Source organism: Pleurodeles waltl, chromosome 1_1 (genome assembly GCF_031143425.1).
Source record: "Pleurodeles waltl isolate 20211129_DDA chromosome 1_1, aPleWal1.hap1.20221129, whole genome shotgun sequence".
Lineage (NCBI taxonomy): Eukaryota > Metazoa > Chordata > Amphibia > Caudata > Salamandridae > Pleurodeles > Pleurodeles waltl.
This window is the reverse complement of record NC_090436.1, coordinates 519,886,613-519,958,701: the sequence shown is the minus strand read 5'-3', so window position 1 is coordinate 519,958,701 and position 72,089 is coordinate 519,886,613.

Below are 72,089 nucleotides of genomic sequence, written 5' to 3'. Positions count from 1 at the left end.
AAGTCCTTTAGGGCAAATCTGCTTCTTGACCATCTGAAGAAGTCCTTTAAGGGGATTCACAATCTCATGCAGAATCACCCCGTGTCACAGTTGGCTGCTTTTTGAAAAATTAACTCTTTCTTTGGACAGGATTTTGTCAAGGGCTGGTCCTCTAGGTTACACTGAAGAGAACGTCTTGGGGGGTGAGGATGAGGCCATTTATCACCAGAGGCAGGGGTGGATGCCAGAATGACAACCAGGAGTCCGAAACTGCTCCAGGAAAAAGCTCAGCAAGAAAGCAAATAACTGAAGTCCAGAAAAAATCATCAAGGTGGTCCAGGCTTGAATCAGGATTCAGAAAAAGCCAGCAGGCTGATAGGTGAGCAGAACTGGAGACTGGGGCAACTCACAGGGCGCAGGAGCGAGCAACGAAAAAACAACTGTGATGCAACTGGCCTCAGGCCAGTGCCTGCTTTTATAGTAGTCAAGCTGGAAGTGACATAGGCAAAAAAAAGGTGACCCACCTAAGATTGGTATAATGTAATAAAGCAATAATGAGCATAATGGCTGTTTATTTTGAGGACCAAAAGTGAAGTATATGTAACATGCCCCAAAATAAATAAATGTGCCTGTAGAACCAGCATGCTGAGTATATCAGGAGCTCACATGCAGCAATATGCCTACAGTGCCTGTATGGCACCCAATCAAAGTTGGCAGAGGTGAAGGACACCCTTGAGTCACCATTGCCTTTGACAACAACCCTCCATGAGAATGACGTGGGCTGCCTGGCAGGGGAGCCTTGAGACGCTCAGGGCCATGCAGCACAGAACCCAAGAGACATTGCTAGCCATGTGGCAAAAGAATATGGAGCTGTTGCAGTCGTGACTGCAATGGTAAGGAGATAATCCTTACAGATATGGCTGTTTGTTATTGGTGGTTTTATAGCACGCTAATCACCCATGAGGGTAGCCAGGCAATCTATCAAGGGCAGCATGTTATTTATGACAGATAGGTATATCATCTGGGAAATTGGGGATGGGAGGCTTGATAAAGTGAGGATACATCTTCCTCACAATGATGTCCTTTTCTGCAGATGATTGAGAGAAGGCTGGAGATGCACTTGCATTGGAAAAGGGTGTACGGGAGTCATCTGAGGTACTTGCATGTTAAGGCCTGTTGAGGTGTGTCCTGTGTAGCTTGGTCAAACATCTATGGCTGCTTAGCTAGGTGGCTGGAGACTAGCAATCCTGAGTAGAGACCTTGGAGGAAGACTGCTGATCGGCTTTGAGGTGGTCTTCACTGAGTGGTCCCAAATATTTCTTCCTCAACCACCACCTGGTGCTCCTTTTCCTCGTTTTCTGTATTATCAGTCATTGAGGTAGCTGCTTGGAGGAAAACTGGATATCACCTTGCATTGCCTGCCATCCAACACTACATTACTGTCAGTCTCAGTATTCTGAGTACTTGCAAGAGGAAGATATTAAAAATGAAAATACATTACATAAGTTTGTGTCCAATACTTGTTTTACAACAAGATTTTGCAAAGAAGTCACACTTCAAGTTAGTGACTCAGGAGCGTGCCTAAACATTTGGGGGTAAGGGTTGATCCATGTAGAGAATAACTATGTATATGCATTGACAACACAACTTACCTACTCCTACCACAGAAGCCTGCTTTGTTGAAGGACACCTTGACACCAGCTGCTGAATCTGTGGCCTTGAAGACGGTGGCGGTAGAGTATCCCCTGATCCAGCATTTGGAGAGAAGATTAATGTGAAATGTGAGATAAACCATTATGAATCAAGGATCACAGTGACATTTAATACTAATGAAGCAAATGCACAGAAATAGACATTAAAGAAGAACACTAATCCATTATAAATAAATAAGACATGCAGAAATGCAAAGAGTACAAATGATGAGCTATAGTAGTAGATGTCATATGTTCAATTAGTTACCTGATCGACTGATTGTAGAGGCCTTTTTCGCTGCTGCCAGGATGTGCCTTGATGTCATTGATGATGTTGGTCACGATGTTGACAGCAAGGGCTGTTGTCTCACTGTAGCTGACAAGCGAGGTATATACAGAGTAATAAGACATGCATTATGATGATATGATGACATGCTGGATGCACAATAAAAGAAACAAACAGGGTCCTTCCCTAGATGTTATCAACTTGGCCAAATTAAAGATTCATGTACTGCCATTACAATCACTTTTCTCAGCATTAAGACAAGTGACAGGCAATAATTGAATGAATGTGATTATGGGTGGATGTGTCAGTGTAGACATACATCTATCGTGTCATTTAAGAAGAGAGAGAAATGTTTGACTCAAACCTAAAACATAAGACAGTATACTTAACAGCCTTTACCATCTGTCTCCTGAGTGTGAGGGCAGTCCTGATTTTAGCACATCGTTGGGCGCAGAAGTAGAGGTGGTGGCGTGGTGGGGAGGGGAATGTGATGACAACACAAGCCCTGAAATATGGATTAAAGCAAGAAGTGGGTGAGCATATTTGCTTTATAAAAATGAAAATATAAGGTATAGTTGTGTGCATTCATTTTTCAAAATAAAGCACCAATAAAAACCTGTTCTGGTCTAACAAAAACCTTTTTTTGTTAATGACATGTAGAGCATAATGACATACCTGTGTGTGTTGTAGGAATGTGTTTGTAGACAGGTACTGTATCTTGCCCTCCTGCCTTTAGAAGTACTCCAGCTGTCACAACCAAATTACGTGTATTGGTGACTGTATGAAAGGAAGGAAGAGTAAACGTTAATTAATATAAATAGTATTGTATTTGAAGGGCATGTTTGTTATAGACTTTGGGGGTCATTCCGACCGTGGCGGTCGGCGGTGAAGCTGCGGGAAGACCGCCAACAGGCTGGTGGTCTTTTTTCTTGAATTCTGACCATGGCTGTTACCGCCATGGCCAGCCGCTGCTTCACCGTTCCGACCGCCACAACGGTAACGACCGCCGGGCTGGAGACCTGGGTCTCCAGCCCGGCGGTCGTCACATACCGCCGGCGGTATTCCAACCCACCTGACCCCAGCCTACCGCCATGGATTTCATGCGGTTTGGGACCGCCATGAAATCCATGGCGGTAGGCACTATCAGTGCCAGGGAATCCCTTCCCTGGCACTGATAGGGGTCTCCCCCACCCCCAACCCCCACCCCGACTCCCTCCCCTACCCCCCCACCACCCCTGCCACCCCCAAAAGGGTGCAGGACCCCCGTTCCCCACCCCGATCCCCAACATATACACACACATACATGCACGCATTCATGCACATACACACACCCCCCGCATTCATGCACACATTTATGCACATACACCCCCCCCCATTCATGCACGCATTCATTCACATACACACACCCCCCGCATTCATGCACGCATTCACACGCCCCCTCAACATACACACACGCACACCCCCATGCACGCACACAACACACAACACCCCCCACCCCCCTTCCCTAACGGACGATCACCTTACCTGTTCCTGGTGATCCTCCGGGAGGGAACGGGACCCATGGGGGCAGCTCCGCCAACGCCGCCACGCCAACAGAACACCACCACAGCGAATCACAGATCGTGATTCGCTGGGCGGTGTTCTGTTGGCGTGGCGGTGGAGGTGGAGTTACCTCCACTTCCCCGCCTGCCGCCAGAATGGCTGTTGGCGGCGCTTCGTCTGGAAACGGGCGGAGCGCTGCCAAAAGTCAGAATGGCCCGTGCGGAAGACCGCCAGCACTGGCGGTCTTCCGTACGGCGGTCCCTCGGCGGTCTTGAGAAAAGACCGCCGAGGTCGGAATGACCACCTTTGTAATATTTGTGTGACATCTGTGTGACATGGCAGGAGAAGAACAGAGTTGCATGAGTGATTGTAGGATAACTTGTAGGGATAGAGAGGGAGTTTAATTCTTAACTGGCCTCATGTCATAGTTGTCTGCCACAGGCAGGACATATAAGAGGCCAGGGCGATTAATGAAGAGGACAACTTCTCAAGGGGTGCGTGATGGGGACAGGATCCAGAAATAGCCTTTGCCACCTGACTCTTAAGGAGTGTTTCCTTCACCTGCATTCCCTCACAATGCTATTTCTTTTTAATGTCTCTGAAAGTGCATGCCTCCTCTCCCAATATACTTACAGGGTCTGTGGCCTCCTGTCACAATGCTGCCTTCTCTGTTTTGCTGATCTGGTCTGCATCTTGGAGGCTTATTGTAGGCCCCCTAGACTGCAGGCTCACATAGTTCAAAGGGAAGAGGGAGGAGCATAGGGTGTGGATTTTATTTATGTTTTTTAATTGAATAGGTGTCAGAGGTGTAAAGTGCAAAGGAGTTTCATTGCAATGACACTTTCCTGCACAAAAACAGTTCTTAAAGGTATTTCTCTTTTTCTATGTGTGATGCACACTGCATCACACATAGAAAACGAAAGTAATGAGGAGAAATAAAGATATTTCTCCTCGCTATGGCTGGGTCTGAAAGGTTTACCATTCTGACACATTTCCAGATTTACAACTCTTTGTAAATTTGGTAATGCGTCAAAATCCATGGGTTGGTAGTTGGAAATGCCCATACTCCACACATGAATTGCCTCCCTGCCACAAGGTAATGCAAGGCAGTGTTATGCACTGCCTTACATTACTTTGGATCTACTAAACCACTCAGAGCCATGCAAAGTGGCTTTGCGTGGCTTAGTAAATCCCACTTAGGGACTTGTGTTGCCCTGTGATGACTTGTGTCATGCAAGGGCAATGCAAGCTATTAGTACATTTGCCCTTTAGATTCATCCTCACTCATCTAATGTCACAGCCCATTATTCCTCACTTTCAATCATAGCATTTTGGTCTTGGTGCCGATTTTGGAAAGGTCCCAACATCATACAGTCAGCACCAATGTTTTGCAAAGGTAGTCACAACCTTGTAGTCAGTGAAATACGTTCTCCCAGTCTCCACCTAGAGCTTAGCTGGGTATTGCATATCACATCTGATAATATTGAATTGCATTAATTGTGTAGTGTCCATACACTTCCTTCTGGTCTTCTTAACTGCAACAGTGAAGTCACAATTAATAGCAATGTCTGCACCTTAATAGCATAGAAGACGGTGTAGACCTCCATGCTAAGGTGCGATGGCCACGTTAAACCAAAAACATGGATGTAAAGCTGTCACAACCGAACAAGTTGAATAGAACTTTTCTGCAAACTGTACAGGCTTAACCATGTGCATGGATTCTGCCTGACCAGGCACTTCCATGGCGCTTCCAGGCCCTCATTCTTTGCTGTCACTGCTGTCAGCATTCTCACCATCACCAGTAGTTTCTTTGATTGTGCAGCGGCGTTGTTCTCCAGATCCGCTCCACTCCATCTAAGCACACTATGGGGGTCATTCTGACCCCGGCGGTCTCAGACCGCCGGGGCCAGGGTCGGCGGGAGCACCGCCGACAGACCGGCGGTGCCCCGCAGGGCATTCTGACCGCGGCGGTTCGGCCACGGTCAGACTAGGAAAACTGGCGGTCTCCTGCCGGTTTTCCGCTGCCCTACAGAATCCTCCATGGCGGCGGAGCGCGATTCTGACACCCCCTACCGCCATCTGAGACCCGCCAGGAACAGGATGGCGGTAGGGGGTGCTGCGGGGCCCCTGGGGGCCCCTGCAGTGCCCATGCCAATGGCATGGGCACTGCAGGGGCCCCCGTAAGAGGGCCCCACTTTGTATTTCAGTGTCTGCTTTGCAGACACTGAAATACGCGACGGGTGCCACTGCACCCGTCGCACCTTCCCACTACGCCGGCTCAATTCTGAGCCGGCGTCCTCGTGGGAAGGTTGATTTGCCCTGGGCTGGCGGGCGGCCTTTTGGCGGTCGCCCGCCAGCCCAGGGCAAATCCCAAAATACCCTCAGCGGTCTTACGACCGCGGAGCGGTATTTCGGTGGGGGAAGTCTGGCGGGCGGCCTCCGCCGCCCGCCGGACTTAGAATGACCCCCTTTGTGTCTATCTAGGCATTCTGTTAGAGTATCCAAATGGTCATCACTGTATCCTGCTTCCAGTCTGCCATTGTCAAGCAAGCCTTTAAATAGGATAGTAGTTGCTTGGTTACACCAACCGCCCCATGGGTTGCCGCTTACTCAAGGTCCGCCTCATACCTTGAATCTCTGGTACTCTTACTGTCATCAAACAATGATTTGCTTTATTTATGATTTGTTTTTCCCATGATAAATTGATAGACATGGAGCCTTTGTGTACAAATAATGAAAGTCAAGGCGATGACCATGAGCTGCTCGAATCCAATGGTTTCCCCCATATTGCGATGCAATCAGATATATGCTGATTTATCACAGCACAAATTGACAGTTTCCAGCAACAATCATGATCGGGTTGTCAGCGCATCAAAAAAAAAAAAAAAAAAACAAGCAAAACACAAGGCCTACCAGATAGCGTGTCTGACTGTCAACAGCAGGCTTGTATACCTTCAAGCATAGGCCTGCATTCTCCAGTCTGTCTTAGCAGTGTGTAGCATCGGAGGGAGCAGAGGTAAGCCAGTGCACACATCATCAGGTTGCCCTTAACCCCAGGCTCCGGTGCTCTGTGGCACCATCACTAGCAGTTAGGAGAAGACAGCCATCCACCAGGCGGCATGCCTGCTGGGGGTCCCCACAAAGCCAGTACGAGTGAAGGGCCCAGGTGCACCCCCATCTCTAATACACAATATTGGGGGGCGGGGAAGCAGAGAAGCCAGTAGCAGCCTTTCTCATAATCTTCATTGCTACATCCCCACCAGGGTGAGCCTCTCATGCTGAGCATCTCGATGGGCTATGTCAGTCGGACAGAAGGACAATGAATTCTGCTGAGACTGCAGGCAGTGCCCGACCACACCTTCCACCACATGTCAGGACAGGGAGATCGCTCCTGCAGGTGGTGCATCACTTTCCAGGCATGAAGAAGCAATCACACATGACCCAGTTGAGTGGGACAAGGAGAAATACAGCAGGTTTCACTTTCCTGCTGCCAAAGGATGCATTTGAGTAGCCATCTTGTTGCACGGCAAACTAAGCTCTCTACTGCGACACCTTAACAGAGAGCTTATAGTGATAATTGGGTATGGTGCTTCACAAACTGCTACCATTCTAAGAATGGTATTCTCTTTTAACACATGACTAGTTGTAATGCTATCGGGAAAGTAAGAGCTATCAGGCATGTTACTTAGTACCTCAAGAAATAGATATTGAATTCAAAAGCAATCCGATAACCCTGACCTTCAGTAGTGAGTACAGCAGATCTATGGCCTGAAGCATATTGCTTCCAGTAGTGACTTGCTCTAATAACTCTGTGAGAAAAGCTTCCTTCAGAGAATCAAAGGCATTCTTTGAATCTAGGAAGAACAACACTGCTCACATTTCCATCTCTATCGGTTGCAGCATCTTAAATAAGGTATACAGATTCTGTAAAGATTCCCTATTGGTTATGCACCCTCCCTTGAAGGACCACCCCGTCATAAGTGATTTGATCTAGTTACTATTGTTTTATGTTAATTCTGTGTAGCAATTTGTTATTGATTTTAAAGATTTATTGTGACATTTTAAAATATTGTTCTACATTTTTGTTCTGGGATTTATTGGGGTATTAGATGAGTATTAGATGAGTAGTGTTTTATTAACAATATTTTTTATTATTTGTTTTTTAATTGATTAATTATGTAAAATAATAATGTTTATTACATTTAATTTCTGTGTACATATGTTAAAATTTGAAAGTAATTTTTTTCTGGCTTGTATGTTTTATTGAAGTTTTGGGTGAATAGTAATTTTAAAACAAATAATTAAGTAATTAATAAGTAAACTGGTTAAATTTAATTAGTATGTTATTATCTTTATGTTTTTAATTACATGGTTAAATATTTAATCTTTAGTAATTACATATTTTGTATGTGTAGTTATAGTTTGTTTTGTTTTTTAATGTAATACAGTTTAAAATTATGTTTTACATTGTTTATATGAAATTGGTTGAGCCATTCATTACTAAAAGCAATACTAAGTTGGCAAAAGTATTCGGGGATCAAAGTGATTAATAAAATAAATAAAAATTGAACACAATATTTATTTTTAAAATGTTTCATATATTTATAAAATAAAATAATAAAGGGATCAACAATTTATTTAATTTAATTTTAGTGTGAACGCTAATATAAATTTGACATTTCATGTAGGTTTGGATTCAGAATAGTGAATCACTTTCCAAAATTATAGACTTTTCCCCGTGTTTGTTGGAATTGAGTTTGAATAGAAAATCCAACTCAGCCCTCCCCTCACAGAAATATATGCACTTTACTCAGTGTTTATAGGACTGAAGTAAATCTTCCACCACTGATCCCCCAAATGTATGAACTTTGTCTAATATTTGACAGAGTAGATTTGGAATAGTAAATTAGACACCCTCAAATGTATGCCCGTTCCTTAATGTTTGCTAAATTGGAGTAATAATAGTACATCTGACACTCCCAAATACATGCACTTTCCACAATATATACAGAAATGTAGTTTGGAGGGCTATACTCCATTCTGCCACTTGCAGCAGAGGCATGTACTCTGTTGCCATGGCAGTCTACAGCCTGCTATATTTTCTTTGCATGCATAGCACTCACCTGCCTTGCGTGCCCCAGTTCATTGCAGGGATCTCCCTCTAGATTTAGGTATCTTAATCTTCACCCCTTGACTAGAGTGGAGTGTTCTATGACATAGTTTATGACTATAAAATAATTATAAAACACTTTGGGTCTGATTATGAGTTTGGTGACCGCTGACCACGTCAACCAAGTGCTTCCCGCCAGCGGCGCTGCGGGCTGCAATGTTGACAGTGCATACTCCGTTGCTGTCATGGCCACGCCTAGCCGGCAAACTGATTATGAAAACTAAGTTGTACTGGTGGTCCCCTTGCAGTGGTTACCTGATGGCGGTAGGCCGTTGCGGTACACTCTCTGCAAAGCAACAGAACAGTGCCTAGTGGATGGATTAAAAAACAACACAGCTGACATATTTTCCCCAAGTGGATACACCTGCAAATCGCATTATGAAACACACCCCATCCCAGACCATGGTCTTTTGCCTCTCCACTGCAGCACAGTAAGACAGAGGCCACATTTCATTGCTTTATTTTTTGTGAGATAAGGCAGCCCTTTTTTCCCATCCCATTTGACACTTTCCACACGCTTCTTCTATTGTTTCCTCAATATCACTTGTCTTGTTTTTAAGTTCTTGTCACCCACTTTAATTTACAATCATGTCACATTTTAAAACTCAACATTTTTCTGAGGCTGAGCTGACAGTCATAGGAGTAGGGCCACGATTGTTTGGAGCCCAAGTCCAATATACTCCTGTCAGTAGGAAAATGGAAATGTGGCAAAGGATAGTTGACACAGTGAATGCTGTAGGCACCACCTTATTAGGAAGGGGTGGATCGACCTGAGGAGGAAGGTGCATTCCCTGGCCACCAAGCAACATATGGAGGCCCAGAAGACTGGTAGTGGTCCTCCTAGCACCCCAGTACAACTCTTTACCTGGGAGAAGAAGGTCTTGGCCACCCTGCATCCTGAGGGCTTGACAGGAATTGCTGGGGAAGCGGAGTCTAGTACGTTATACGACAATAACTGTCACAAAATTTCAAAGTCCTGTATGCTCTCATCTCATCTTTTGTCATTGTGTTGTCCATCTACTTTCCTAACATGCAATGGCAAAAGTATCAGAAACGTTAGATTGTCAATGTGTATTGTTGTATATGACATCACATGTATCAAGCTCCATTACACGCCATGTGTTGAAATAGGGTCTGTAAGAATGTTAATACTAAAATATCATCCCAGGACCCATGGTATGTGTCAATATGTAAATGTATGGTTCAACCTAACTGAAGTTTGGCAACAGGTATGTAAGACTAACCAGTTTTCAATTGTAGGGAAGCAGACAGAGAAACATGACTACAACTACACTGGGGCACTGCTCCTATAACTCAAAACAAGAGGTCATTGTACTCTTGCCCATTTTCACTTGTTTTGCATGTCACAACTGATGTTTACTTCGCATGGACTGAACATATCATGCTCTACTCAGAGATGTGTCTGCCTACCTAGCTTGATGTTGTCCTTGTCTCCACAAAATGAAACTATTGACGGCATGAATGACACCTTACCAAGTGTGTACATCAATTATTTTTTAAGAATTAAGCTGCTTCAGCCGATTGGAAGTGGCAGGTAACCCATTGACTCTGCACTGTACACATGATGACTAATGCTACATGTACAACCAAGTAGTGTGCTTGCCTGTTTCATACACAATTAGGCCTTGGATTGGGCAAATACATGTTACTTCCCCACTGCGTTGGCTGAACTGTTTATTAGATGTCATGTTCATTCCTTCATCTAAAATGCACCTTATCAGCATATCTAATGAGCTGATCAATTCTAATACATTTTGGCAACCTCTACAAGTATAGTGTCAACACGTTCAATATCACTGACTTATATTACAATAGGAAACCCTACCTCTTAAGATTTTCCTTTGTCTCTACTTATTGTGACACAAAACATTTGGATGTAGATTCCACCCTTCCACCAATAACAAGGTTCTCTATTTCACAACAGGTCATTCTGGAACAGCACATGGGCAGAGATTGTCCACCGAACAGACTCCCAACCCACCCCCAGATGAAGCCCTCAGTAATGAAAACACTCCTGGATATGTGGAGGTGGATGTCGGACCAGACACATCTGGTCAGCCTGGGCAGGCGCAACTGTGAGTCTCAGTGTACCTTCCCCCCCAGTGGCAACAATATCTCAGCCAACAACATTCTCTCTACCTGTGCACCTACCACAGTTAGTCAAATCTTGTGCCCCCTAGTCCTGGATCCTGAAGTGCAAATCACCAGCCCTGACACAGATGAATGAGGAACCATTTGGAGAGGGAACCCTGGACAAGAGGCACAGGCTTGTGGTGGTAAGGTCTGTGGGAGGGATGCTGTGGGCCAGCAGAGTGAGGTCACTGGGGTCACTCACGACCAGAACACTATAAGCCAAGTCTTGGGTGTTAATCAGGAATCGTAAAGCATGATGGGCCAGGTACTTACTGAACTCCAGGAAATTAAGGAGCTGCAGAGGGACATGTACCAACAGATGAAGGCCTGTAACTTCAACATGGGCTCCCTAACAGGGGTGCTGATGGACATCCATGCTTCCTTGAGGAGGGCTTTTCCACCTCCAGCTACCTCTTCCTGTAATGCAATTACATGAAGCCATCTACATCTGTGGAAATCACAGGAAGGGAGGCCCTGCCAGAGGAAGAAACACCTTCAGACACCGCTGCCTCGGCAGTAGCCGACCCCTTCGAAAGAGGGGACATCCATGAAAATATCCAGGAGGTGCAGATGGCAAGACACCCACCACTGCCAGCAAGAAACCTCAATCTTAATTTCCTCAATTGTGAGTCACACATTCTGTCTGTGGACTAATTCTAGACACTTTTCCATTTCTGATGGGAGGAGTAATCTGGACTTTGGATTTCAGATAATTTGGCATCAATATCTGTGGTTCTATTCACTATGACTGACTACTTCACTTTTCTTTTATGTTTGTTCTTGAACTAAGGATGTATTCACCTTCACCATTTCAATAAATTTACAAGTCACAAACTCATTGCCTTTTGTAGTAAATTTCACATTTAGCATGTAGATATGTAATACCATGTGAACTATACAATGACAAAACAAGCTACACGTCTAAGCGTGGATATTTTGCATGTACACAATGTTTAACTCAGGATCACAACCATGTCACACCAACACATACATACAAGTGTCTTCTCTTATAACAATTTTATTACATTGCTCCAATCATAGGCTGGCAAGATGTCAGAAGCATAGCAAATCATACATGACTGAATTATACTGTGTAAGTGGTCACATTTACAGGTACAGACCTCTAGAACATGGAAAGTGGGGCTATATTAGACATTGTCCTGTAGAATAGGCAAACATGAAATTGGTTGATGTCATCAGCTGGAGCCATTTTGCCTACCTCACAAGAGGAATCCTAGATCATGTAAAGCAAGACTCAGACAGATGGCTTTAGAACAGTTTCTGATCACAGGGTCGTTACAATCCAGTGCTTCTGCTTCTGGTGTAATGTCACAAACACATGTCAGTGATGTGCCACAAGCACTTTGGCCTACAATGATGAAACACATCAATAGCTACGTACAGTTCAAACAAAAGGATTTTTTAGCCAATGTGAAGGGAAACTAACATGAATTGAGCCTACAATTACACACTGTCTGAGCACATGATGACACACATAATGCATTATGCCCACCACATGACAATGGTTGGATACTCCTTAACTTCCATCCTATCATTGTGCAACCTGTCTTGGCATGGGTTTTGTATACCCAAAGTCTGTGACATACATTCCCAGGAACAATCCATACCCACTACATATGTCCCAACAGCTTCATATACCTCCTAATGTCACAACTCTGAAAGGTCAAAATGAAGATGCCATGGCGAAGGTACCTAAAAAACACCCAAACAAAGAGATTAGCTATAAAACCATACATAAAGCTATGAAACCATACATACGACACAATTCAAATAGTAAACTGATGGAGAACACAGTCCATGGTGAAAATCAGACCTAAACAAAGCAACGCTGACAAAATGAGAATGTTTCAAAACCTTCCTCACCAAACACCCTTTACCAGATTTTGCTAGAGCTTCAGCTTTCTAACGTTTTCAACAATATACTCCTCACATCATCACAACAAGAGTTGATTGAATAGGCAAAGTCATGCCATCTTATTACATGTGTTCATGAGAAGAAGCTGTCGATGAGATCTTGTTGCAAGTGAGCTCCTTCCTCTTCACCATTATCATCATCGTTTGGCATTTCTGGATCCTTACTATCTGGCTCTTCAGGCTCTCCCTCTTCTGCGATGTAAGGGATATCCATAGCAGGGTGATGTTATGGAGCATGCAACAGGCCATGGTGCTTTGACACACCTTCCCGGGTGAGTAGAGGAGGACTCTCCAGTCTTGTCCAGACAGCAAAATCTAGCCTTCAGGCCACTATGTTCCTCCATGGGCCTCACTGAAGCAGACTTCCCCTGGCGTAGTTAGATTCCTCAGGGGTGTTAACAACAGGGGCAGTTGGAATATGCTGAGTCTCCTGTTTTGTAATAAGACATAAGTGCTACACTGAGTCACACAATTTCTGATTGCATCATCTGACATTGCACACACAATATTAGGACAGATCTTACTTACCAACAAGCCAGGCCCTCTCTGGTTGTGATTGTGACATCAGCTGGGGTATAGTGTTCTTCTGCATTATAAAGGAATCATGGGAGGAACCTGGGAACTGGGCTCAAACACTTGAAATATGCAAATCTGGCAAGCATACAACTTGCACGTTGATAGAATTGAAGTGCTTCCTGTTTCGATATACTTGTTCACTAGCTTGCGGTGGTACTAATACAATATTGGTGCCCTCAATGGCTCCAACCATATGTGTGAGGTGACCAGATCCTCAGAAGTTAACCTTCTCGTTGGCTAAATCCTCACGTAAGGGGAACCTGAAATAGCTGTCAATATGTTTTATTGTTGCTGATAACATGTCTTTTAGTACACCACTGAACATAGGTTGTGACATACTGCCAGGTGTAGCTACTGTATATTGAAGGGATCCTGTAGCCAGAAAGTGTAATACTGCCATGAGTCTCACAATAGGTGGAATGCATGTTGGATTCATGTTTTAAGGCATGAAATCAGGCTCAAACTGATGACACAAATATGGTATTGTTTGTCTATTCAGATGAAACTTCTTTATAAAATCCTTTTCTTCCATTGTCTAAAGGTCTGGAAATGGGTGGTATACTGGAGGTTGTCGTCTCCTCCCTCACCCAGGGTACCTATGTGTGGAATCAAATAAATTGGAGCATTGGTCACAGTGTCCAGAATAACATATATGATGAGTAAGCCAAAAGTCATGTGACAAAACATAACTGACTGAAAACTCATTACACATATTTCACATTACAATTGTCTACTACCCAAAATCCAGCTATAATCCCTATTTTGGCCTACATGTGTCTACAACATGTATGTGCACGTTATACACCTAAATGTTTCTCAGGAGCAGCTTGATATTGTAAAGTTTGATTTGTTACCCCAAAATACCGTCACCGGTGATGTACAGTGCTCCGCGGTTATATGGCTTTTATGCCCAGTAACACACTACACAGATAACTGTGTAAAGAAATTACAGATCAGTGGAGTAATACATATGTAAACATGTTACAGCACATTTGTAGTGGTGGTGACACTTTTACCAGTCACCAATACTGTAGTTTCAAGTGCTAAAATGGAGGATGCCTGACCTCGTATATTAGACTTTTTGAAGCTATCGCCACCAGCAGAAGTAGATCGTGTGGTGGTCAGTTTCATCCACAGCAGACACAACCATAAGGTCTCACTGTTGGCCTATGACTGTGCCTGTCTACACTGATGACCATGTACGTGGCGTACATGTATGCTGTGGTTTGGAAAAATAACTCACTTGCCTCCTGACACTGCTGCCATCAATACCGCCTCAGCTTTAACTGCTGTCTGCCACCTCTGGGAGCAGTCATGCAAGGCCAAGCAGGTGAGAAGGTCTTTGTCATCTTTCCTAAGGAGCTGGAGAAACTTGTTAAAGGGGTCCTTCCCCGGTATGGTCAGCTCCATGGCTCTCTAGAGGAACAGGAAACTATCTTGTATAGATATTTGAATCTATAAATACCATCCTTTCCTTTTTCAAAGGCTTCAATGTGACTCTGACTTTCAGGGAGATTTTTAGATTACTGTAGTTACACTTTTGTGATCCATACATAGGATGAAAATGTAATGGATTGTGGAGCCCTGTACTTTGTGTATTTCAAATCATCATTGTGTTGTGTGATGTGTGATAAGCCCTATATCCTCCTTGCATTGTATTCACATATCTATGCAAGTATACTTTTCAGGGTACTGTAGTAGATCCTATTTAGGTTTAATGGGAATCAGGAGTTTAGCTTAGCCTTCTGGCTTGCATGCCTGTGTACCTGTCATCTAGTGACTTTTAGCCTACTTAGCCTGCTCTGTTTTAGCACAGTTATTTATTCATTTCTTCCAAGATGGCTGCTATGTTTACAGTTAGGAAGATGTTTTGATTTCACACTATTCAGTGCCACTGTGTGAAGGTGTCACTATCAGCGTCAAAGACAAGTGAAATACATAGGTATTTATGTGTGCCAGGAACATAATGTATATTTGGAGGGAATTGTTTATGTAATTGTCAGGGGTCCTACAAGATCATTATAAATACATCTCACGCAAACAAGGTTATCAGAGGGATCCATACCAGATGCCATCAATGCTATCTATGCTACACGTTGCCTTGATGCAGACCCAGCCTTCGTGTCCTCACGGAGTCTGATCTAGAGACCTTATTCCATGGTAACAAGGGTTGGGGGTGTCTTCCCATGGACATGGTACTGGTAGATTAGGTTTGACACAACTAGCTCTCTTTAGGTTCATCATTCTAGGGTATTAGGGCCTATTTTACATCCCATGTTGTTGAAATATGGTGGGGGTCTTTATATTCAAAACTCTTGTTTTTACAATTTTGCTTCTTGCATTGTTCATTATCCTAATCAGTGTAGCTCATGCATTTTACCGTAGATTACAGTCCTGTTAATAAATCCTATTGAAAACTTTACTGCATCTCCTTCATTGCCTGCGTGTGAATGAGACGTGTTGCTCATGTGAGAAAAGGGTAATCTCCATCTAACCACAACCCCCCATAGATGTTGCACCCTTGAGTCCATGAGTAAAGGCTGCTACAAATCACAATTTTTTACTATTTGGGTTTTTGGTGAGGTACTGCTTGTGAGCCGGGAGGGTTGGCCTGACAGTTGCGACTTGTTGTAGGGTTGGTCTAGTCACCTACAAACAAAAGTGGTGTCATCCCTTAACCAGCAGTCTTGCCTAGAGGAAGAGTCGAACTACGACAGTACCTATGATATATTTGAAGACCAGATGATGGTAAATGAGAACATAAATGCATTTGTAATACAGCATGATCTGTGTATGTATACTGCTGGAAGCTGTTGAGGAGGATGTTAGCTATGTGTACAGTCCCACATATCAGTCAGCCCAGATCAGGCCTTGGCAAACTATTGTCTGAGAGCTAGCTAAACCCTTTCAGAGTGCCACACATACAGGATGGACACAAGTTGCACTGTTCTGTTTTGAAGTGATGGAAAAGTGATGTTCATGTGGGTTGCATATTATGGGCTGTGGCCCAGGCTATACACTGTGGCTATACAACTGATGCACAGGGTAATCTTCGGGTAGACCCGCAGATCCTTGGATGTTCCCATAGTGAGTATTCCTGAATGCTTGTACATGAACTCAATTCAGAATGGTCACTGAGGTAACTCCCTGGCCTGGTGCATCTTTCAATTGACTCACATTGTTAATGTGTGATATTTAATAATATAACAGGCCCCTTACTCCACAGGTCTGTTGTCACATTTCCATAAGTCATATTTGCACTGTACTGGCCTCTTGCACAAGTAACACACGTACAGTGCAGATAGTTGGTAAATCCTGAAGAGATCATTACATGTGAATCACTAGCTTTGTTACATTCAACCAATCAAACAAAACCTACCATGGTATGCTGAATGTCATCGCTGTAACAGTACCGTAACAGTACCACATATGGTAAAAGGTGTGTCTTTTGTTACCAGTCCATACCACACAAACTCAATCAGATGTAGTATAATATTATAATAAGTTGTCCACATGTCCACTCATCCCCAGATAGGAAGCTTTCAGTGACACACATGCCAGCCTTTTCATTGTGACCTACATCTTAGGATGTAGTCTATACTATGGTAGTAGCCTGTATGGACTGTATGCAACAAGTCAATGGGCCTGGCTGTAAAGGTGTTTGTAAAGTCATGCAGAAGTAGTTTTATCCTTCAGAAGGCCACAATGTTGTGTTGTGTTTCTTGGTAGCGAACGTCACAGTACATGTCGGTTGGCCCTGGGCTACATGATGTTAGTGGTCTGGCTTAGTTAGCGTAGGTCATGACCAGAGTTGAGAATAGTCAGCAGATGACTGCAAAAGTGTGTATTTATGTCCCTGTACTTTTCAGCATGTGAAATTTCTACATTTAGGGGGTCATTCTGACCCCGGCGGTCAAGGACCGCCGGGGCCGGGGTCGGCGGTAGCACCGGCAACAGGCTGGCGGTGCTCCGCCGGGCATTCTGACCGCTGCGGTACAGCCGAGGCCAGAAGCGGAAAGTCGGCGGTGTACTGCCGACTTTCCGCTGCCCATGGGAATCCGCCATGGCGTCGCAGCTTGCTGCGCCGCCATGGGGATTCCGACCCCCTCACCGCCATCCTGTTCCTGGCGGTTCCACCCGCCAGGAACAGGATGGCGGTGAGGGGTGTCGTGGGGCCCCTGGGGGCCCCTGCAGTGCCCATGCCAACGGCATGGGCACTGCAGGGGCCCCCGTAAGAGGGCCCCACTTTGAATTTCAGTGTCTGCTCAGCAGACACTGAAATTCGCGACGGGTGCTACTGCACCTGTCGCACATCCTCCACTCCGCCGGCTCCATTCAGAGCCGGCATCCTCATGGAGGGGTGTTTCCCACTGGGCTGGCGGGCGGCCTTTTGGCGGTCGCCCGCCAGCCCAGTGGGAAACCCAGAATACCCGCGGCGGTCTTTTGACCGCGCAGCGGTATTCTGGCGGTTCCCTCCAGGCGGGCGGCTCCCGCCGCCCGCCGGGGTCAGAATGACCCCCTTAGTGTGTTAACAATTTAAAAATGCTTGTTCTAGTTGTACACAAAATGTGTGTTAAGCAAACAGAAATCCTAAAATATGCAATTATGATCTGTTTATTCATCTATTGCATCCATACAGGTCAATGCTCATCAGAAACAAGCCATTTGGAGAGCAACCACCCAGAAATGACGTTGACTGCGTCCATTGCCGGAAAAAGTGGGAGGACCTGAGATGTTGGGTGCAGACCCTCCCAACGGGGTGTGCCGGACCCTGACTCCCCAATGTCCTACATACTGCTGGTGGCCTACCTGGAGCCTGATGGGTGACTGAGGAACTCACAGCAGCTACAGGGGGGCAAGTCCTGGCCAGAATTATATATGTTACACCAGCAAATATGTGGGTTACATGTAGGCATCTCCCCATCAGTATTGTTGGTAGCCCATGCGTGACGCACAAGAAGAGTAATTGTTTGTGTAGGTCTGGTAGTAGGTGCATGCTGATGTGCTTTGCCTATTGTCCTTATGACCAGGAACACAGCGGAGTCCAGTCCACTACCAAATTACTGTCTTGAGCAGACATGACTGAGTACAGTGATTATTCTGCTGAGGTTGTTTGATGTTGTGCGTGGCATTTGTGCCCAACAGGCCACTTGTCTTCAGTGTGTTAAAAGTGATGCTACCTCACTACTGTGTCACATGTGATGGTCACCCTCTCACATGTGACATAGCATATAGTGCTCTTTGGGCGCAGTCACTGAGCAATACTTCCTCTTGGTAAGTGGGGAATATACAGTTACATGAGTTAGCAAACATCACTAGTGCAATCAGTATTTGTACCTACATGTTGCCATGTGTACTGTACTTTTCACTTTTGTAGTATCATTCACACTGCTGTTTCACACTTGATCAACATGTCTTCATAGAATGATGTCTGATTCCATCACATATGTGTGTAGGGCAAACTGTATTGGAACATAGTTATATGTGATGGGTATACAATTTATATGTTACCGCGTACAGGAGTGTGTAAACATTGGTTGGTGGGTCACACATACACTAAGCCATTACTCATTGTCATCAGTCAGGTCGCATAGCTGAAGCAATGAAGGACCTGACAGGTAGACCTACAGTAATTTTTCACAGTGTGAATTTCCATGCCACTGATGTGGAATTATTCAACTAAGTGATGTGCACATATTTATTTGTGAAGGTTCATTAACTTACTGTTGACATGCATCAGGGAGTCGATGCAGAAATGTTGGAATCATATGTGAGTGGGTACACTCAGTAATGCTTTGGAATTTGTGTTTGCTTGAAAAAAGGTACAGATATGTGCTTTCACATTAGAAAATAGATTAAACCCTCTCTTCAGGTAATGGAGATTCCCTGAGCTTCAACAGCATTCAATGGACTATTGGCTTTTAGTTATGCAATTTTAGAAAGGTATTCTCACCAGTACCAATCTGGGCTGGTGATTTTCTTAGGCCTAGCTGATTCATTATGATGTGGATACTTGTAGACAAATATCCCAGACATTTTGCCCAGATTGTCTCCAGTCTACTTTTCTGTGCGACATGTGTTACATGGAGAAGCTACATAAGTACAACTTTCATGAGACTATTCTGACAATGCGCATATTAGGATGTAAGCATTGGGAAGTTTCAACAGTGTGACATGAGTTTTTCCATGTCATCTTATTCTTACTACTCTACGTATTGCTGCAACATAGGTGAATTAGTTGACAATCATTTCAACTTGATGTGGTATTAGGTATATGAACATTTGTTGATTGGAGAGCTTTGTGTGGAATCTGTAGAACTGAATTTGACATTACATACTATTTGATAACATCAGGTTACTGACGTATGCTACAAGAGCCAAACTATTCAAGGTGATATGGTCTCCTACTTGATACATGGATATAGTGGTTAGACAACTTCACTCATGCAATTGGAACTGTCTGTGATTATGACTTTACTGTGAGCAAATGTTTACAGGTCATGTAGCATTCCTGCATGTGGTCTTGCTAATGTTAAAGCCACTTTAGTGGACCTTGTAGCTGGGGTCTACTGTACATTTTAGTAATGTTCTGTGATCAAAGCTGTTGGTCAAGTGTATTCTGGCACATGCAATAAGCCTATAAGTATTTGACATTTCAGTATCATTCCCAGGCAAGCGGAGGAGAGAAAGCCGACATTTGTGGGGAAGCAGCTGGCCAAGGTATCTCCTGTATTGACACAACAGACACAGAAGGACCCACTGGCCCAGAGGTTGAGAGGAGTGCCACGGAGGACACAGACTCAATATCTTCATTATCAGAGTCAAGCTGCATTGGACATTCCCTAGTGGTGGCGGAACACACAGGACCAGTTCCTACACCATCCTTGTCCACCACCCACACTACCATTTCCATCCTCCATGTTGCTCCCCACCCAGTTGGCTTGGCCCACTCACCTAAGAGGGGAGCTGTCTCCTTTGCTCCAGGCACCTCGCCTGCTGCCCCTGTTACCCTCGCTGCCCTGAGTGAGGAAGCTGTTGACCACCTGTGAAACATCTCTGTGGTTGAGATAGCTCTACCGAATGGCATACAGATGCATGGCAGCCATCTGCAAAAGAATGGTAGCCTACCTGGAAGGCATCCATAGAGCTATGTGTGCCCCACAGAGATCTTTTCAGGATCTGGCCTCCTCCCTCATGGAAGCATTTACCCATACCAAACTTCCATCCCACCTCCTGCCTCTTTCCCATCTAATTTTCCTATTTCCATACTTGTCTCAAGCACACTCATACATAAGTACGCACACACCTCAACAGCCCCAAGCAGTACATGAAAACATAAACATCACAAAACACACAAGCACGCAAACACTCACCAGACACTCATCCCATCACCACCACCACTACCCCAACATACCCCAGACCCTACACCCACACCCACCGATCTATCCACCACCCCAACATAACCCCAGACACCACACCCACAGACCCATCCAGTATCCCCAGACACCACACCCACAGACCCATCCACCATTCCCAGCATTCCCCCAGACACCACACCCACACCGACAGACCCATCCACCACCCACAGAATACCCAGCACGTCCACATCACACACCACCCAAAAACACAAATGCCAATATTCACGCACAAACAGACACCCGCAAAACACAAACATGCTATTTCAGGTACACAGCCAGCAGCACCAAAAACACACCCACCCACACCTAATACTTCTACTCCCTCAACCTCTCAACCCCTGATCCCTCTTGGGCATCCTACCCGTTTTGCCAAGGAGAGTTTATTATTTGCCCTTGCCCCTATCAAGACCACCCCCTTCCAAAGCCTAAGGAACCTCTTCCACATCCCAACACATCCCTTCTACATCCAAACCTTCCCTGGTGAAATCTGATTCCCCCACCACTAAACCCAGACATACCCCACATAAAACCAAAACCCATCCCAAAACCAAGGACACCCCCAAAGTCAGGCCCACCTCTCCAAAAACCAAGCCCACCCCTCCCAAATGACATCATTGAGGTGCCTGGACTGCCCACTAGATGTCCCTTCCTGGGGAGGGTCCCAGGGCAGTGATATTAGAGGCAGGTTTAGTGGCACAGCAGTGTGCTGGGCCACATATTGTATTATTAGACTGGCCATTGGCCTTTAGTTTACTACATGTGTTTATTGTATTGAATAAAAAAGAAGTTGTTTTCTTGTACACATTAGTCCTGCCATTACTTTTCTACCATTTTGATGTTCATGGATACTCTCCGATATATGACTACAGTTGTGTTTGTTTCACCTTGATTGATGATCCATTTGATGTGGTTGGTATGATCTGACCTTGGAACCAGTGCTAGAATCACCCAGGATAAGGGGAATGTTCAATGAATGGATATGTTGGATATAATCCCATTTGAGGCTGGCATTGCATTGTGTGGTATTTACTATGGTAATTATTTCATCTTGACTTGATAAAATGTCAACATCTTTTGGGTTGCATTTCTCATCATGATGTAGATGGATATTTGTTTAATGTATGCAAGTTAGAGATTTGTTTCTCCACACCAGGAGGGTATTCAATTGTCATACCTTGGTTTACATTTTAATGGACGTGTTCATTTTCATGTGTGTACCTTACACCTACTTTATCTAAATATGTGACCAATGCTGTTACTGCTGTTTGCTTTCACGACTTGCACTTACACATTCCCAACAAATGCAAGGGAATTGGTTAAACTATTGGTTGTCCTTGATTTACTTCAAGCCGCAGGCCATCATAGAGCTGTGATTGTGCCATACACTGAGAACAACTTCAAACAAGGGCCCACAAAATATGTTTTGTCAGGGACCACAGACCCCTTGCCAGGTCCATGGCGGGGTATCTGTTTGCTATGAAGATGATGGTAACAGGTGCTTAGCTTACCGTCCGTTGGGATGGTGTCGGTTCTGGGTGTCATCAAGCAGCACATGCAGCGGAAGTACATGTATGAGCGGCTTCATGGTGGCACAGGATCTATGAAGCTGAGTACACATGAGTTTCAGACTTATATCCCTCCCTTTCTGCTACCTCAGATGTGGTGGTTGGATCCGCCCAGTCATGTCAGCAGGGAGGCACTTCATAATTGGTCCGACAATAATACTGGCGGTCCGCCCTCCAACAGATGCCTTGGCCTATCTAGCTGCCACCATGGTTTTGTTTTGCTGGCGGAGTAGGCGGGACCATGGCAGTCTTTCGTCTATGCAACCACATGCATCGTAATACGGTGGTCGGACTGTGAACAATGCAGTGGTGTATCCACTGCCGCCACCATGGCAGTACCAAGATCACGAAACTCATAGTCAGGCCCTTTATGTCTGTTTGGTGAGTTCTCCACCCACTGGGTAGAGAACTCCAAATTGAACACACTAAGGAAACACCACACACCTGACCCAAAGCTCACACAAATCACTTTAATTAAGTATAAAAAATGAAAAATAGAACTAACACGCTAAATTCACTCCTCTTCTGCTTAGGTTTTCCTCGTTCTGGACTACATATGTTACAGTGCCTTTTAGATGTTGATGGATGTGAGAAGGTCCTGTCTGTTGAATACTTTCCCCCTTCGCAGTATGAGGTGTGTCGAATGTATGTGATGTATGTACAGAATGAATCCAATATGCGTATTATTGTGCCTCTATATTACTTTTATTATTAAGTAATTTAGATTTGCAATTTGTTAATATTTTTCTTCTAACTGCAATGTCAGGTTGTTGAATGTGTTTGAAAGTTAGTTACGAATTTCTCAGTTTCTCCTTTTCTCCATAGTTTTTCCAGAGCCATGAGTTTTAAATGTGGAAAATATTTTGTGGATTCTAATGTGATGTATTTCAGAATGTGCAAAGCACAGTTTGTCCACTACTCTTGCATGAGTGGTTGATTCTAGGCAAAGGTAATACCAAGCCATTGTCAATGGCTCCACCTGCAGAGATTTGTTAATTTTGCCTAGAAACAGCAAGCATTGCAAAGTTGAGGTGACAACATCTCACTTCGAAGTCACAGTAAAATGTCTGGCACCCACCCAGGCCAGCATTTGCTGCCGCCTCTGTAGTACATCTCTGTGTCCAAAACAGCAGATATGCAAGCTCCCCCTACTCCCGCCTCCGTAAACGTTCAAGAACAGAGAAACATAAAATGTGAAAAAATGTATGTCTCTCAGACTTTTCACTTTTTCTCATGCAGTTTATTCTGTGTTTTCCTGACCTATATCAATTGAGGATTAAAGAGATTAGCAAAAGGAACGTTTAGCGGCTGAACTTTGGTTTCTAAAGAGGATTATGTGTTTAAGATTTTTCATGTAGCCTTGTGAAGCTTTGTTCATCATATCATGGGTCTGATTAACTCCACAATAACAGTAGCATCCTACAGAACTGCCAAGGATTTAGGCATTTAAGGAAGGGTGTGTGGGCCATTTGTGTATTGTGTGCGTGTGGAGTTGGGGGTGGTGGGGGTGGGGAGCTAAGAAGCACTGGTTTGTCTTTTCTGATGTATGTCAGTCCCAATGAGTAAGTAGCGTGGACCTGGCCATAAAGTACACTCACACCCTGCCCCTCCCCCCACCCCGAATGAAAGGAGCACAATAAGTGATAGATACAAGTATTGTGTATGGGGCCATATTTTTTACTTTATGTTAATACATTTGTTTATTTGGTTTTATATACTTTCAAATAACACGATCAAAAACAAAGGGGTGCAACAATAAAAAGAGAAGAACATGGGCAATTACATTTTATATTTTGTTCGTTCGGTATTTATCAGCAATGTTAATGTGTGAGTCCACCATCCCTACAATCCTATTAGCAGTATGGTGCTATACTGATGACTTGAGAAATATAGAATGTTTATATTTTAGATTTCAATTGGTCATAGACAGCTTGCTACTAGGGTCTGATCCATAGAAAACGTTTTTTTTTCTTTGAGCAGGTGTGACCTTGGACTTAACCATGAAATTCTGGTAGCACAAAATACTTACAGAAAGTGTTCTCCTACGCAGGCTTTAATTTTTGTGTTGTGGAGGTCCCAACAATAAGATGCCCACAAGGGGTCTATGATCACATGTGATGTCGAAGTACAAAAGCTGCCCCTAAAGATGTCATGGCTTGCAGTATCATCAAGAGACTTCAAAAACAGTTTTGCACATGAAAGCAAGAGTGGTGGATGAGCAAGACATGCCACAGTCATTAAGATCTTAGATGCTAGGCTGCGATGCTTTACCAAAACAATATGAAACGTAATATCAAAGTTCCCATCTTGCATGTATTTATTACTGTACCCTCAGTGCATCAGAACCCTGATCAAATAAATGCTCAGGATTCACCCCTGCATGACACAAAACTAAATTCAACGCATGCATGAGAACAAGTGTTGCTAATTATTATATAGGTCCCCGTTATCATAGTAGTATTAATCTTCCATACCATGGAGTTTGATAAACAGCATCTCCAATTACATGAATTCAGCACTCCTGAAATGGGTAGGGATGTTCGCACAGCATCACAAGTGTCCTTGTCAACTCAAGTAGGAGTCTAATGTCAACCACCAGTTTTTGATCACGTTGCACTCTTGAGTGGCACACTGTCTCTAAATCTGACTCATGTACTGTATCTGCCTATCTGGATCTCATATGTGATAATTTGTGGTGGTTCATTAGACCCACTGCACCTCAAAATCCACGCGGGGTCTTGTTGGATCTGCTGAACATTGTTTGTGGCCCAGTGCGGATACACTGCTATGTCTGGACCTCATTTCAGCACCAGTGTAACTTTATTTTGAACTCCACTCTGCACCTCATGTGCAGTTCTTTCTCATAGGTCTGCGTGGATTTCACATGTAGTTTAACATGTCACAGTTTTGCAACTTTTGCTTGTCTATGTGGACCCTCTGTCCTTTTTCAGCCTCAATTTCCACTCTCTTCATGCAAAATGTAGATAAGCTTGCTGATCTCATTGTTGTAGAAGCAAATCATTAAGAAGCTATAACTAGATGGATTGTTCCATAGGAAATCTGATGCATCAACACATTTTTTATTGTAAGTTGGACCCTTAATGTAAGCATTTAATCCTTATGCAGTGGCTTCTTTATTCCACAGCAATCAGAAGTAACAGTTGAGAGGACTGCATACTTGTGGCTGTTTCATTACCTTCAATTACTACAGGAAAGATTTTGTTTACACACTGAATTGTTCCACAACAATGTGTATTATTTCTGCAACACACTGAGCATGGTTGCTAGCTTCTGATACACTTGTTAGCCATCCTTTCAGCTGTTACCATAACATCTCTATCAGATCTGGGTTGGGTGACTGTAATGGTGGGCACATCAAGTTTACCCCCTTTTCTCTATGATGATGGAAGCACTACTTGCCCACTGTTTTCTGTTGCAATACATTATTCATTGTGGTTCTTGATATGCAAGAGCATCACCAAACTTACAATATTTTCTCCAAGAATGTAGAGTTCCTGATGCCATCAAACCCCAGTGTTGCTTCTGACCCCCACTTGGAGTTGTGTCCTGAATATTTAGCTTGCAGTTAGCAATTTGTAGGTCTCAGCTAGACAGTGCATGCTCTGTCTCTTTGAGACACATTGTTTACTGATATTGGGCTTGTAGCCACCCATTATTTACCATTAGATGGCTTCAAAGCCACTCTCTATTGCTTGCTTTCTGTTGGTCAGGTCTGCTGTGGCCACTTCGCTCTTCTTGCATGTGACCCTACCCTGGAGCATGGCCAAGTATGTGTGTCCTTACACTGCTTGCGCTTTTGAGAGCTATTTTTGTCTTTTTTGTTGGGCCACCCCACAGAGTGCTTCTTATGTAGCTGGCTCTGTTGGCTGCTCCCTCCGGTTGTCTGTGTTTGCTTGTTCCCCTCCCATTGCTGTGCCCCCACACAGCACAATAAATGAACCAGGAGGCCCAATGCTTTTGTCCTGTCCTCTGACTTTTGTTTTTTGTTGGAGCTTTTATATAGTGCAAACTCGACCCGAAGGTGTTGGAGTGATTTACACAATTACACATTAATTTTGTATAGACACAGGAAGATTAAGTGATTTGCCCAGAATCACAGGATGTTGAGCTGGTGCTGAGACTCAAATCTGGTTCCCCAGTCTACAGCACCAACCGTTAGGCCAGTGCCTCTCCCCATTTCAACTACAGGTTTGTGTTCCAGGCTTCTCCTTACCTGATTTTGTAATGAAATTACATTTCACTAGGCCCAGAGCACTTCCAGAAGCACCAAACAATAAGGCTTGCATTACCGTAAACGATACCGAGATTGGAAAGAAGGTGCATACATGCTGCAGCTCTGTCATCCTTGCAGGGGCACAGGTCCGACTGGTGACTGACTTTTTCCAATCCTACCAGTACTTAAATAGCTAGTTTGACAAACTGAACCTGGCAAGCCATTATATGCCACTGACTGTCACATGCAGGGAGTATATTGTTGTTGGCAGTCTGTGATTAAACGATAGTTTCCACTACTAATCTCTCTGGAGATAGCAAAAATGGGGTGGTAAGGTTACAGAGGGGACAGGAGTGATGCTTAGGGCATCTCTGCTTCACTCTGTTCTCTGAGCGCCGGTTCCTCCGGGTCCACACCAGAAGTGCTTGCTGCCTAGAGAGAATGGGAGACTAGCTCAGGGCGCTTTGAGTCTGCTATGCTGGCGCAGAAGGGATGAGGCACAGTATGAAGGGCATCGTATGAAAGGGCACAGCAATGGTGTGGGGAGGCCTGAGGCATTGCTGGTTGTACTTATTTTTGCACTGGAAAGCTTGTATTTGAATCCATCCTCTCCTGCCCCGTCTCTCTATCTTCTTCATGTCCCACCTGCCTCCCAGCCCCTGTCCACTCAGCATAATTCCACTCCATGCCACACAATGCCAGTCCACACAATTCAAAGCCACTGCATGCTACTTAATAGCATTGCACATAATTCAACATTTCATAATTCAACACGCCACACAATTCTATGCCATGCAATTCAACAACATATAAATCCACACCGCATAATTCCACTCCACACAACACACCTCATCATCTTACAGTTTCACACCACATGATTCAAATCCAGGCAATTCCACTGCACATCATTCCACCCCATGCCACATAATTCCAGTCCAACAAATTCCACTCCACATATTTCCACTCCGCTCCATGCCAGATAATTCAACTTCACATAATACCACTCCACACAACATAATTCCACTCAACTCCATTCCACATATTCACACTCCACACAACACAATTCAACTCCAGAAAATTCCACTATATGCAACACAATTCTACTACACATATTTCCACTCCACGTCGAATAATTAGACTCCATACAATTTCACTCCACACCATTTCACATACTTACACTAAACATATTTAAAATCCACACCACATACAACCACTAGACTCCATATCACCGTATCCCACTACTCTCCATATCATATAATTCAGATTGATAAAATTCTACTCCGCAAAAGGTACCTTACTGCACACACAATAGCATGATGCACATTGCAATCCCTGTCAAATAGTCTGAAATGTAGTTCAGAATATACTCAACCCAAGTTACTCATGAAACATATGCCCATGAAATAGTCTTCACGTTTTCAGAATTTCTCAGTAGCGTGTACCTGATTTCCTCAGATGACATGCCCCCATGCTTTCTTATCTGGAGCGGTTGATCAGTGTTGGTGGTGAGGTAAAACTCTTCAGTTTGTGCATTCCAACTTGTGTCCTGTTTCCACCTGAAAGCACACTGGCTGTGAAAAGTCACCCTCTTGATGGAAAACATTGCAGCTGGCTCCTCGGGTTTTAGACACGTTCATGATACAGTGTTGCACTCACATTGCACCTGTATCTTCCAAGGGAACACATTCAAAACTACTGTACAGCGTTGGTATTTCTGTGAAGGCACACCCTTTAGAATTTCTATTCATTCCAGTTTATTTTGGTATTTTATGCAGTTGGGATGATGTCTTTCAGTGTTGTAACACTTTAAAGTAAAGCAAGGTATAGGACAACAATATGGTGACCAAACTACATACTGTACAGTGAGCTGTTACAACATCCACAAAAACCGAGTCATTTAACATGTCAGATGCTATTTGCTTTTAATCATAATACACTCAAACCAACATATAGATCTCAAAGGACCCTCAACTAGAGCGTCCAACTCAATTTGCCCACATTTGCGTACAGAAAGGTGCGACTTTTCTTTACTATCAACAGCTTTTTAATGGAAAATTACAGGCAAACCCTAATTTCAATGACAATTGACCCCCTGCTAGAGTTTGCTACACTTACTATTTGTGATATTACATTTTACCCTTTACTTTTAAGCAATAATGTCAAAACCTAAGGCACACAGATAAGTCACTGATAAATAAACTAAAAAGCTGGGTCCAATTTGGCTTTTTGCGTTGAACCCCTCGAAGGTACTTCCACTGGATCTGGCTGGGTTCTCCATTGCCTGTCTGATTTCCAAATGCTGCCACAATACTGCTCTCACTTATCGCCCTATCTTCTTTTGCCCTAGCCACATGCCCGCATTTAGAATAGCAACCAGCAGCTCTTCACTGTGCCTCAAACCAAGTTTTGGTCTTGAGGGTATGGGCAGTTCTAAATCCAGGCACCTTGCAGTTCTCCCTCCTTGGCAGGTTTTAAAACATCTTTGAAAGCTTTGTTTTGTAAAGCACTTTCTGATCTCAGGATGTCTAATGTCTGGAGTTGCTCGCAGGTAATGCCCTTGAACTGTCTGTGACTAAAGTTCCCTTAAAGGCATTGGAAGCCCACATTCTTGGGACAAAGATAAATGGCTACCAAAAAACTGGTCTTGACATCCTACCCCAATATGATCATCAGCTTTCTGACAGGAGACATGCAATCTAATGTGTCACCAAGCCAGGATCAGAAGAATAGGGAATTCCACTTGGTAGGGCAAAGCTTGAAAGGAAATAGCACTTTAGAAACGTCCTTGCACTGAGGGCCATATTACAGGAAAAGAAACACTGGAACGCCTCTACATGGAGCAGAGGTGAGATTGATAAAAAACACTTTTGTATTTGAAATATAAATCCTCTCAATAGAACTACAGACAATATGCATTTAATGTAAAATCTTTATAGTTGGTTTATGGTATCCTTTATTTTCAATTCTAGGGTGTTATTACAGTTTTGTATCTTTTGTATAAATTGAAGGGGCACATTGACACAATCATAATGATAATGCAACTGTCAAAAAACAAGTAATGAGAACTATTTACAACTCCTCACACAACACCTTGAATATTTCATGGCCTGTGAAAGTGGTAGTCATGAAACTGCTGCCCCAATAGTTCACCCTACCTCTCTTCTTTTGGCTGGACAGTCAGGCCCTGTCCCTGACCTTTGGGACCTAGGGCCAGATGTAGGAAGGCATTAGTGCCTCGCAAACAGCGAAAACGCTGTTTGCGAGGCGCTAATGCCCTCACGCGATGCTGAAACACATATTGCGAGTCGGTACCGACTCGCAAAATGTGTTTCAGACTTGCAAATAGGAAGGGGCGTTCCCTACCTATTTGCGAGTCGCACCGCGATGTAGGGTTGATTTGTGACCGCGAAAGCGGTCGCAAATCAACCCGTAGTTACCATCCACTTGAAGTGGATGGTAACTCATTCACAAACGGGAAGGGGTCCCCATGGGACCCCTTCCCCTTTGTGAATGCTCACAACAATGTTTTTTAAGAGCAGGCAGTGGTCCTATGGACCACTGCCTACTCTGAAAAAAACGAAACAAAACGGTTTCGGTATTTTTTTTTATTTGCAGCTCGTTTTCCTTTAAGGAAAACAGGCTTCAAATAGAAAAAAAAACTACTTTATTGAAAAGCAGTCACGGACATGGTGGCCTGCTGTCTCCCATCCCGTGAGTGCCTAGACTCGCTATGGGGTCGCAAACTGCGACCCACCTCATAAATATTTATGAGGTGGGTCTTTGCGACCCCATAGCGAGTTGCAGAAGGTGTCTGAGACACCTTTCTGCATACCAATTTGCGAGTTGCAAATTGCGAGTCGGAATGACTCGCAATTTGCAATTCGCAAATTGGTTTCTACCTACATCTGGCCCTTAATTCCTTATCCTCAATGGCCGATCCATCCTATGCCACGTCTGCCACTCCTCACACTCATTCTTCATGACAGCACCAAGCCTACCAGTCCCAAAACCAGTAGCTTCTTCTGTCTCATTCAGGATGGACATTAGATTTTCTAATTCATTGTCAAACAAAACAAGCCCTGTCAAAGCCCATAGGTCTGGTGCTGTCCACCAGCCTTTTGATAATTCTTGTTTTGCTTTGTCAAGGTTTTCCAAAACATTATTGTAGAGGAAGCTGTCAGGTGTTCATCAATCTAAAACAAGACACTAGACAAAGGCAAAAATGTGTTTTTGGTCTCAAAAACGTACACATTACTAGAGTACTTCATGGCACTGAAGGGAACTACTTGTATGTGGAAGTGCTCCTTATGAAAGGTGAGCAAGAGGTAGTGAAGTGGAGTCAGCCAATGGCTTTTGTGGGCTTACACATTGCCATTTGATGCATGCCTGAGTGGGTGGAAGAAACATGTGAATGACACAACAACAAACTATTGGATGAAGTCTGGCTGAAAACCCCATAAGTAATTATATTATACACATACTTCTAGCAAAGTCAGAAGGGATTGGCTAGCACATACTTAAAAAGCCAATGGGTCTGCATTGGCTACCAGACTCCTGCTTTTGGGTAAGAAAGAAAGAAAGAAACAAACAAAGAAGCAAAGAAAGAAAGAAAGAGAGAAAGAAAGAAAGAAAGAAAGAAAGAAAGAAAGAAAGAAAGAAAGAAAGAAAGAAAGAAAGAAAGAAAGAAAGAAGGAAAGAAAGATGTAGAAAGAATGAACAGTAAAGCAAGAAGAGAGAAAGAAGGAAGACAAGAAAAAAGAAAGTGGAAGACAACAATGGAGGCAAAAATGGCAAGCAGGCAAGAAGGCAGTCGGGAAAAAAAGAAGGTAGGCAAGAAAGAAGACAAGAAAGAAAGAATGCAAGAAAGAAATAAGGTTGTGAAGATAGAGGACCCTCATGAGCTTATATTTGGAGTTCATGTGAGCTGTTTGTATGGTGTATAAAAGCAGTAAAGGCCACTCACTTCAAAAGGAATTTACAAGAGCATTGTCAGGTGAAAGGAACTTTGCCATGTGCTCACATCCGGTAGAAACTGTCCTGCTATCACATCAAGTGCTACAAACAAAGGCAACACTAAAGTAATAAGAAAGTAAGAACAAAAACACTGTCACTGCAGGGAACTACATTGTGGTTTGATGTACTCCTTGTGAAAGGAGTGACTGAAGTAGGCTGACCCTTGTCCACATGCTGGCAGCGACACAACAGACCCATTGAAGGAAAGAGGTGGCTGAAAGCTCCTGTAAGTAAATACATTATAGATGTCACTTTAGTAAAATCAAGAGGTCTTGGCTAACACTAGACCTAAAAAAGGGGAGAACATATGCGTATTGGCCAGCTGCTATCAAGTCATGCCGAATCATGGTGAATCACAGCAACATTCCCATTGTCTCACTCTTGTGCAAGTAATGCTCCTCCATTCTCACAAAAGCAATAGATACAAAATCTGGAAAATAAACCATACAAATCTTAAGCAATAACTTAACAAACAGAGGCAAGCAAATAAAAAGGGACACTTATAAAGCACAGTAAGGAGAAACAAGCTAAACCCCACAGTTACCAAAAACGTTGAAAACTAAAAACCTCTCAAAACCTCTAAAAAGAAAAAAGTTAAAACTTCCACCAAAGCCAGGGAGAGGTCAATCGACACCCCTCAAAAAAATCTAAATGAAAAGGCTTATGTGGACTTAAAAATATACTCTAAATAAAATATCTGTCTAACGTTCTTATAATTAAGTCTCTGCTCCAGCTCTGGCTCGTCTTCTCAAGGCTCTTGCAGTCCAACCAAACCTGCAAGGGAAACAGGAAGCTTTCTATAGGTGAATGAATCTTGTTCCAATACAGCAAACTTGAAGCACGGTCTCCTAAACTCATTTGAATAAGAAGCCGGGGCGCATTAACTCTTGAGATCTCACCATATCGTCCAAGTTGCCAAAAAGTGTTTTTGGGTAGGAGAGGAAGACAGGATGCGAGAGATTATTTCCCTAAGGGACGTTCAGTGTCATCCATTTTGGCGTCTTGGGTGGCGGGGCAGAGGTCTGAAGTCCCAAAGTTGCTGCGCTGTGTTGGTGATTCTGCGCAAGTGCCAGGGATGGAGCAGGAGAGTGCCATATCTCCGTAAACATTGTACTTTCCTGCTCTCGCCCTGACGCATGTCTTCTTTGGTATGTGTGTGTGTGTGTGGGGGGGGAAGGGGCAGGGGTTTGACGGAAGTGTTTTACGTCCAGTGGCACTGCCCCCGCCTGAAGGGATCTGTCACAGCGGTTTTTATTACGATGTATATCGCCGACAGTTTTTACCGCTAGTGGGGTGAGCTGCACTGCACTACAGGATGTAACTTACTACCTCCTCTGACAGAACGCATAACGGGTGTTTCCATAATGGAGCTCTTACTTCCCACGGATCATGTCCATTTCATGTTTATTTCATGACTGCTACGCTCTTGACGTTCTGTCTTTTACCACGCTCCGGTCTACAACCAGTCAACTAGAAAAAAATACTGCCAGACCACAGCATACAACAATGAACAAGTTCCACAATATAGCATAACATGCCTCCTCTACTGTGGAGCTAAAGTTGTTTGTGGCGTGCCACAGGACACTTACCCCACTTTCCACGCGTGCTTATGTGCCCCCCCAAACCCCCCTTCAAGCTGCGCGCCGGCAGCTCGCTATATCTTCTGTTACACTGCCAGCCGTAGCTTCCTTTCTGATTAGAATTTGCCTCGATTTGAATTCCCTCTCGTGTTTATTTTTGTGTGACACCTGTTATTTGTTTTGATAAACTTGCGGGTCTCACATGGGCTTTTTCATAGGAATTCCTATCCTTCTTGCAATGCTAACGACGACAACTCTCCTCTCACCCCTGGCGCACCAACTCCTGCTCTTATCCAAAACCTTTCCCCACCTCTGAACCCTATTCCCCTACTCCCCTCCCGTTCCCCCACCTCTCCCTGCCGTACACTGCCTAGTGCACCTCTGAACCCTATACCCCTGCTCCCCTCCCGTTCCCCCACCTCTCCCTGCCGTACACTGCCTAGTGCACCCCCTCCTGTTTCCATCGAGCCACCCAACATGCCGTGCTCTTCCTTAGTCTCTCTGGAAAATAAGCTAGGCTCTCTAATCACCGCCATCTCCCAACTTGAAGCTACCATTTTAGTTTTAAGCTCCAAGATCTCGACTTTTCCACACACCTCAATTCCTTTGGCAAACACTCACCCTTCCACGAAATGCACCTCACCCCCACTCCCCATTATAGCTAAGCATAGCCTGTCGTCTGCAAATCCACACAAGCACTCGAACGCCACCCTTCCTTCACTTCCACTGCCCAGTAAACCTGTTATCTACTCTATTCCGACCATCTCCTCTGCCAGAACCACTCGCCCATCTAAACCCTCCAGAGCGCCCTCATATAAGTACAATATCCCTATCACCCCTCATAGCCCAAGTGCCCCCGTCACCAAAACAGTTGCGTCAGAGCTGCGCTGTTTGCTCCACAACTGCAGATCTGCAATAAAACACAAACTTGAAATCTCCGATACCATCAACTTGCACAATATTGACATGCTCTTCCTCACAGAGACCTGGTTCAACGATACCTCTCACTCTATGTTTGATCTCCTTGTACCCACAGGCTATTCTATACTTAGAAATGACAGAATTGACAAAGTTGGGGGAGGTGTTGCAGTCATCTTTAGAAACTCCCTTCTACTTAAGGCTCTTCCTAACAGCTCCTGCCACACTTTTGAATGCCTATCTCTTGAGCTTCAATTGCACCACCGCTCACCTCTCAGATTCCATGCTATTTACCACCCGCCTGGTAGCAGCCCTTCATTTATAGAGGAACTCACTGACTACATCAGCGACCAATACACGCAAAGTGACAATCAGATCTTCGTGAGTGACTTCAATGTCCATTGGGGCTCACCTCAAGACTCCTATGCGAATTTGCTGGCCACCTTCCTCTCTGCAAAGGATCTTATCCAACACTGCACAGAAACAACACACTCTAAAGGCTCAATCCTGGACCTTGTTATTTCTAAAGCAGGCTTGCTGACTATCGCTACCCCTATTCTTGTAGACTGGTCGGACCACCTCCTCATCCCATTCTCTCTTCACCTATCACACTCTATAACTCATGGCCAGCCTAAGAGGGCTACTTCCTGGTTCCGTGACACTAAAAATATTGACCTCAGTACCCTCTGTGATTCTGCTTTGCTATCACTTCCAAGGCTAGACCCGGACCTGGATGTTAACGAACTCACCTCCCAATGCCTCACAGTCCTTACAGTCGAAATCAATAATGTCGCTCCTCTCCAAAGCAAAAAGAAAAGGCCCACTCCCTCAGCACCTTGGTTCAACAAATCCCTCTATGAAGAAAGGAAGCTCATAAGAGCCCTTGAGAAACAATGGAGACAAGCGCCCTCCACTGAAAATTTGGCCTCGCTTCGTTCAGCAAGATCCAAGTACCACAAGCTCATCTTCCTTGGAAAAGCGTCGCACTACAAATCCCTCCTTGACTCAGCCAAAAATAGACCCAAAAAACTATTCGACCTCATCAAGAACCCAAACAGCTCTCCCCCAACCTCCAAATTGGAAGATTCCACAAAGAAAGCAGCGGAATTCGCTGTATTCTTTGACGAAAAGGTTAAATCACTTGTAGATCAGGTCATTCATCCTACCCCTACAGAGGAGCGCAAATCCTTAACCATTTGGCAAGACTTTGACCCCATCTCTGACGATGCTCTCCTTAAATGCATCCTCGATACAAAGCCCTCTAACCATTCACTTGACCCCATCCCTAGTGCCATTGCCATTGACTTCTATACTAATTCTCTTTCCTATTGGACCACTCTGGTCAACCTCTCCCTCAGTCAAGGCTCCCTTCCTGTTTCCTTCAAAACGGGGCAGGTCACCCCTCTGCTTAAAAAACCCACTGCTGATGCGAACGACCTCAACAACTACCGTCCCATCACTAACCTACCCTTTCTTGCGAAAATCACAGAAAAATGTGTAGCGAAACAACTCTCTCGCCATATCAAGGAAAATGATCTTCTTGACAATTTCCACTCCGGCTTCATTCAAAACTGCAGCACTGAAACAGCCCTGCTGTTAGTGATTGATGACGCGCTGCGGATACTCGATTCAGGGGAGTCTTGTCTTCTAATTCTTCTTGACCTTTCTGCAGCCTTTGACACTGTCAATCACAACACTCTCCTTAACACTCTTCAACAGAGAATGGGCATGGAGGGCACTGTGCTCAAATGGTTTGCCTCCTTCCTCTCTGATAGATCCCAAATGATCAAAATAGCGAACAGTCTTTCAGCTCCTTTAGCGGTCAGTCAAGGTGTTCCTCAAGGCTCCATACTTGCACCCACACTGTTCAATCTCTACTTAGAACCGTTGGGAAATCTCCTGAGTAAATCCGGGATCCACTATCATCTATATGCGGATAACACTCAGATCTACCTGAAGGTGGCCTCCACTCACGATCTCTCCTTCCTTAGCTCTACTCTCGACTCCATCCAAAACTGGATGTTAACTCATCAACTGATCCTGAATCCCTCCAAAACAGAATTCCTCCTCCTCTCCTCCTCACTTTCTCATCCCCCAGTGCAATCATGGATGGATCAGATCAATCTAATGAACAATAAGCCCATCATTGTCGAGAGCGCAAAATCCCTTGGTGTCATTCTCGACAAAAAACTCAATCTACTCTCCCACATCGACTCCATTGCAAAGTCTGCTCAACACCAACTGCGCCTTCTTTGGGGGATTCGTCGCTTCTTCCCGGAGCACGACCTTAAAACCCTGGTCCAATCGCTGGTTCTCTCCAGATTGGACTACTGCAACTCTCTTCTTACTGGCCTTCCCAAATCCCACCTTTCCCCCCTGAAGTCTATTCTCCATTCAGCAGCTCGTTTCATATATGGGGCCAAAAGAAGCGACCACATCACACCTATTTTATCCACCCTCCGTTGGCTTCCCATAGAGGCAAGATCTATCTACAAAACTGCATGTATCACTCTCAAAGCCTTGCACTCCTCCTCCCCTCGCTACCTGGTGAATAAACTGAAACTCTCTGGGGGCTCCAGACCATCACGTAATGCAGAAAAGTTATTGCTTGAACCTCCCATTTTCAAGAAGGAAAGATCGATGGCCCAATCCTTCTCAGGCAACGCAGTGAGAATCTGGAACTCACTTCCGCCTCAACTTCGGACCACCACCTCTTCCCAGGCCTTCAAAACTGACCTCAAAGCTCTCCTCCTTCAAAGACACTTCCAAATTTAATTCAAGCCCTCTGTTTTCTGAAGGAAGTCCTTTCATTATAGGAAAATCTGTTCCCCATGCCTATAGAAGTGCCTTCCCTGGGTGTTTTTTGTGTTTTGAGTGTCTGCCATTTAGTGCAGTATTATACCTCTACCTGTATTTTGTACTCTTTTGTAACATGTACACGGCACCTTTCCTTTTACAACGTATCATTTGCTACCTCTTATATCTTGTTTGCTTTTGATACATGCACAACGGCCACCACTGCCTCATGTAACGTAACTATTGTTTTAGTGTTTTGAGTATCTACCATTTATTGCAATTTTTTTACCTCTACTCGTACTTTATTTGCTCTTGTATCCTGCACACGTCACTTTTTCCTTTCGTAACGTATCGTTTGCTACCTCGTGTATTTTTTGCTCCTGATACTTGCACAATTATCACTATTGCCTCATGTAATGTAACGTTTGTTTTGTAACAGGCTCACTTGCAACTCTTCTCCTCTTGTATCTTTACTTTGCCTATTGTGAAGCGCTCTGACACCTTCGGGTAAAGTCCGCGCTATATAAAAACGCATTAAATAAAATAAAAATAAAATAAATTTCAATTTCCTTTCTGTTCACTTGGTTCGCTGTCTTTTTAATGCTGCTTTGGATAATCGGTAGTAACAGGCCGTCTGTGCATAACATGATGTGTACGACGTAGGAAGTGATACCTTTTATTTAACTGTCAAAGTGTGTACGACCGTGCAATAGTACATAGGCTTCTAACGGGCTGTTCTATCTTCGCACTTTGCCATGAAAATAAAAAGTAACACTCACTGGAACGCGCACCTCTTCCGGGACTGACATCGTGACAACTTATTTTACCTCAGAGTGCTGCTTAATGTTGTGCGCTCTTCCCCTCGCTTCCAAACGTGACTGGGCTCACTGTGTGCATTTAACTAGTTGGGTTTGCATATTGTGTCTTATCTATAGTTATTCCAACCTTATCGATTGCAAATGAAATATCTGGCCCAGTCTATACAGTTTTTATCAATAATAATAATACCATCATCACATCTCCTGAATTCTTTGGTATTCAAGCCACAAGCCTTCAGTTAATTTGTGTATAACCCCTTCTGCTTTAGATCTGAGCAGTATCGCATCAGCTGGTGATTGGCTGTGTGTGCAGAAAAGTCCTGCAGACATTCAACACCAGTTGCTAGCACTTCCTTTCTGTTGGTGACAGTAGGTTCATTTGCCTGGCGATGTGCCACATGGGAAATAGGACGATCACTTATGCTGTGATTACTGTGATACCTTTTGGGATTAAGGGGCATTTGCGACAGCAAAAATGCCTTTCACGATGTATGAAAGGCATCCGCAGTGTAATTTAAGGAATCGCAAAAATAGCGATTCCTTAAAATTGCGACCCCATTTAGAGAATCTCTAAATAGGAAATCGCAAATAGGGAATTTCTATTTGCAATTTCCAAAGCACATGTATCAGTCATTTCTTAAATGTGAATTGGGCATGTAGGAAATGCAAATACCACAAACTCAAGTTTGGTGGTAAGCATGTGCAATTTTAAAAAATGCATTAAAAATGACATGTAGCGCACACATGCCCCTAGGGCATGTGTGTGCTTCATATGACAGCAAATATTTTTTGAGGTGCATCAGAGGGGGCCTTAGGCCCCCAGCACCCTGGGTTTGCAATACCTAATTTGTGAATTCCTAACTGGAATTCACAAATTGGGAAATGCAAATCCATTCGCACCTATGGTCCTACAGCCCCATAGGGATGAATGGAGTTGCATTCTCTAATTGTGATTCAGTAATAGCGATTGCAAATTTTAAGAAATTGCTATTACTGAATCGCAAATGTCATACATCCCATTTTGGATTTCTTAAATAGCGATTTCTTAAAATTTGCTATTTAAGAAATGCAAAACCGATCTTTGATAGACCTGGCCCTTAACTCCATATTTATATTTTGACGCTAGACATGTCTAGCGCCAAAATATTGGAGTTAAAGTCATTTTTTGCCTGAGGAAAACTACCTTGCGTCAATGAGATGCAAGGTAGGCGTTCCCGGGCAAAAAATGACTCCAAGGCCCTAGTGCCTTATTTATCCTCCCGTGCAAAAATCACGCACGGGGGAGAGGAGGGGTCAAAAAATGGTGCAAAGCTTGCATTGCACCATTTTTTAACGCCTGGGTCAGGGCAGGCGTTAGGGGACCTGTGGGCCTATTTCCATGGTGGAACACCATGGAATAAGCCCGCAGGTGCCCTCCCCAGACAACTGGGACCCCCCACCCACACTAAAGGGACAGCAGAGGATGGGGGACTCCATCCCAGGTAAGTATAGTAATTACAGGTAAGTATTTAATTTTATTTTTTAAAATGCCATTGGGGACCCTGAAATGAACCCCCTACATGGCACTGGGTGCAATGGCCATGCCCAGGGACCCTTGCCCCCTGTGCTGGCCATTAGGGTGGTGGGCATGACTCCTGTCTTTTCTAAGTATCTCTGGTATGGATGGTTTTGCATCAGAAAATGACTCTAGGCATGTTAGAGTCATTTTTTTACTCTAACCTGCCTAATGTTATTTTTTGGTGCAAAACTCCCTTCTTCCATACCACCCGGCTAACGTCATTTTTTTACGCTAGCCTACCCTTTGTACCAGCTTGCACCATTCCATAAATATGGTGCCTGGCTGGTGCACAGAAATGGTGCAAGCCGGTGCCAAACATTTTGGTGCAAAACTGCGTTAGTGAAGTTTTGCACCAAAAAGTATAAATCAGGGCCTAAGAGCTCTAAAGGTGGAAGAACAGCACCTCTCAGAAACGGACCTGCTTTCTGTTGGCGTAGCTCTAGATGATCACCCACATGTCCACACCGCAGCCTGAGACATATCCAGGGATTACAAGAGAAGCAAACACCAACACTAAACCATCCCTATTAAGTGAGATAAGAGTCTTGATGGGTCGGCACAATAATGCTCCCCTTTTCAAGCAGAGTTGGGGGCACATTTATAAGCACTTAGCGCCACATTAGCATACATTTTTTTGTTTTTACGCTAATGTGGTCAACAAGGCTAAAATCCTTGCGCCACATTTACCATGTGGGACAATGCATGCATTGTGCCACTTTGTAACCCTTTGCGCCAGGCATAATGTATGCAAAGGGGGCGTTCCCCCATTACGTTGGGGGTGAAAAAAATGGAGCAAGGAAATCTAACAGATTTCCTAGTGTCATTTTTTATGGCACTTTTAACACCTGCTCAGAGCAGGCGTTAAAAGGGGGCTTGCATTATTTATAATGGGCCCCTATGTACTCTGCAGGAGTAGCACCAATATTTTGGCGCTACTCCTGCAGAGTACATCAATAGCATCATAAAAAATTATGCTGTTGCCCCCTACCCTATGCCAAGGTGCACTGTATTTGAAATACAGCACCCACATGGTGGCGGTAAAGTGCGTTAGAAACTTATTTCTTATTTCTATTATGTCCCTTATTTTTGCCCACAGCTCAAGTGGTGTGTTCGGCTTAAAAAAAAATGCTTAACTAACTTGATTATCTGCTTGACTAAAATGTATGTCTTTCCTCTAACCTCCACTCGATTTTATTACCCAGTAGATGGACTGCAATATCATATGCATGATTAGAGCATCTAATATTAATAGGCTTCTTCTACATGCCAACAACTGCATTTTGAGTTGTTAATCTTGATGCAGTAAGAAAGTAATTCGGATTGCCAATGAGGAAGATGACAAAACAACATGTTCTTAAAAATGAGACTGGCTCTGGTATGCATTTTATAGAAACTTTTAAGAATACTGAAATTTGCACAGAGAGCTTTGGCTTTGACAATTGCCAAAGGTCGGTCAGGAGTGGTCACTCATCATAAGATGCCAATAAGGATTGAACTGGAATTCAGCTGGACATAGGACAGCGATGCCACCCAGAATGCATACCACAGATATTTCCATTAGTTGGTTGCCATGGTGATGGGGGTAGATGTCTAACAAAATTAGCCATTTTCAATATTCATATGACGGCATTGTGGCTACTCGTAATAGCAGTAAGACGTTCCTGCAGATATACAACTGCTGTGAATGTGTTCATAAATATTTGTTAGGGAGCACAGATGTTATATCCATCCATATGGTTGGGATAAACTATTATCTCGGTACCAGGAGATTCTTACTGGCAAATGCTGAAGATATCGACAGCTTTGTCAGCGCAGACATAGTCTAAGTGCACATATTTGGACAACCTGGAGCAGAACAACGACCCCAACACCACCACCCTGCTCGCCAACCTCGCCAACCTCGGTCTCAAGCAACTGGTGAACACCCCCAACCACATCGCCGGACACACACTCGACCCCATCTTCTCCGCCAGCAACCACGTATCATTCAGCCACTCCTCCGCAATACACTGGACCGACCACAGACTGGACCGACCACAGATGTGTCCACTTCACCTTCAGGCGCAAGACTCTCCACCTCCGCACACAACCCATTCCACGCAGACATTGGAACAAAATCCCCACGGAACAGCTACTCTCCACTCTCAGCCACAACCAACCCACCATCTCCACCAACCCCAACAACGCAGCCCTCAGCCTCACACATTGGATCCCCAACTGCGCGGACAACCTCGCACCCCTCAGACGCCTCCCAAGACAGACCAACACCAGGAAATCTCAATGGTTCACAGACACTCTCAAGGAATCCAAAAAAAACTTGCCGTATCTTCGAGAAAGCCTGGCGCAAAGACCACACCGTAGAAAACATGTCAGCCCTCAAAAACGCCACCCGCGAACACCATCAGCTGATCTGCTCCACGAAAAGAACTTCCTTCAAAGACAGACTGGACAAGAACACTCACAACAGCAAAGAACTCTTCAGCATCGTCAAAGAGCTCTCTACTCCTAACGCCAACTCCATCACGCCCTCACAAGATCTCTGCAACTCCCTTGCTACCTTCTTCCATTGAAAGATCACCGACCTACACGACAGCTTCGGTCATCAGACCCAGCCAACCACCACAGAACCCACAACCCCAGCCATCACCCTCAACGTCTGGACTCACATCAGCGCGGAAGAGACCAAAGCTACCATGAACACCATCCACTCCGGTGCCCCCTCGGACCCCTGCCCCCACTTCATCTTCAACAAAGCCGACGACATCATCGCCCCCCATCTCCAGATCATCATCAACAGCTTGTTTGCCTCTACCACCTTCCCTGAGAGCTGGAAACACGCAAAGGTCAACGCTCTCCTGAAGAAACCTATGGCGGACCCCAGTGACCTGAAGAACTTCTGCCCCATCTCGCTCCTCCCCTTTCCTGCCAAAGTCATCGAGAAGACCGTCAACAAGCAACTGACCAAATTCCTTGAAGACAACAACCTACTCGACCCCTCCCAGTCCAGATTCCGAGCCAACCACAGCACAGAAACCGCCCTCATCGCAGTCACAGATGACATCAGAACTCTGATGGACAACGGAGAAACAGTTGCCCTCATCCTCCTCGACCTCTCGGCTGCCTTCGACACCGTCTGCCACTGAACCCTAATATCCCGCCTCCGCTCCACCGGTGTCCAAGGACAGGCCCTGGACTGGATCACCTCTTTCCTCTCCGACCGCTCCCAAAGAGTCTACCTCCCGCCATTCCGCTCGGACCCCACCGAGATCATCTGCGGCGTCCCACAGGGCTCTTCGCTCAGCCCGACTCTCTTCAATATCTACATGAGATCCCTCGCCGACATCGTACGCAAACACAACATCAACATCACCTCCTACGCCGCCAACACTCAGTTGATACTTTCCCTCACCAAGGACCCCACCAGCACCAAGACCAACCTGCAAGATGGAATGAAAGACGTCGCAAAATGGATGAAACTCAGCCGTCTGAAACTGAACTCAGACAAAACGGAAGTCCTCATTCTCGGAAACACCCCGTCCGCCTGGGACAACTCTTGGTGGCCCACGGCCCTAGGCACCGCACCAACCCCCTCAGACCACGACCGCAGCCTCGGATTCATCCTAGACCCGCTTCTCACCATGACCAAACAAGTGAACGCCGTATCGTCTTCCTGCTTCCTCACTCTCCGCATGCTCCGAAAGATCTTCCGCTGGATCCCCGCCGACACCAGAAAAACTGTGACCCACGCCCTCGTCACAAGTCGCCTGGACTATGGAAACACCCTATACGCAGGAACAACCACAAAACTCCAAAAACGCCTTCAGCGAATTCAAAACGCCTCCGCCCGCCTCATCCTCGACATACCCCGCAACAGCCACATCTCCGCCCACCTGCACTGGCTACCCGTCAACAAAAGGATCACCTTCAGGCTTCTCACCCACGCACACAAAGTCCTCCACACCAAGGGACCCGAATACCTCAACCGTCGCCTCAGTCTCTACACCCCCACTCGTCAACTTCGCTCCGCCAACCTCGCACTCGCCGCCGTCCCTCGCATCCGCCGCACTACGGCAGGTGGGAAATCCTTCTCCTACCTGGCGGCCAAAACATGGAACTCCCTCCCCGTCAACCTCAGGACCACCCAGGACCACCTCTCATTCCGGAGGCAGCTCAAAACCTGGCTCTTCGAGCAGCAGTAATCCCCCTCCCCTAGCGCCTTGAGACCCTAACGGGTGAGTAGCGCGCTTTATAAATGTTATTGATTGATTGATTGATTGATATTTAACATGTTGGTGGAGGCGCTGGGAATTTGGGAAAAAGCAGCCATGAAGAGGTTTGTGTTGAATAATGACGTTAATTATTTGGCTCTACATTTGTCTCTTTAAAGAATGAGAAAATACAACTAACCAAACAAGAGGGTGGATTGGCAGGCGTCTAATTTCTTGATAAGGTTGAATGCAGATAAAACCTCACGTTGGTGAAAAAGGTTAACGGCGGTGCTACAAATAATTTGTGAAAGAAAAAAGTGTTTGGCAATAGGGCCTACAGAGGGTAGTGTTAAATACAGCCTGAAAGATACAAAAGAGGTGATGCCCCAGGGGATGGTGGTTGGCACCATAATGAACTTGATTTTAGCAAGAAGTACAGCATAGCACCAGATTGTCAGTTAACCTTTGTATTATCATGAACACGGGCCTATAATGAATTACCATAAAATGGCTTTTACATGTTATCATGAACACCTAAAGGCATGCAAGAGGCTCCACATTCCAAATATAATTTCAGATAAATAATTATTGAGATAAAAGCACACAAATTACAAATTAAAATTTAACATTGATTTTAACATAATGAAAGAAAAAACAGACCTCCAAAAGCATGACTACACACATAGATCTAAGTTACCAGTGTGCACAATTTAAAGTATGAGTTTAAAAGGAGCAAAATATTATAAAAAAAGTTGCACTTTGCAACTGAAATGCATATAAACCTTAAGATTGACTTTAAAAAAAAAAGGTTTTTGCTTTTGAAATATAATCATCACATAACATTTAAATTTTAACAAGTGCATAAGAATCTATGTAAAGTATCAGTAAAATAGAACCAATGTCCGTCATGCACCCACATTTGGGCATTATGGGCGTTTTGCCATATTAGTCTGAACAGGAGCATTTGTACACTAAGTAAGTGGTGAAGTCTGCAATTGTTGATTATTATAAATGATTTAGCTCATCGAGAAATAAGAAATAATATAACCACTAACCCCCCCCCCCAAATCTGTCATCAGAGCCCTGGATGTCCTGTACACAGATTAAAGACAATTGAAAAGAAGCATGTATACATGCACTTTATACATAGTTATACAGTGATGCCAACACATTTTGATATGGTATTACAGCATGATAGGCACTGTATAATACAGATTAGAAATATAGTGAACACCAGAAGGCACCATTTTGTAAAGAAAGAGCGTAAAAGACACAACAGTGAGGGCAGAGAGGGCTTTATGTTACATATGTGAGATCACTGGAAGGCAGTTCATTTGTCGGCAGGGAAGGGAGTCTAATCATTGATCTGAGCATACAAGGCCTACATCCGATTTCATCCAAGTGATGGCCTGCCAACCAACAGGATGACTACTGCAGCTGCCCTGCGAAACAATAAGATTTGAAATCAGATGCATCCATTCCTCAATACCTGGGCAACAACTGCATTTTAAGTAACCCAACTCTGCGTCCACTGAAGCTCCACATAAGCTCTGTTAGCAAGAAATTAAGGGGGTCATTACAACATTGGCGGTAAAAGCCGGATACCGCCGTGCAGAAGACCGCCAACACACAACCGCGGCCGCGGAATTCCGCCACAGTCATTATGACCCAAAGGCCGGAATACGCCAAAATCTAGACACCCACACAAGTCCACCACACCAAAGGTCAGTGATAAACTTGTGATAACAAATCCTCCACCATCACGCCAACAGGAATACGCCCACACTATCACGACCCATGAATCCACGCGGCGGTCTTTCAACCGCGGTATTCCATTGGCGGTACACACCGCCACGCTCAAAATACACACACACATACAAAACACATCCACATTGGACAATTCGAAATACACACACCTGATACACATACACACACCACTCCCACACACCCAATACAATATAAAACACACACCCACATCACCCACAAACCCTTATGACCACAATTGCGACTGAAGGCCACAGAGAGACACCGCCATCTACAAACGAGCATCCACAGGCACTCAACACCATCAACCACATAGCATCCACGCACCTCACACAACACACCTCTGAAATCACCCCACACATCACAACAGACACCACCCCACACATCACCCACAAAACCCCATGGCACGGCAAAGACACCCCAGGTTCTCTGAGGACGAGCTCAGGGTTATGGTGGAGGAAATCATCCGGGTAGAGCCACAGCTATTCGGATCACAGATGCAGCACACCTCCATAGCTAGGAAGATGGAGCTATGGCGAAGAATCGTGGACAGGGTCAACGCAGTGGGACAGCACCCAAGAAATAGGGATGACATCAGGAAGAGGCGGAGCGACCTACGGGGGAAGGTGCGTTCCGTGGTCTCAAGACACCACATCGCGGTACAGAGGACTGGCGGTGGACCCCCACCTCTGGACTCTGGTAAGTCAAATCTTTACTATTACATCCCCCACCCTACCTGCATGCCAAGACATACCCCCACCCTCCTCCTCACCCCATCACTCCTACTCCTCACACATGTCCCAATATCACAAACCACCCATCCCAACACCAAGCCCTGCATGCAACACCAAAGCATGGACACCCATCACCAATGCATGGCCACTGCACATACCCATACACCCCCCTAAACCATCATCACACAAGGTCCTACACAGGAATGCAAGCACTGGGGTACACGGTCACCCACACATTGCACACCATGGCACATACAGATGCAATAATCATGCCTTTACACCCCTGCAGGACCCCTACCCAACGTCACCAGACAGGAGGGTCCAGACATGCCCACTCTACCCACAGTGATGACAGCAGCTCTGTCCAACTGGATCTAGATGACCAGCCCAGCACATCTGGGACCTCAGGACAGTCGGTTCCACTCACACTGGCACAGGCCACTACAGAGCTTGCCCCCTCTGGAAACACCAGCACAGCACCCACCCAGCGGGTCCATACCTCTGTCCCCAGGACACGTCAAGCAGCAGTGTGTCCACCACTACAGGGAACCGAGGATAACCCACCACCCCAACAACACCAGGGACCTGCGGGCAGTGGTAGTGGCACAAAGTTCAGGGGACAGAGGCCCAGGAACACAGGGGAACTGGGAGAGCTGCCGTGTGACAGGGGGAGGACAGGCCCAGGGAACCCACTCTCCACGAGGCCCTATCCAACATCATGGGAGCTACCACCATTCCCAGGAGACGATGGCAACGGTACTGGCCAAGTTTCAGGATACCCAGCGGCTGCTGGAAGAACAGTATTTGGGGTTCAGGGAGGAACTCACATCCATCATTTCCACCCTGGGCACCATTGTAGGGGTGCTGAAGGAACTCCTCAACACCAGGAGGGATACTGTGGCACAACAAGGGGCCCCTGACACTAGCCTGGACGATGAACTGCCCACCACCTCCGCCGGCACTAGTGGACAGGAGGCACCACCACAGGACCACCACACCAGCACCCCACCCCCTGCAGATGGAGACCCACCCCGCAAGCGGTCCCTGAGATCCAGGACAAAGACAGAGAACAATGCCAAGACCCCCGCCAAGAAATGAGACCACCCTGATTGTCATCCTTTTGTCCCACCTTGTCACCCTGTCCATCCTTAAACTGCCCCAGCTCCACTTCCTATGCCCCCTTGGACAATGCACCTGTGAGACTAATAGACTGGACTCTGCCATGGACATTCCCCCACTATCACCCCTCACTATTTTACAACCCCTCCAATATTGAGCACTTAAATAAACACCCTTAAAGCACAAAACAATCAGGAGTCTGTCTGTGATTTCGAAACAGTGTATTAGCAATTACAGTGGCAAAATGCTCTTTCAAATGTAATGTCAACATACCTATGTCACACAGCTCTAGTCCATGAGGAAACAAAGCAGATGTCACACAGTGGGACCCACATCTGTGTAATCGTAAGGGAAAGTGACAACTCAGTGACCATACACTGGGTGAAAATGACAGACAGTAGAGAGGTAGTGGATTAAAATCAGATGTAGCAGGCAGTGTTGTCTTCTTAACTGTGTCTCACTGGAAGTATTGCATGATCATCGTGTTCCTGTTGTCGATGTCCTCTTCTTCTACTTCCTCGTCTTCACTGTCCACAGGGTCCACAGCTGCCACAACACCTCCATCTGGACCATCCTCCTGCAGAAAAGGCACCTGCAGTCGCAAAGCCAAGTTGTGAAGCATACAGCAGGCCACAATGATCTGGCACACCTTCTTTGGTGAGTAGAATAGGGAACCACCTGTCATATGGAGGCACCGGAACCTGGCCTTCAGGAGGCCGAAGGTCCGCTCTATAATCCCCTAGTTCACCCATGGGCCTCATTGTAGCATTCCTCTGCCCTTGTCCTGGGATTCCTCACTGGGGTCAGTAGCCATGAGAGGTTGGGGTAACCAGAGTCACCTGCAAATGGTGAGGGACAACTGTTAGACACACACTGACTCATAGGGACATCCACAGACCCAGACAACTATTCCCACAGATTTGGGTCCAGGTGCTCACCTAATAGCCACACCCGGTGCCTCTGGAGTTACCCCATCACATAAGGGATGCTGCTATTCTGCAGGATGTAAGCATCATGCACTGAGCCAGGGAATTTGGCATTAACATGGGAGATGTACTGGTCTGCCAAACAAACCATCTGCCCATTCATGGAATGGTAACTCTTCCGGTTTCTGTACACCCGTTCACTCCTGCGTGGGGGTACCAAGGCCACATGTGTCCCATCAATGGCACCTATGATGTTGGGGATATGTCCCAGGGCATAGAAGTCACCTTTCACTGTAGGCAAATCCTCCACCTGAGGGAAAACGATGTAGCTCCGCATGTGTTTCAGCAGGGCAGACAACACTCTGGACAAAACATGTTGGAAAACATAGGCTGGGACATCCCTGATGCTATGGCCACTGTTGTTTGAAAAGACCCACTTGCTAGAAAATGGAGTACTGACAGCACCTGCACTTGAGGGGGGTTTCCTGTGGGATGGCGGATAGCTGACATCAGGTCTGGCTCCAACTTGGCACACAGTTCCTGGATTGTGGCACGATCAAGCCTGTAGCTGATGATCACATGTCTTTCCTCCAATTTCGATAGGTCCACCAGCGGTCTGTACACCGGAGGATGCCGCCATCTCCTCACATGTCCCAGCAGCCAGTGCCTAAGGAGGAGAACAGCGAGCAGAGAGTCAACCAACTCTGAGGTACGTAAACACAGCTTACTAATATTCATAAATCTAAATTTGCCTGTATGAGTGGTTATGCAAGGCCTAGGTATGTTTGACGCATTCAAAAATAAAGCCATGTGCGCCCCTGAAATGGGACAGGGGGATATGAGGTAACTGCGCTGGCGTTGTACGCCGTCGCGGTAGGCGGACGAAGACCGCGGCGCAATTCTGCATTGGTTAACATTGGGCCCTATGGGTCCCAGGAGCCAATGATGATGTACGTCGGCGGTGACGGTGCGCACCGCCGCGGACGTGAACGCCATTTTCTCTCTGTTTAATCACTTGATACCTGACCTTCGACAGGAGAGGACCTACACTGCAAGTGCTGCTGTGACCTCAGTCTGGAAGAGACAATGGCTTGTGTGTCTGGGGAAAGGGCCCCTGCCTTCAGTTCGGAGGAGTTGGAGAAACTCGTGGATGGGGTCCTCCCCCAGTACACGCTACTCTACGGTCCTCCAAACAAACAGGTAAGTACACTGTGAGCATGCTGTATGGGCAATGCCTGTGTTGAGTGGGGTGGATGAAAGATAGGGGGGGTGAGAATGAGGCGTGCCTGAAATGACGGGGAGTGCATGTGCGTCATGGCAAGGGTAGGGATGCGGGCCAATGACTGTGATGGTGCAGTTGGTAATTACTTCTCTTTTCCCCTGTACAATTCCTGTAGGTCAGCGCCCACCAGAAGAAGGACGTCTGGCGTGCTATCGCCAAGGAAGTCTGGACCCTGGGGGTCTACCACAGACGGAGCACCCACTGCCGGAAAAGATGGGAGGACATTTGCCGCTGGAGCAAGAAGACAGCGGAGGCCCAGCTGTGGATGGCCTCCCAATGTGGGAGGGGTGCCTGTCGCACTATGACCCCCCTGATGTTCCGGATCCTGGTGGTGGCGTTTCCGTGGTTGGATGGGCGCTTTTGGGCATCACAGCAGCCACAAGGGGGTGAGTACACTCTCATTCAGCTGACTCTGCGTGCATTACGAGGTGTCTGGGTGGGGGAGGTGGGCTGTGGGTTCCCCTAGGCCAAGGCGAGTTTGGTAGTTAAGTTCCCTACTTCAGGCCCAGTGGCACCCCACCTGTGTACAGTGCCAACTACACCTAGTCAGGCTCCTGTGACATCCATGTGTGCAGAAATCGGCCATAGCCTTGTAAGCCATGTCCCAGGGATTGAATAGTGGACCCCAAGTGCACAGCGTAGTGCAGGGGGCTTCTGTGTCTGTCGTGTCCGCCAATGGTAGCGGTATTGGATGCACTGAACATGTCTTTCTTCTGTCTTCCCCCCCCCTTTTTGTGGTCTCTCTGTACTTGTGTGCATTAGCATCATCAGGCAGAGGAGCAGTGGCACCGGAGCAGGAGGGAGCTGCTTCCCACATGGCCATGGAGGGCGAGACTATGGACTCCGAATTCACCAGTGGGACGGAGGGCGAGGGGAGCTCCACGGCGGGGACAGGAGCTGACACCAGCGAGGCTCCTCTGATGGGAGCTCCCTTGCGGTGGTGGCCCCATCTGTGCCCCCCGCATCTACTGGTACAGCCGCCACCCCCCTCTACCAGCACCGCCCTCCTAGCAGCCCCTCAGCCTTTTCCCCGTGCCAGCTCACTCAGGAGGGTGGGCATTACCTTCACCCCAGGCACCTCAGGCCCTGTCACCCCTGCTGCCCTCAGTGAGGGGGCCATTGACCTCCTCAGGTCCCTCACTGTTGGGCAGTCTACCATTTTGAATGCCATCCAGGGTGTAGAGCGGCAGTTGCAACAAACCAATGCATTCCTGGAGGGCATTCACTCTGGTCAGGCAGCCCTTCAGCAAGCTTTTCAGACTCTGGCCTCAGCACTGATGGCTGCCATTGTCCCTGTCTCTAGCCTCCCCCCTCCAACTTCCTCCACCCAGACCCAGACCCACACCCCTGTACCTCAGCCTATCCCAAGCACACCATCAGACCAGCATGCACACACCTCAACACACAAGGGAAGCTCTGGCAAACATAAGCACCACACATCCCACAGGTACTTACGCAAGCATCACACATATGCAGACACAGCAACATCCACTGCCTCCACTGTGTCCCCCTCCTCCTCGCCTCCCTCCTCCCTCCCAGTCTCGTCTCCACTCACAAGCATGCACTACATCCTCAGCCACTACGTCCATCACCAGCACACCCACCACCACACCCCGCTCATGTGCACTCACCACCCCCACTACCATTCACACATCCCCTGTGTCCTCTCCCAGTATGTCTGTGAGGCCACCTCCCAAGGTACACAAATGCAGCCACACACCCACCCAATAGCCATCCACCTCACGACAGCCTCCAGCCCATGCACCTTCACCCAAAGTCATCAAACGTACACCGCCTACAACCACTACCTCTTCCTCCACTCCCAAACCCCCTCCAGCTACCCGTCCCAGTGTTCCTAAGAAACTTTTCCTGTCCAGCCTTGACCTCTTTCCCTCACCTCCCCCACCCCGTCAGTCTCCTAGGGCCCGACTCTCCAGGTCCCAACCTAGCACTTAAGCCACAACATCGGCGGGACCAGTGGTGCCAGTAGTCACCGGATTATGGAGTGCACCAGGCAGCAGGGCAGGCAGTGCAGCAAGGAGCCAGAGCACGGCCAGTCCCCCACCTGTCAAGCATATAAAGTTGGACAGTGCCCGGCGGGAGAGGGGAAAGAAACCAGCCACCAAACCCACTCCCAGGGGTCCAGTTGGGAGTGTGGAGACAGCTGCGACACCATCCAAGGGGGGAAAGGGGCACAGTAAAAGCGGCAAGTCTGGGAAGATCAGCAGGGCGGACAAGACCGCCAGCAGCCCCGCTGCCCAGGAAGCGACCGCCAGTAGCAGCCCGCAGCCACAGACAGGACCGCCAGCAGCCCAGCTACCCAGGAAGCGACCGCCAGCAGCAGCCCCGCAGCCACAGACAGGGCCGCCAGCAGCCCCGCAGCCCAGGAAGCGACTGCCAGCAGCAGCCCCGCTGCCAAAGACAGGACCGCCAGCAGCCCCGCTGCCCAGGAAGCGACTGCCAGCAGCAGCCCCGCAGCCACAGACAGGACCGCCAGCAGCCCCGCTGCCCAGGAAGTGACCGCCAGCAGCAGCCCCGCAGCCAAAGACAGGACCGCCAGCAGCTGAACCGCTGCCCAGGACACCGCCTCCACCAGCCCCGCAGGGCAGAACAAGACCGCCAGCAGCTGAACCGCTGCCCAGGACACCGCCGCCAGCAGCCCCGCAGGGCAGAACAAGACCGCCAGCAGCTGAACCGCTGCCCAGGACACCGTCGCCACAAGCAGCGCTGCCAAGGACACCGCAACAAGCACTGCTGCCCAGGACACCGCCACCACAAGCAGCACTGCCAAGGACACCGCCACAAGCACCGCTGCCCAGGACACCGCCGCCAGTAGCCCGCAGATCAGTCAGCGCAAATGTTTCCGACGCTACTGAGTCCGCCACGGGCAGGATGAAGCACTCTGGGCACAAGGCCCCCTCCAGAACCGGTGGAGAGTTACATCCACTACCTCTGTCCTTGGCAGGATGAAGCACTCTGGGCACAAGGCCCCCTCCAGAACCAGTGGAGAGATACATCCACTAGCTCTGTCCTTGGCAGGATGAAGCACTCTGGGCACAAGGCCCCCTACAGAACCGGTGGAGAGTTACATCCACTACCTCTGTCCTTGCCAGCATGAAGCACTCTGGGCACAAGGCCCCCTCCAGAACCAGTGGAGACTGTTATCCACTTGAGAGACTGTGGCTTTGCACTCCCCAGGATTGAACAGTGGGCAAACCACCCACTGTAGAGACTTGAGAGACTGTGGCTTTGCACTCCCCAGGATTGAACAGTGGGCAAACCACCCACTGTAGAGACTTGAGAGACTGTGGCTTTGCACTCCCCAGGATTGAACAGTGGGCAAACCACCCACTGTAGAGACTTGTGAGACTATGGCTTTGCACTCCCCAGGCTACATCAATGGGCATGGAGCCCCCTCGTGGATCTGGTGGTGTGCACTCAACCGGCTGAGGTGCCCCCCCTTCCCTTCCCCCTGAGGTGCCTGTTTTATTTCTATCTGATGCCCCTGCAGTGTTCTCTCCATTTTGATCGGGTATTGAGTGTGGGCCTCGCCCATGCCTTTTGGGCCCAGTGATCCATGGACTATGATGGTGGAATCCCTTGGACTTGTGTTCTTGGTGTATATAATTGTTCATAGTGTAAATGTGTATATATGTAAATATTTTTCATTACTGTCTTTGAATATATTACAATCATTCGACTCATTTCCTTTTATCCTTGCATTATTCCAGGGGGGCTTGGGGGGTGTAACTGTGATGTATCAACATGTACTTGTGTGTGTGTTGTAGTGGGTGAGGGTAGGGGTGGGGGTTTTGCGTGTTGCGAGTGTGTGTCACAGTTTTTTCCCTCCCCCCTCCCCTGTGTCGTAGGTGCAGTACTCACCATGGTCTTCGGCGCCGGCGTTCGTGCTCCTGGTAGAGGAGCAGGAAGATAAAGGCTGGCAGAATTTGGAGCTCTGGTTCCATGGCTTCCTGGTTCCTCGTGGAGTGTGTAGAGGTGAGCGTTTTCCCTTCGAAGTCCTGTTTCTGCCGTGTTTTTGTTCGTGGTGAATCCGTCCCGGAAAAGGTGGCGGATTGGTGGGTTGTAATTCTGTGGGCGGTACATTGTCCTCCGCCTGTCTGTTGGCGTTTACCGCGCGGTGTTTGTACCGCCGTGGCGGTCGGAGTGTTAAAGTGTTTCCATTTTTTTTACCGCCGGCCTGTTGGCGGTTTTACCGCCGCTTTAACACTGGCCACCAGGGTTGTAATGACCACCTAAGTGTTTTAAAGACTGAAGCAGGAAAAAAACAGGGGTTAAGAAAGTGGTACAGTTATCGGTGCAGCATGATCATCTTGGCCAGTTATTCGTACCACCACAGAAAGGGGATGGGTGACCCAGAATCCAATCTGAGGTTTCAGCAAGATGATAGTTTTCATGAGATTACCGTTCAAAGGTTTCTAGCTTCCCCAAAGATCTGTAACCATAAGTAACGAAATGTGTGAGGGGCCCACTGCATTTAATAAGTCCCAAAGGAGAGTTGATCCCTCTCCTATCCATCTGTAAATAAAAAGGCATAGGATTTGCGGTAATTTACCTGGAGGCCGACAAGCTGCCTAATGAATGGAGTGAGGTAGGTATGGGTGTTAAATCCATTTTAAGATCACGAACATACAAGATAATATAATCAGCATACATAGATACCACGTTTGTGATAAGTCCCTGAGGGATCCCCTATTCAGGTGCTAATTGCCGAACGTGTTGTACTAGGGGTGACATCGTCAGCACAAATATTAATAGCAAAAGCGGGCAGCCTTGTCTGGTGCCTGGTTACACCAGGTATTGTTCTGAGATGTGCGACCCCATTTTAGAATGTGCCGTAGGATTGACTTATAGCAACATCACCTAGTGCACATAAGTAGGGTGGATGTTAAACTTCATAATGACAGAGAACATGTACTCCCACTCTGCTGTATCAAATGCCTTTTGTAGATCTAGTGAGAGACAACAAGCTTCCAGCAGCATCCCTTGAGCAGTGTCCATGACCTGATACAAGTGTATGTTTAAAGATGTGTTGCTACGCGGTACAAATCAGCACTGGTCCGCTTGCATCAGTTTTGGGAGTAAAGAAAGCAGACAGTTCAACAATGACAAACTCAATATTTTATATTCTGAGTTTAACAATGATAAGGGTCTGTAGGAGGACATATGCTCTGGGTCCCTGCCATGTTTCAGTAGAGACGTAACTATGGCTTGACTTCTAGTGGGTGGTCCAAAAGACGTACTATAGAGACGCATCAGCTGCGGTACCAAGCAGGGTGTAAAAGTAGCATAAAGTTCTATGGGCAACCCATCTGAATTAGGCTTCTTGTTCCTGGCGAGTACATCAATAGCTTGACACAATTTGCCTGGTGTAAGTGGGGGACCTAATGCTTCTCTATCTACAGATGATGCCCTCAGTAGTTTTATCTCATCAATTTCTTCGGGATCACAGGGATGGGGAACTGCATTTAATTTGGTGTAATATTCATGAAAGGTTCCATTGATATCCTGGTAGTTAGTTTTTCAGTTGTTTCGGGATGGCATCACTGACAGAATGGGTGTTTGTGATGGTGTTGTTTTATCAGTTGTGCTAGCAATCTACTGGCCTTATCGCTTTCTGTGTGAGCTCTCTGTGTAAGCTGCATAATCAACAATACAAGTCTTTCAAGGAGTTCTGCATATTTGATTCTGGCATCCTGTAGGCGATCAATGAGTGTACTGTCTGTTGCTACCTCTTATTACAAGGATTCCAACTGATCCTCACTGCGGTAAAGATAATTTATGACTGTTTTGTGGGCACCCATCATGGTGTTAATAGAGCTCCTTTCACCACATCTTTAAATGCTTCCCATTCCACCAGGGGTGATGAGGCGGTATTGACATTTGCTACAAAACATGTGTCAATTATGGTGGCTAGAGTGTCCTGGAACACTATGGCCCTCATTATGACATTGGCGGTAAATCCCACTTGCCACTATGCTGACTGCCGCCAACATACCACTGCCGCGGCAGATATCCTTTCACCATAGAATGACACACACACACCAATCCGTCACTATTCAGCTACACACACAAGTCCACCACACCAAAGGTCAGTGATAAACTGGCGGTATCAAAACCCACACCGCTATGCCAACAGAACTACACCCATCACATTATGACCCACGAATCACCTCTGGACCTCAAATACTCACACACACACAAAACAACATCACATTGGTCAATTCAAACAACACACACCTGACACACATCCACACACCACACCAACACACCCAGACCACTATAAAACACACACCCACACTACCCACAACCCTTTACGACTACAAACCATTGCCACCAGAGAGAGACGGCAAGAGGACACACACAACCAGAGCCACATACCACCATCACCTAGACAACACCCACGCACCTCACAGCACACACCCCAACACATCACCCTACACACCCTACACAACACCCATGGCACCACAATGACACGCCAGATTCTCTGAGGAGGAGCTAAGGGTCATAGTGGAGGAAATCATCCATTGCTCCATTGCTAGGAAGATGGAGCTATGGCTAAGGATCGTGGATAAGGTCAATGCCGGGTCAATGCCGTGGGACAGTACCCCAGAACAAGGGATGACATCAGGAAGAGGTGGAACGACCTACGGGGGAAGGTACGTTCCATTCCACGTTCCATTGCAGCAAGACACCAACTCGCTGTACAGAGGACTGCAGGTGGACCCCAACCTCCTCCCTCACAACTAACAACATGGGTGGAGCAAGTCTTGGCAATTATGCATCCTGAGGGCCTGGCAGGAGTAGCTGGACGACTGGACTCTGGTAAGTCAACTCTATACTACTATCAGCCCCCTGCCTGCGTGCCTCACATACCCCCACCTTCACTCCCATCACTCCGACACTTCCCACACACCCCACCATCACGTCTCACTCATCCCAATGCCAAGCCCTGCATGCCATAACAATGCATGGACACCACTCACAGCCCTGCATGGACACCTATCACTAAAGCATGTACACTAGAGAGAACTAATCATCCCACCATACACCAACGTACACAAGTGAAAGCTGCCAGGGCGAAAACAACCATAGAGGACAACCCACCCATGCACAATATGTCACACACAGAAACAATAACACTGCATTTACATCGCCACAAGTATCCCAGCCAATGTTACCGGAGAAGAGGTGCCAGCATTATCCAGTCCTCCCACAGAAGAGGCCCACAGTGATGACAACAACTCTGCTCGCCTGGATCTGGATGTCCAACCTGGCCAATCAGGGACCTCCGGACAGTCAGTTACCCAGCCACAGTCACACATGACCACAGAGCCTCCCCTCTCAGGAAACACCACCATAGCACCCACCCAGCGTGCCCATACCTCTGTCCCCAGAACACGTCAATCAGGAGTGTGTCCACCACTACAGGGACCCTAGAGCACACCACAAAACCAAGACAATCAGGGACTTGGGGTCAGTGGCAGTGGGCACACGGTTCAGAGGACAGAGGCACAGGACAACAGGGAAGATGGGAGGTCTGCTGTGCGCCAGGTGGAGGACAGGCCCAGTGAGCCGACTCTCCAGGAGGCACTCACCGAAATCCTGGGAGCATACCAACATTCCCAGGATACGCTGGGCCAGATCCTGGACAATGTGCAGGAGAACAGGTGGCTGCAGGAGGGACAGTACCAGGGGATCAGGGAGGACTTGAAGGCCATAAACACCACCCTGGTCTCCATTGCAGGGGTGCTGGCAGACATGGCAATATTATGAGGGAGGCAGTGTCACACCAGCGGGCCCCTGCCACTAGCCAGACTACAGGACCAACAGGCTACCAGCACCCCTCCCCCTGCAGAAGGGGAACCACCCCACAAACGTTCCCTGCGATCCAGGCAAAAGCCAGAGACTATTGCCAAGACCCCCGCCAGGAAATGAGACTCTCCTGATTGTCACCCTTGTGTCCCACTCTGTCACCCTGTCCACCTTGAACTGCCATTACTCCCCTTCCTATGCCCCCTTGGACAATGCACCTGTGCTACAAATAGACTGGAAATATACCCTGGTCTTTCCTCCATCATCACCCCAGCCCATTGCACTTCTCCCTTTTCTTCATAGCACTGCAGTAAACACACTTTGAAAAAATACAAATATGGATTAGTTTAACAAGGCTTATTGCAATTCAACTGTACAGTAATGTTAACATAGGAAATACCTGTAGTTGGCTGCAGTGACAACACCAGGAGTGATAGTGGTGCACTAACATCTGCAAAAAGAGTTGCCAAAGGGTACAGTGAGTGGGCATAGAAGTGGGAAATCACAGCCTTCAAGTGACAATGTAAAACAAAAAACTGACAATGAAATGTGAAGTAACACTGTATTACCTGTGTGTCATTGGAAGTATTGTCTAATCACTGCAGATCTATTGTCATCATCCTCATCCTCTGCCTCTTCGTCTTCACTGTCTTCAGGGTCCACTTCTGCCACACGGCCATTTCCAGCCTCCTCATCCTGCAGAAAAGGCACATGGCGTCTCAAGGCAAGGTTATGCAACATGCAGCATGCCACAATTGTCTGGCAGACCTTCTTGGGTGAGTAGCACAGGGATCCACCTGTTAGATGGAGGCACCGAAACCTGGCCTTCAGGAGACCAAATGTACGTTCAATGCTCCTTCTTCTTCGTCCATGTTCCTCATTGTAACGCCCATCAGCCCTTGTCCTGGGATTCCTCACAGGGGTCAGTAGCCATGATAGGTTGGGGTAACCTGGGTCACTTGCAAATATCGTTGAACAACTGTTAGCCACACACTATCCCTTATGGCCCACACCATACCCATATACCAACATCCACAGGGTGGGAACCAGGGCTCACCTATTAGCCACACACGGTGCCTCTGTAGTAGGCCCATCACATTTGGGAAGCTGCTATTCCTCAGGATAAAGGCATCATGCACCTACCCAGGATACTTAGCATTGACATGGGAGATGTACTGGTCTGCCAAACACACCATCTGTGCATTCATCGAGTGAAAACATTTTTGATTTCTGAAGACCTATTCATTGTGGCGGGGGGACGGACAAATGCAATATATGTTCCATCAATCACCCCACTTATGTTGGGGATATGTTCCATTGCATAGAAGTCAGCCTTCACCGTGGGAAAATCCTTCACCTGGGGGAAAACAATGTAGCTGCACATGTGTTTAATCAGGGCAGACAACACTCTTGTCAGCACAATTGAGAACATTGGCTGTGACATTCCTGCTGCCAAGCCCACTGCCACTTGGAAAGAACCAGTTGCCAAGAAATGGAACACAGATAGAACTTGCACAACAGGGGGGATCCCAGTGGGGTGACGGATAGCAGATATCAGGTCAGGCTCCAGTTGGGCACACAGCTCCATGATTGTAGCCCTGTCAAGTCTGTAGGTGAGGATAATGTGCCTGTCCTCCATTGTTGCCAAGTCCACCAGGGGTCTGTACATGGAGGGATGTCTCCATCTTTTATTCATCCACAGCTGTTGCAATCTATGGGGCAAAAAAGTGAGGAGCCGGTCATAAAATGTACATTGTAGCCACTACAGTTCAATGCATGGTGTGAATTTTAAATGTATTAGTGGCATATGTCCTGTATGTACAATTGGGATCTGTGACACAGCTATACTCCATGCACTGCCTCCCCCCCCCCGAAATGGCGTCTGCCTGTCTTCTATGGAGGGACAGGTGGAAGAGAGGTAATTCCGCTGACGTTGTGCACCGTTGCGGGAAGCGGTCGGGATCCGCCGTGCAATGCTTCATTTGATAATATTGGGCCCTATGGGGTATATTGGCCAATGGTGATGTATGCCGGCGGTGACGGTATGCACCGCCGCGGACGTCACTGCCATTTTCTATCTGTTCACTTACTTGCTACCTGACCTTTAACAGGAGAGGACCTACACTGCACGTGCTGGAACCTACCATTGCCTGTGTGACTGGGGAAAGGGCCCCTGCCTTCACCTCAGCGGAATTGGAGAGACTAGTGGATGGGGTGTATGGGCCTCCAGACCAACAGGTGAGTACACTGTGAGCACGATGCATGGGCATGAATGCATGGAGGCCTCGTGTGGGGGGGTGGTAGATGGGCCCTGGCCAGCGTGCAGCATGGATGCTGGGCCATGTCTGTGCAGAAGGGGATGGGAAGGGCTATGGTGCGCCATGAGTGTAACAGGCAGGACGGTCTAACTAATACCTTTCCCTGTGTATATTTCCTCTGCAGGTCAGTGCCCATCAAAAGAAGGGTATATGGTGTGCCATCGCCAAGGATGTGCGGACCCTGGCCACTATCGGAAATGGTTGGAGGACCTGAGACGCTGGGCACGGAAGACAGTGGAGGCCCAGCTGGGGATGTTCTCCCAATGAGGAAGGGGTGCCTGTTGAACTCTGACCCCCCTGATGGCCCGCATACTGGAGGTGGCCTATCTGGAGCTGGATGGGCGCTTGAAGGCATCACAGCAGTCACAAGGGGGTGAGTACAGTGCCTATCATTACAACCTATGCATGGTGGGGTGGTATCCGGATGGGGGATGTGTGTCAGTGAGTGCCCCTAGACCAGGCCTGACATTGCAGAGTAGGTCCCATGTTGGGCAGGCATCTGATGTGAAATTCCTCCAACCTAGCTAGTAGGCATCCACTACTGGGCAGGGCTGTGTGGGTCCCAGGTATGCTGCAGTTGGCAGTATGTGTCCCTTCCTTTTGCCCTGGTGACTAGCATTGTTACTGGTAGTGCATTGCATAGTGCATAGGGCTGTTCCCTGTGTGTGAGGGTGGTATGTACGCCAACAGTGGTGTTGGTGCAGCCATTGACCCAGTGTATCCTTTGTCTCTCCCCCCCCAATTTTGTTTTGTCACCCTGTCCTTATGTGCATTAGCATCATCTGGCGGAGGAGCAGAGGCACCGGTGACGAAGGGCGCTGCATCCCACAGAATCCAGGAGGCAGAGTCCACTGATGCTCTGGGCACCAGTGGGATGGAGTGCGAGGGGAGCACCACGGCGGAGACTGGAGGGGACAGTTTGGACACAGATACCTCATCCGATGGAAGCTCCCTGGTGGTGGCGGACACCTCTGTGGCCACCCCAGCTACAGGTACAGCCGCCAACCCCGTACCAGTACCGCCCTCCCAGCAGCCCCTCATTGAGGTGCCCGTGCCCACTCACCCAGGAGGGTAGGCATCTCCTTCGCCCTAGGCACCTCAGGCCCTGCCCCAGTGAGCCCTACTGCCCTGAGTGAGGAGGCTATTGACCTCCTGAGATCCATCTCTGTTGGGCAGTCAACCATTGTGAATGCCATCCAGGGGCTGGCAGCCCAAATGCAACAGACCAATGCATTTCTGGAGGGCATTTACACTGGCTTGGCGGCCCAACAGAGATCAATCCAGGCTCTGGCCTCCTCTCTGGTGGCAGCCATTGTCCCTGTTTCCACCCTCCCCCTCCAACTTCCTCTTCCCAATCACATTCCCCTCAACCCCAACTTATCCCAAGCACACAGGCCAACGAGCATGCACACAGAACAACACACAAGAGTGGACATGGCAAACACAAGCACCACACATCATCTCACAGGTACTCACACAAACACCATCCAGATGCAGACATACCAACATCCACTGCCTCTACTGTGGCCCCCTCCTCCTTGTCCTCCACCTCCCTCCCACTTGCATCTACACTCTCACCTGCATGCACTACATCCTCATCCACTACTTCCATCACCAGCACACCTATCAGAACACACACCTCACTGGCAGTCACCACCCCAACATCCATGCACACGTCCCCTGTGTCCTCTCCCACTGTGTCTGTGCCCCCTCCTCCCAAATACACAAACGCAAGCACTCAGACACCCAACAGCCATCCACCTCACAACAGCATCCAGCCCATGCACTTGCACCCAAAATCAGCAGACGGACACCTCCTACAACCACTCCCTCTTCCTTCACTCCCAAACCTTCTCCCTCTTCCTGCCCCAATATCCCTAAAAAGTATTCCTCACACGATTGACCTCTTCCCTACCCCTCCCCCACCGACCTTCACATCTGACAAGAGTGGCTAAAACCCAGGCAAGCACCTCAGCCACCCAGTCCACAGGACCAGTGATGTCCACAGCAACTAGTGGTGGAAAAGGATCACAGGCACCAGGCAGCCACACGGAAAGGGTGCCTACCCCAAGGAGCCCTCCCCAGCTTCTTCCATGAAGGTCAAGGTGCCACCCCAGCTGCTGCCAGGAAGGGCAATGAGCAATCCCTAGCTGCTGCCAGGAAGGGCAAGGAGCAATCCTCAGCTGCTGCCAGGAAGGGCAAGGAGCAATCCCCAGCTGCTGGCAGGAAGGGCAAGGGGCCTGGTGCTGGGACTCATTCAGAGCCCCCACCACAAACCATGGTAATGCAGCCGTCTGAGGCTGCAGGGGATGGGCAGGAGCTTCTCCCAACAACCACCACTATAAGCAGCACCACCAGTGGACAGCCATCCGAGGCTTCAAGGGATGGGCAGGAGCCTCCCCCCACCACCACCACCAGCAGCAGCACCAGTGGACAGCCATCCGAGGTTGCAGGGGATGGGCAGGAGCTTCCCCCCACAATCACCACCACCACCAGTGGGAAGCCATCCGAGGTTGCAGAGGATGGGCAGGGGCTTCCACCCACAACCACCTCCACCGGCAGTGGGCAGCCGTCCGAGGCTGCAGGGGATGGCCAGGAGCTTCCCCCCACAACCACCACTAGCAGCAGCACCAATACCACCACTGAGCAGCTGTCACCACTGGCGGATGGTCTGTATACCTGCCTCCATGGGCTTTTGTGCGGCCTGCCCCCTGCAAATCCTGTGGACATGACACCCAGCTGAGAGACTGTGACCTTGCACTCCCCAGGATGAAGATCACAGGGCACTATACCCCCTTCAGAACCAGTGGGTATGGCACCCACTCACCCAATCCTCCATAGAATGAAGATCACAGGGCACAATGCCCCCTCCAGAACCAGTGGGTATGGCACCCACTCACCCCATCCTCCCCAGGATGAAAATCACAGGGCATGATGCCCCCTCCAGACCCAGTGGTAAATACACCCACTTGAGAGTCTGTGGCCTTGCACTCCCCATGACAGCACACAGGGCATGTTGCCCCCTCCAGAGCATGTGGGCAAGTCACTCACTTGAGAACCTGTGGCCTTGCACTCCCCAGGACAAAGTAGTGGGCAAATCACCCCCTTGAGAGACTGTGGCCTTGCACTCCCCAGGACAAAGCACTGGGCAAATCACCCACTTGAGAGACTGTGGCCTTGCACTCCCCAGGACAAAGCACTGGGCAAATCACCCACTTGAGAGACTGTGGCCTTGCACTCAACAGGACAGCGCACAGGGCATGTTGCCCCCTCCAGAGCATGTGGGCAAGTCACCCACTTGAGAGACTGTGGCCTTAAACTCCCCAGGACAAAGCAGTGGGCAAATCACCCACTTGAGAGACTGTGGCCTTGCACTCCCCAGGGCAAAGCAGTGGGCAAATCACCCACTTGAGAGACTGTGGCCTTGCACTCCCCAGGACAGCACACAGGGCATGTTGCCCCCTCCAGAGCATGTGGGCAAGTCACCCACTTGATAGACTGTGGCCTTGCACTCCCCAGGACTAAGCACAGGGCATGTTGCCCCCTCCAGGACCAGTGGTGTTGTTCCATCTGCCGGCTGAGGTCCCCCGTTCCCTGTCCCCCTGAGGTGCCTGCCTATTTTCGAACTGATGCCCCTGCAGTGTTCTCTCCATGTTGTTGCAGGAGTCAAGTGGGGCCTTGGAATTTGTAACGTGGCCCTGTGGGCCACGCAGATTGAGGGCTGGGCAGTGTCCCTTGATTTGTACATATGTATATACTTTTATATTGGAAGTACGGATTTCTACTTTATTTATATTATTACACTCACTTTCATCTATTCCTGTGGTCCTTGCATTATTCCTGAGGGGTACAGTGTAAATATGCTATGTTACTGCATCTGCTTGTGTGTATGGTGTTGGGGGTGTGTGTGTTGTGCGTTTGTGTGTCACTCTCTTTTTCCTCCCTCCATCCCCTGTGTGCTAGGCAGCTGTATTCACCGTGGTCATCTTCGCCGTTGTTGGTGTTCGTGGTGGAGCAGGATGTAGAATATCATGGGGAAGATCTGCAGTTCAGGCTCCATGGCAGCGTGGTTCTTCCCTGAGTCTCCAATGGTGAGTCGTTTCCCTTCTGTGCAGTATTTCTGTCAAGCTTTTGATGTCATTGGTATTGCCCCAGAAAAGGTGGCGGATTGGGCTGTCATAATACAGTGGGCGGAACATTGGCTTCCTCCTGCCTGTTGGCAGATACCACTGTGGTGGCTGTTGTTTCCGCCCTGACGGTCGGTGTTGTAAAGTGTCTGTCTGTCTGGGCTCTTTCCGCCATGGTCATAATTTGGCGGTATTTACCGCCAGCCTGTTGGCGGTATTACTGCTGCTTTATCACCGATCGCCAGGGTTATAATGAGGGCCTATGTCTTCTTATAATTCAGGTTGCATTCACCAAGTTGGGATGGGAGTTGGGATTGAGCCCCAAGCCACACTAAGTTCCAGGGGGTTGTGGTCTGACAGCATCTTGCCCAAATACATAGCCTGAGTAAAATCAGCTTGTACGTAGGTAGGACAAGGCATCAGATCCTGGCGGACATGCAATTGATGAGGAGGGGAGTAGAAGGAGTATTCACACATACCAATCCTTCTGCTACACAAAGCATCACTTAGGGACTAGCCTTTTAACCATTGTTTTAACACCTTGGCTTGTATAATTGAACCTGTGCCAGGTAGCTAGGGGTGGGACAGCCTAGATCTATATAGTTTAACTGCTTCTGCGGCAGAAAGGTATGTCTTTTTTTATTAGATGCCAAACTCCTGACGTTCCCTGTTAATATATTGTACCTACCCTTAACATCTGGCATGAGTAAAAAAAACATTTGCTATACATATGTGACACCTGCACCATATGAAGTAACCAGTATATGTGATGACAGAAAATTGAACATCTCCCCAATACTAGGTCCAACAAAAAACAGTTGTGCAACCTAAACTGTATAAACATTGCAACTTGTTAATGCTGGAAGCAGTCGCTATAAGGGCTATCGAGCAAATACCTTAAATCAGTCAGAGACCCTAGTATGTCCCTGACAGGGCACCCCGGTCTCAATCTTGTTAGGCCCAATTCAGATAATCAAGTGTGCATAGGAAAGGCACCCCTAGGATAGAGTCTGAATAAACATTGCAAACCTGTTTAAAAATGGCCACAAACAGGTGGTAACTACATAGCTGTTGTAATATTACAGCTAAGGCATAAAGCAAGAAAGAGCTCAAGAATGTTGAGACAGTCGGGCAAATTATACCTTGGGAAATGTGCCTATGACTGATACCAAACTCAGGAAACAGAAACACTTTTACTGTGCCCTATGTGCCAGGCATCATGTCCACAGTTATCTCCAAAGGATACCATCAGCAGTTTGTGGCATGAAAGAAAGAAGAAGTGCCACACCAGTAACTTTTCCCTGGCTCTTTGGAGGATGACATTGGGGTACTGGAAGTTGAGGATACGGGCTACAAAAGGGAGTGGTGGTGTACCAGGGGGTGAACACCATGTGGGAACTCTGTGCACTCTTTCAACCGTGATCACCTCAGACAGACCCTGTTGTACCACCTTGGTTTTCAACCAGTTTTATATGTACAGTGTGGCATTAGCTCCCTCTGGACTTTCAGGCAGACCTTTGATGTGTACATTGTTGCAGTGCTCAAGCCCCTCTGCATCCTCTTCTCTTTCCAGCAATGTGTGAACCTGCCTATGGAGAATGGCGATAATTGCTGAGTATTCTGGTTGTTGAGGGGTTAGAAAGGACAAGGCCTCTTCATTGGTTTGGACTTTATCTGCTATCCTCCGGGGGTCATTGTTCAGGAGGTCTAATTCTGTGGTGATAGTACTGATCTGTGTTCAACTGCCACCCACGTGTCACAGATCTCTTTGAGAATAATATCCAACTTATCTACCAGTGGATCTATCTTTTTAGGAAAGACACAGTCCTTTGTAGCCAGAGGGAAGGGCTTTCAGATTGCGTAGGCTGAGAAATGTTTATGTCCAGTGATGACCCTGTTTTTGTGGTATTAGTGTGGCCCATTGTGGAGGTGGACAAATAGATACAGCTAAGGATATTTATGTGTGGGCAGATGCCACAATGAGTAGGATTGTGCCCCTGTGGAGTTGGGCAGCTGTTGGCTCTGTTATGCCCAAAAGCATTACATTTATCTGGCTGTGGTAGATTGCACAGATAGTCTGGGCATTCCCAAGGGTTGTATGCCACTATCCCCCAGTACCCTAGTACCAATGGTGTTGAATTAAGTGATCCACCACATCAGGAAATAGCTAATGTAGGTCGAAAATTAAGGCCCAATACCGAAGGGGCCACAGGGACCTCGCCGGACACCTGCTATAACACTGACCACAAAAAGTGACATGGAAGGGAGCTCGGTAGTTGGGGAGAGCTGCACCGGGGTGCAGTAATGTATCACTGACTTGCAACCTTGCAGAGGCAGGCCCACAAGCCAATCAGCCAATTCACACAGTACCTAAATGAACCTGCAGTCAGTCCCAGGCAGGGGCACTATATGATGCTCACTGATATATATATATATATATATATATATATATATATATATATATATATATATATATATATATATATATATATGTATATATATATATACAAAAAATAATTATTCACCGGACTCCAAAGAATCCAATAATCCAATTATAGCGTTTTTTTATTTAAACAATCAGCAACTAACATATATATATATATACATAGCTAGCTAGATAGATAGATAGATAGTTAGATAGACAGATAGATAGATATAGATATCTATATTACCTAGTGGCAGTTGCCACTAGGCAGTTCTAGGTAGGACCTAGTTTCTATATAAAAAAATATTTTTTACTTGCCTATCTCTTTGGCGCCGCTTGACGAGTCTTCACAAAACTTTCCAAAAACATTTGCCAGCCATGGCAGCTGCTGGCTGGAAAGTTTTGGAGTGATATGTCCAGGAAGGGCCAAGAAAAAGGGTGGGGTACCCAAAACCCTTTATTCCCATTCACTTTTCCATGAGAAAAAGTGAACAGCGATAGTGCTGAAACTACTGGACGGAATTACACCAAATTTTACAGAAAGGTAGGTCCTGGTCCAGAAAGAGACCTCTTTTGGTTTTGGTGAAAATCCATTCAGTAGTTTTGGAGAAATTAAAGAAAATCCAAATTTGTATATCTAGGGACACAAAGGATTTGCGACCCCTCCTGATCTCGTGCTAAGATCTGATTGGCTGTCAACACTTCAACAAGGAAGCAGTTGAAGTGTTGGTAGCCACGATGGGGCTTGGCAGAAGCCGAGTCCCAGAAAAAAAGAATGAGAAATACAAAAGGGGCCAGGATACGAACACCCTGACCGTTTAGCTCTGGTGCTGGACTAAAAAGCATTTTTAAAAAAACAAAAAACTTTTACCACACATTTGCGAAAGTAAAGATTTATGGCCTACCCCACAGCCCTAGGGACCACCACCTCCCCTGGGCTATAATCATATATGAGCAGGTGGGGTTGCGTGACCTATAACTCCCGCCCTCGCCATACACTTCTGATTACCCCACAAATTACGGCACACATGACAACTTTGATAACATCATTGATAATATCCATCCAATATTCGCTGTAGAAGGTTTGATGAAAAACTGTGCATGGCGAGGGCCCGAGTTATAGTTACCTTAGGGCACAAGTTATAGTTATTGAGGTAACTCTAACTATAACTGATTAATTTCCTAACTATAACGGCCCTGTAACCCTTGTTTTTTTAAGTAAAAAAAACAAACATATATATATATATATATATATATATATATATATATATATATATATATATATATATTTGTTTAATGGGCACTATATAAAGGGTCATTGTTAAGCACCGAGGTAATGCCACCAGGCCGGCAAGCTCTCTACTCACAGCCATCTATACATGTATGCTCAACTTATGTAATGCAAGCCTTCTGTCCACAAGGCACCATAGGCAACCTCAAGCAGCCTACAGGAAATGTACGCATCCCTTCAGCGAGGGGCAGGGGCTCGAGCGGGGCATTTTGCACTAGTTTGGCCCTAGGGTGGCTAACCAGTTTACTGCAAAGCCAGATAGCGTTATACGGTGTCATCTTGTGGCTCAAGGGGATACTGCTCCTGACTGCCAGGCCGCACCCACAGACTGGGGGCACCCACCTGCAGAGACCCAGAGTATTCCCCTGGGCTGCTCGGGGTACTCACATTCATTGGCCTTTGTCCCAGGCAGCCCTGCTGTGCAGGCTCGGGTGCTGTGTCGGGCACCGAGGTCCAGCGTCTCCAGCTGCCACCATAATCTCAGCCTCCAGCTTCATCAACAATGTGTGGGGTCCGCAACAGAGTGTGTTGCCCCATCAACTACTAAATAAGACTGCCCTCAGTCACCTTACAATGTGCGCTGGCATGACATCATCCCTCTGCCCTGAGGGGCTACAGCCATACACGGACTACAGCCATGGCAGTGCCACACCTTCTGATATGCAGCAGCCCAATCTGGGAGTGACAAAGTCCTGCTGGGCGCTGCCTTGGTCGCTGTCTGCAATGCAGCCAGTGATGAGGATGGCTGGTACGATTCCACGGTTCACAGCTCACAAGAGGGGACTGGGCAGCCACTGTTGGGCCTGCTGCAAAATGGCACTCAGACTGCCAGCCCTGAGGCACCAGAGACAGGGTCCTTCCTCAACTTCCCTGTACACATCTGGGGCAGAAAAAGGGCTTGAGAAGATGGGGGCTGAATTCCTACATGTGGTAAAATCACTATTTTGGATGTGGAACCGTGGATGCTGCCGGATGATTGATGAAACCAGGGCTTGTGGCAGGAGACGCAGGAAAGTCTGTATGCCATTTTTGGCAGCTATCCAACTCCATTAAGCATGACTTAAGTAGAAAACAGAAGTTTATGAAGTAACACTTTTACATATATACTTATGAACAAGGTACATAGATGTAGAATTAGGAATAGTAAATCTTTACTTCCCTACATGCAGTACTTTTTGAAATCTTGTCCCTCAATATTCTGTCGTAGATATTCTCGTCCCATGCTAGTGTGGGAGGGGGGTCTATATTCAGTAGTACAACCATTGCTGCTGCAACAAAGCTTCCATTGGAACATGGAAGATGGGGTCCATCTTATTCATTGGTTGGGCACTTTGTGCCGGTTGAAGCTGCAAAAGGATGTCTGTAGCAAATGTTCCTTGTGATAATGTTGTGGATGAGGAAGAAGGTGCAATGTATTCATGTGCAGACAATCTACAGGGAGCAACAGGCTTGAATGCACTTACTGAAAATTTAGGAAAGTGTCACTTTCATTCGTTCTGGGAGTAGTGTGACATCCACAGTAGGCTATCTGCTCAGGTGTGAATTCTATTGAGGCAGGATTTCATAGATTTGGGTTCGAGCTTTAGCTGCATGTGTCTCAATCTGAGCTATCTCAAGCTCTGTAATGAGAGTAAGGAGGAGTGATGGCCTCATTCTTTTCACCAATTTATGTTTCTGTTTGTCCTTTGCGCTTTCAGCCCTGTGGTCCAGCTTTATGATTAAAAAGTGGTTTAAGAAAGAAGAAAAGAAACACATTGCACCGAAAGGTATCTTGAACACTATTTGCATGGAATTATTTCCTTATGTAATGATCAGAAGCCTTTAAGAACATCTGAACATGTCCAGTAAGACATGGTTGTGAATTCTAAATACTACACTTTTTGAAGCATATGTTTATTGGTGATTTAACATAACAATCTACGGATCAGGAACATCATACTTGTAAGAGTCAGAATAAACACTCAAGATTAAATTCCAGTAATTACCTTTCTGGTCTAAGCCCACTCTACCCCATCTCCAACCTGTAGGTGCATCTGTCTTCACAGTATAGCCTTCTCCAGTTTGTGATTCAAGTATTCAATATCAATGCCCTCAAACTACTTCAATGGGTTTCAGTCAAACAAATGAAGACCTCTCAGTCTTGGAGGGCATATTACATCTCTGTGGCTCTTGTACTCTAACACTGCTAGCCATACAGTTAGGAAATCATATGTGTCTTCAATCAGATGTCCGAACAGACATTCTATTGCTACATTGTCTCATTCTTAGTTATACCACAAGTTCAAGGAAGGGAGTGATTTCAGTTTCCGCATCAAGCTATATTTAAAAAATCAATGGCCATTTATTTTCCCTCAGTCCTTCAATTCTTCCAACACAAACCACTTGTGAAGGTGATTCCCTTCAACCATATTACTTACCTGTGACTGACACCGGGCTTTGCTCTCCCATCACCTGTGATGACCGAGACCCCTATAATGGGAAAATGAAACAAACTGTCAGCAGGGGAGGGGACTACCAGCAGCACAATACAATAAATATGGACTATTCTGTTTTGGGATGTGGGCGGAGCCACAACTGTTATAGACCAATCCGCGATGAAAGAGGGAGAACACAGAAAGAAGATGAGGAAAGTTGTGTGAGTAAAGAGGAGAGTTGCAAGAACGTCAGAAGAGGAGAACGCACCTGTGAACCATTGTTATACCGAGACAAAGGAATTCGAACCCCGGAAGATGTCACCATCAACCCTGAAGAGCCTTCCTAGACATGGCTCGAGGAGTGATGGTCGCCACTGCAGGATGCCATCTCACCTGCCACAACTCAGGAGAGTTGTGGCTTTGTGGATGAGTGACTTGGGGAAGGAGCAGGAAGCACGGTGGTGGTTGATTCACATGGTGGAAGGAGGGGTGGTGTCAACGAGAATGCTGTATTTTAAGAAGGCCAGAAACTATGTATAGTGGTGAGTTTGTTTAAAACACATGAGTATTTCTTTATTTTCTGGAGCTGGGTGTATACCTTGGTGATTTTTCTGGCTCAAATACAAATTACTGGGGCACACATGGGAGTAAATCTGGCTCACAGTGATTCTTTCTCTGTTCTTGAACAGGAAATTACTGGCAGGTGGGTGGGGCTCACAATGAGATCTGGGTGAGAAGCAAAACACGGAAAAAGGGGCCCACCTTCATATCTGGGTGTGAAAAACACCTGAATCCTGGACCCCCAAATCCCATAAGAGATCTTAAACCCTCACAATCTCTTTTCATAATAATACTGTTCTTCACAGGTGTTGGTGATGGACTACATATGTATGATATAGTGGACATCCTACTTACCCCCTTTTTTTTCCAAGGCCTCTGGCGACAACATCCCCTTGGGACGAACTAAAAGAAACAATAAAATACATCATTAATATGCCTCATCCATTGTCACAGCCCTGTCCTACTGCAGTCACCACAGTTAATATCTGTGAAGAATTAATAAAACACCAAATTCAGAAATCCATATATCCACCCAGCCCTCCAACACCACTATTCTAGGATCTTCTCAGATTGGAAATTCCACCACTTCTTTTATTGCTACTAAGATTTTCCCCCAAAAGGTTAATAAACTAGGACATTTCCACCAAGTATGGATTGGGTCACCCCCAATTGCACCTCCAAAAGCAATCTTGCTTATGTTTTGGGGGGTTAAGTATTAGTTCATCATTGCCTTAATTGAGGATTCCCTACAGAGATTTTATTTGTTAAACACTGTTATATCCCTCCAGAGGCCCTTCCGTATCTTCTTGAGGATGCTGTAGTCCACTTTAATTTATCCTCAAGTCTGTAATGTGGACCCTCTTACGGTAGGTCATATATTTTAGTTACTAATTGTTTGGAGCTATCCATTATTGGTAATGATTTATCAAACGCTGTCAACTGTCTAATGGCTGCTATTGTGTTAGGAGGCTATGTAACACAGTGCTGCAATTGTTGATATTGTAACTGACATACCTCTATCACTTCAAATATCTTTTCATAGTCCTCAAAGGATCATATGTGGCCCTTGTTGCAGAGGTCTGCTAACATACCAAAGCTCCTTCCTGCCAGGATTTATAAGGATTACCTTCATTAAGAAGGGTAAGGTCCTTGTATTACATATGAGTGTTAGCAAGGAAGAAAATGTCAAGTTGTGAATTAGATCTCTTCAATTTCAGCATCCACAGGATGCATCATAGGGTTCTGCCTGCTACCACCCTATCCGTATGCACCCTGTGACTGCCAGAGTACCTTTGGGTCCGCTCTGCTACAACATGAAGTTGTGATGCTCTATAATAAATTCTGACCTCTGGGAATCCGAAGCTTGCCTTATGTTTTAGTATTCAGAGAACTTTCTTGGTCACATGTGCCTTTTTCTCTTACCACACAAAGTTCTCCAGCACTCTTTGTAGAGTACAAAAGATAGCTTGTATTTTAATCAGGAACTCTTAAAACATGTATACAAATCTGGATATCACAACTGTTTTGTATGTATGGATGCATATATGCGGTGTTTGTATAGCACAAAATTAGCCAAAATAGCAGCAGAGCTTTGCATAGGGTCAAAGGTAAGCACACAACCAATGAGTGATAAGATAGGTAGCCAGTTATTGGAATGTTACTGTGTTGTGATATGGAGTTCTTTAGTGGGTCTTCTACTCCTGTCTAAATTGGAGCAGTGTTGGGGCAGTCCTTGTGGATACGGGAACTTTGTTCTAGATTCTGTGTACATAGATGGGAAACACCTGTTGCCTTGTTTATTTATTTGCCTCCAGTTTGATGGTTGCCTGGGTATGGGTTTGACAAGAGCCTCCA